Source organism: Chiloscyllium plagiosum, unplaced genomic scaffold (assembly GCF_037043375.1).
Source record: "Chiloscyllium plagiosum isolate Xiang-an unplaced genomic scaffold, Cpla_swu_hap1 HiC_scaffold_28, whole genome shotgun sequence".
Classification (NCBI taxonomy): Eukaryota; Metazoa; Chordata; class Chondrichthyes; order Orectolobiformes; family Hemiscylliidae; genus Chiloscyllium; species Chiloscyllium plagiosum.
Genome location: NW_028270166.1, coordinates 42,616,044 through 42,688,132, shown reverse-complemented (window position 1 = coordinate 42,688,132; position 72,089 = coordinate 42,616,044). Strand labels below are relative to the sequence as shown.

The following is a 72,089-nucleotide window of genomic DNA, read 5'->3' as shown; positions in this document are numbered from 1 at the left end:
GTTTATCTCAAAAGGAGAGGTATACTTTGAATCAGTGAGGTAAACCAAGAAAGATACTGAGAGACAATGGAGCAAGTCAGTTCACTGATGCTGGCTTTACTACTATCTGTTCCAGAAAGGTTCATGAAGGAGAAAACATTAATTGGAGGTACACAAGGTGACAAATCCGTCTTATTGTACAGGGTGGGTGGAGAGGTTGTAGTGGGCGTAAAGTCATAGATAGAGTCATAGAGATGTACAGCATGGAAACAGACCCTTTGGTCCAACCCGTCCATGTCGACCAGATATCCCAACCCAATCTAGTCCCCCCTGCCAGCACCCGGCCCATATCCTTCCAAACCCTTCCTATTCATATACCCTTTTAACTGTTGCAATTGTACCAGCCTCTACCACTTCATCTGGTAGCTCATTCCATACACGCACCACCCTCTGGGTGGAAAAGTTGCCCCTTTGGTCCCTTTTATATCTTTCCCCTCTTACCCTAAACCTATGCCATCTAGTTCTGGACTCCCCCATCCCACGGAAAAGACTTTGTCTAATTATCTTATCCATGGTCCTCATAATTTTGTAAACCTCTATAAGGTCACCCCTCAGCCTCCGATGCTCCAGGGAAAACAGCCCCAACCTGTTCAGCCTCTCCCTATAGCTCAAATCCTCCAATCCTGCCAACCCTCCTGCCTCAGGTGACTGATTGTGTGGAGTTTGCACGTTCTTCCCGTGTCCTCGTGGGTTTCCTCCGGGTGCTCCGATTTCCTCCCACAGTTCAAAGATGTGCAGGTCAGGTGAATTGGCTATGCTAAATTGCCCGTAGTGTTAGGTAAGGGGTAAATGTAGGGGTATGGGTGGGTTGCGCTTTGGCGGGGCAGTGTGGACTTGTTGGGCCGAAGGGCCTGTTTCCACACTGTAAGTAATCTAATCTAATCTAATCCTTGTAAATCTTTGCTGAACCCTTTCAATTTTTACAACATCTTTCCGATAGGAAGGAGACCAGAGTTGCACGTAATATTCCAACAATGGCCTAACCAATGTCCTGTACAGCTGCAACATGACCTCCCAACTCTTGTACTCAATACTCTGACCAATAAAAGAAAGCATACCAAATGCCGTAGTGAAACAAATTCCAATGGATTTTATTTTATTTTATTTTATATTCGGAAACTGTGTGGCAGGTTAAAGAATACTGACCTTCCTAAGACTGGTTCAGTGGCAACGCTGCTGTCTCACAGTGGCAGGGTCCCAGGTTTGATTGCAGCCCTGGGTGACTGTCTGTGTGGAGTTTGCAAGTTTTCCCTGGGTCTGCATGGGTTTCCTCTGGGTGCTCCAGTTTCCTCCCACAGTTCAAAGATGTGCAGGTTAGGTGGATTAGGCATGGGGAATGCAGGGTTACAGGGATAGGGTAGGAAGGGTCTGGATGGGATGTTCTTCAGAAGGAGATTGTGGACTTGATGGACCAAATGGCTGTGTGCCACCCAGTGGGTGTTCCATATTCTATGGTGGAACAACCAGTTCATGTGAAAGAAATTGAAATGTTACAAGAGGAACATCCTGGATTGCTTTCTGCTAGTGCTGTGACTGGACTTGGGCTTGTAGGATTACACAAGAAGGAAAGTATGAACAAGGTGATCATTTGGGAATTCAGTTATTGGATCTAATATTCGAACATGGATGAAGGTAAAGTGAATGAGGCTGATATATTTAGCTCACCTTGAACAAGAATGTAACAATTTTCGAATTAAGCTACTTAAAGGCTTACTCGGAAACTGAATCAGAAGCAATTCCTGAGTGTTATCATTCACCAGACAAGACAGTAAGATGGAAATGGAGACCGCCTCAAACACTAGGCAATGAGGAATGAACAGTGGTCAATCAGGTGGCAGTTGTGAGTATCATAGTGAAAGTTTGAGAGTAGGCCGCAAAATTCCAATGACTGAGGTCACTGAGATATTTAGAAAAACAGATGAAAATACTAAGCATTTTTTATTGGCCAGGATTACATGAACAAAGAACAAAGAGAATTACAGCACAGGAACAGGCTCTCCAAGCCTGCGCCGATCCAGATCCTCTATCTAAACCTGTCGCCTATTTTCTAACAATCTGAATCCCTCTTCTCCCTGCCCATTCATGAATCTGTCTAGGTACATCTTAAATGACGCTATTGTGCCCGCATGTACCACCTCTGCCGACAACGTGTTCCAGGTGCCCACCACCCTTTGCGTAAAGAATTTTCCACGCATATCTCCCTTAAACTTTTCCCATCTCATCTTGAGCCTTAGTAATTGAGTCCCCCACTCTGGGAAAGAGCTTCTTACTATCCACCCTGTCATGATTTTCTAGGCTTCAATCAGGTCCCCCCTCAACCTCCTTCTTTCCAATGAAAATAATCCTAATCTACTCAACCTCTGTTCATAGCTAATCCCCTCCATACCAGACCACATCCTGGTGAACCTCCTCTGCACCCTCTCCAAAGCATCCACATCCTTTTGGTAATGTGGCAACCAGAATTGTATGCAGTATTCCAAATGTGGCCAAACCAAAGTCTTATACAACTGTAACATGACCTGCCAACTCTTATAGTCAATACCCTGTCTGATGAAGGAAAGCACGCCGTATGCCTTCTTGAACATTCTATCGAGTTATGTTGCCGCCTTCAGGGAACAATGGACCTGAAAACCCAGACCTCTCTGTACATCAACTTTCCCCAGGACTTTTCTATTCACTGTATAGTTCACTCTTGAATTGGATCTTCCAAAATGCACCACCTTGCATTTGCTCAGATTGAACGCAATCTGCCATTCATGTGTCTATCATAATGACAGACTCTGCCCAACTCTCCAATCTCTCTATATTCTACTGCATTTTCTGACAGTCCCCTTCACTATCTGCTACTCCACCAATCTTAGTATCATCTGCAAATATGCTCATCAGACCACCTATACCTTCCTCCAGATTATTTATGTATATCACAAACAACAATGGTCTCAACATGGATCCATGTGGAACCCCATTGGTCATAGTTCTCCATTTTGATGAACTCTCTTCCACTACTACTCTCTATCTCCTATTGTCTAGCCAGTTCTCTATTCATCTAGCTAGTACTCCCTGGACCCCAAGTGACTTCACTTTCTCAATCAGCCTACCATGGGGAACCTTATCAAAAGCCGTACTGAATTCAATGTCCATGACATCTACAGCCCTTCCCTCATCAATCAACTCTGTCACTTCCTCAAAGAATTCTATTAAGTTGGTAAGACATGACCTTCCCTGCACAAAACCATGTTGCTTATCACTGATAAGCCCGTTTTCTTCCAAATGTAAATAGATCCTGTCACTCAGTATCTGCTCCAGCAGCTTCCCTACCACTGATGTCAAACTCACTGGTCTATAATTACCTGGATCATCCCTGCTAGTCTTCGTTACCATGTGGACAACATTAACAACACCCGTCATGTCTCTTTCCTTGGTGAATACTGATGCAAAGTACTCATTAAGAATCGCATTCATTTTCTCTGACTCCATACATAACTTTCCTCCTTTGTCCTTCAGTGGGCCAACCCTTTCTCTAGTTACCCTCTTGCTCCTTATATATGAATAAAAGGCTTTGAGAGTTTCCTTAACCTTGTTTGCTGAAGATATTTCATGACCGCTTTTAGCCCTCTTAATTCCTCATTTCAGATTGGTCCTGCTTTCCAGATATTCTTCCAAAGCTTTGTCTGTTTTCAGTAGTCTCAATCTTATGTATGCTTCGTTTTTCCTCTTAGATAGTCTCACAAATGCACCTGTCTTCCATGGTCCCCTAATCTTGTCATTTCTGTCCCTCATTTTCACAGGGACATATCTGCCCTGCACTCTAATCAACCTCTCTTTAAAAACCTCCCACATATCAAAATGTAGATTTACCTTCAAACAATTGCTCCTAATCCACATTTCCCAGCTCTTGCCGAATTTTGCTACAGATGGCCTTCCCCCAATTTAGCACTATTCCCAAGTATTCCCCTACTGAAGCTTCAACCACCTGGCCAGGCTCGTTCCCCAACACTAGGTCCAGTATGACCCCTGCTCAAGTTGGACTATTCATACACTGCGCTATAAACCCCTTCTGGATGCTACTTAAAAATTATGCTCCATTTGGATCTCTAACACTAACTGAATCCCAGTCAATGTTGGGAAAATTAAAATCTCCTATCACCAGCACCCTGTTGCTCCTACATCATTACATAATCTGTTTACATATTTGCACCACTATCTCACGCTTGCTTTGGGAGGCCTGTAGTACAGCCCCAACGTTGTTACCGCTCCCTTCCTATTTCTGAGCTCTGCCCATATTGCCTCACTGCCCATGTCCTCCATTGTGCCCTCCTTCAACAAAGTTTGAACTTCTGTCTTTTTGTAAAAATCTGCTCATGTTTTCAATGCTCTTTGGATGCATTTTGGACAACTGCCAAACATTTGGTCAATGTCTCTCTGATATGTGAAACTGCCTGAACTTAGGTTGATCAATTTTATTTTTAATCAATGTAAATGGTACTATCATCTCATGGTCATATATTAATCCAAATGATTTTAAATATCCTTTCTGAAAATTAAAGAATTAAAATGACCACATCTTCAGGAGATCTCAGACCTGTGTTATGCTCCTGTTGCTCAATGTGGGAGCTGATGTCCCTGACTCATCACGTGCAGGAAGTGTGTCCAGCTGCAGTTCTTGTTAGACCACATGACAGTGCTGGAACTGTGGATGGACTCACTTTGGAGCATCTGCGATGCTGGGGAGGCCGTGGAAAGCAAGTTTAGCGAAATGGTCACACTGCAGATTAGGATTGCTGAGGGAGAAAGGGAATGGGTAGTCAAAAGGCAGAGAAAGAGCAGGAAGGCAGTGCAGGCGGCCCCTGCGGTCATCTCCCTCCAAAATAGGTATACCGTTTTGGTACTTGTGGTGGAGATGGCTCACCAGAGGAAAGAAGCAGTAGCCAGGTTCATGGCACCATGACTGGCTCTGCTGTTCAGAAGGGCGGGAAAAAGAGTGGAAGGGCTATAGTCATCGGGGATTCAATCGTAAGTGGAGTAGGTAGCTGATTCTGTGGTTGAAAACAAGACTCCTGAATGGTATGCTGCCTCCCAGGAGCAAGGGTCAGGAGTGTCTCAGATCGGCTGCAGAACATTCTGAAGGGGGAGGGTGAACAGCCAGTTGTCATGGTACGTACAGGCACCAGTGATATAGGTAAAAAACGGGATATGGTCCGACAAGCAGAATTTTCAGGAGTGTGGAACGTTATCAAATGCCTTGCTAAAATCCATGTGTACAACATCCACTGCTCCACCTTCATCAAAGTGCTTTGTTACATCCTCAAAAAATTCAATAAGGTTTGTGAGGCATAACCTGACCTTCACAATGTATGATATTATGTAATAGAGACTGGAGAATGCTGTGATACATTGTACATAATTCACAAAGCGCAAGTGTACATGTTGAATAAATAACAAGTGAAGAGAACATTCAGTGAATACATCCATCCATCATGCTCTGTTAACCTGTCTCACTTTAGCTCTATCAATATCCTTGAAAAGGAATATTGGCAGGATCTTGGATCCAATGCCCTTCTGGGGATATTCAGGAGCCTCGAAATACAAAAATAGATGAAGAGAATGGGGACAATATGAACAGATGGTATATATAAGAAAGTATGAGATTGTCCCATTGCGGGAAGAACATAGAGACAGAATGTTATTTAAGGCAGAGAGATTGCAGAATGTTGAGGTAGAGAGGAACATCGGTGTCTTTGTACACGAATCACAAAAAGTGAGAGTGTTGACATTAGAGAGCCTTCTGTAGAACACATCCATATACCTCGCTGTGTTAACTCATCAACTTTACTACAACTGTGCAGATCTTACTGGAGGCTTTTCACGACCTACTTGATGTTCTGTGTAACAATGTTGAAGAGAGGAATCTTTTTACTAAAAATCTCATCTCACTGAAGCAGCTTCAAGCTAATCAGCATCGAACAACCTGAAAATGCTCATCACATTCACAGCTGTGACAAATCTCACAACACTCGAGACAACCCACAACTTACTAAAATAACCGACATTCTAAATAAATCAACCCCATAAAATTCTTTAAAACAACTAATTTCAACCTATTTCACAATATTAAGAGATCCTTTAAAAATATTCCAGAATTCGATCTGCAGTTTTGTCAAATCTAATGCTTTCTTCCCTGGGTCATAACTCTTCTGTATACCAAGTTTCAATGAAGCCTATTTTTGGGATGTATTGTTTATAAACAGACTGAAACCGGGATAAAAACCATTAGCTCCACCAACCTCAGGCTTGGCGAAGCTTCAGTCAGCGAGAAATCCCACCTGAGAGTTGTCAGCAAATCAACATCAGAAATCACATGGCACCGGGTTATAGTCCTTCAGGGTTATTTGGAATCACAAGCTTTTGGAGCACTGCTCCTTCATCAGGTGAAGTGGAGCACAGGCATAGACTTTATATACACAGAGATAATGGTCAGGTAATTCCAGATAATTAAGAGTGTTAAAAGGTAAATAAAAATGTGTGAGGGGACTGTCGACAGTCTGAAGAACAAGTCTTTGCAGGTGATCAGAAGAGTCAAACGGTGTGATTAAGGTATCATCAGCTGAATAGCAAGTGAAGGGATGATCCGACTAATAATGACAGAGAATCAAAAATACGATGGTGCTTGAGCCAAACCAAATGGCTGGGATAACACAATAGGCAGAAGAGTCGAATGATGAGGGTCTAACCAAAGTAACAAGTAATCCTTCTTTCCTACTGTGTAAGGGTTCCTTCACTGCTGTTCCCTTATTAGCACTCAACTCTCATCTTACTCTAGCCCCTTTCCATTTCTTGCCTCACCCTTTCCAAATTCATCTTGTCCGTGAGAGTCATTTCCTGCTCCTGTGGTCCTATTCTAACTAAGCTGATCACCAATTTCTCCACAGTCTCCCATTCGCTGATACTGTTAATGGTTTCCAAGCTTTAGATGCTATCCTTCTCTCCTTTATTAAGATCTCTTTAGAGACTGTAATTTTTCATTTTTCAAAAAGTAGAGAAATCCAAAGTTCCAATTATTTCTTAAAAGAATTAGGCCACATGTTTCAATGGTTCAAAACCAAAAAGTTTTATGATCCAAGAATTAAACAAATAACAACATGAAATACTCTTAGTTAATTGCTTAAATATAGAATTCAGAGTCAATATTAATTGGCATACACAATTAAGAAAAGTCTTACAAATTGGAATCATCGTCCTCTCAGCATGAAGTCACAAAGTCCTTTAAATCTCTGTTTCCTCATGATGTGTTTCAGTTGTATTGTCCATGTTTTTACTAAGGCGGTCATGAAGTCAGGAGCCAAGTGCCCTGAGCAAAACAAAAAATGAACATCCATGAGCAGGTAAATTCTTTACAAAACATCACTCGATAGCACTGTCAACAACACCTTCTGTTACTTTGCTGATGATTGAGAAAAGTCTTAGGGTGGCAACTGGTCAGGTTGGATTTGTGCTGCTTCTCTGCACAGGACATACCTGGGCATTTTCCCACATGCCAATGCTGTCACTGAAGTGGAACAGTGTGGCTGGGACCATGGTGAGTCCTGAAGCAGAAATCTTCAGCACTGTTACCAGAATGCTATCAGGACTCAAACCCTTCACAGTTTCCAATACCTTCAGTTGTTTCTTGACATCACGTGGAGCGAATTGAATTTGTTGAAGACTGGCATCTGTGATGCTGGGGACCTCAGGCGGAGACCAAGATGGATCATCAACTCCGGCTTTCTGGCTGAAGTTGGATCAAATACTTTATCCTTGTCTTTTGATCTGATGTGCTGAGGTTCCTCAGCATCAAGGATGGGATATTGTGAAGCCTCCATCTCCTGTCAGTTCTCTATCCATCTAACTAGAACATCCTAGGCCTCATACAATTTCACCTTCTACATCAGCCTACCATGGGGAACCTTAACAAATGCCTTACTAAAGTCCATGTGTCTGACATCTACATCTCTTCCCTCATCAATCAACTTTGTCACCTCTTCAAGGAATTCCATTAGGTTTGTAAAACATGACTTTCCCTGCACAAAACCATGTTGCCTATCACTGATACGCCCACTTTCTTTCAAATGGCTATATATCCTATCCCTTAGTATCTGCTCCAGTAGCTTCCCAACCACTGACATCAGGCTCACACATCTGTAATTACCTGGAATTTCCCTGCTACCATCATTAAGCAAGGGGACAACAATAGCAATTCTGCAGTCCTCTGGGACCACCCCCCCTCATTTTCAAGAGTGGGACTACGACAGGTCATGAGGTATTCTGCTGTTGATAGCTCACAACCTCATGAATATCCTGTTGAGTTGTTAGATCTGATCATCTTTTGTGGGGTGAGAGTCAGGTTTGACTCCAAATCAGAGTCAGGTTTGACCCCATGGCCTACTCCATCCTGACTATAGATGACTGTGATGTCACCTCTGGTGAATCTGTCTTGGTGGTGGGACGGGAGACATCCCCAGATGGTTATGGTAGTGTCTGAGACATTGCTGTGAGTTCCACTATGCCAGGGTGTTGCTCAACTAGTTCAGAGGGCAGCTATTCCAATATTGGTAAGAACTCTTTGATGATACTAAAGATGATTTTGCAGGTTTGATAAGGCCATAGAACAAAGAACAAAGAAAAGTTACAGCCCTGGAACAAGACCTTCAGCCCTCCAAGCCTCAGCTGATCCATATCTACTGTCTAAACCTGTCAGTCAATTCCTAAGCATCTGTATCCCTCTGCTCCCCACCTACTCATGCATTTGTCCAGACGCATCTTGAATCTACTGTGCCTGCCTCTACCTCTCTGCTGACAACGTGTTCCAAATGCCCACCACCCTCTTTCCATCTCTCACCTTGAAAGCATGACCTCTCGTTATTGAATCCTTCACCCTGGGAAAAAGCTTGTCTCTATGCATCCTGTCTATACCCTTCATGATTTTGTAAACCTCAATCAGGTCCCTCCTTAATCTCCTTTTTTCTAGTGAAAATAAACCTAACCTACTCAACCTTTCTTCATAGCTAGCACCTTCCATACCAGGCAACATCCTCGTAAACCTTCTCTGCACCCTCTCCAAAACTTCCACATCTTTTTGGTAATGTGGCGACCAGAACTGTACACAGTATTCTGAATGTGGCCGAACCAATGTCTCGGACAATTTAAACATGACTTGCCAGCTCTTATACTCAATACCCCGACCAATGACGGCAAGCATACTATATGCCTTCTTGACCACTCTATCCACCTGTGCAGCAACCTTCAGGGTACAATCGACCTGCACTCCCAGATCTCTCTGCCCATCAACTTTTCCTAAGGCTCTTCCGTTCACTGTATAATTCGCTCAAGAATTATGCCATGTTTGCCATTGTCTTTTCTGGTGCCTAAATTAGTGTCAGGTAATGTGTCTGGCTCCATTTCTTTGTGCAGATTTTGTACTGGCTTGACAGAACTGAGTGTTTTGTTCGGCCATTGTAGAGGGCGTGTAAGACTCAACCACATTGCTCTGCATCTACAGTCATATGTATGCCAAACAGGTCAACATGTTAGATAACAATCCTCAAAAGACATTAGTGAACTAGATGAATTTTTACAACAATTAACAGCAATTAGATGGTCGTGAGACTTTTAATATCAGATATGATCAAATTTATAGTAGACTTGGATGTTTTCCCCACTATTCATGTCAATCGTTTGTTCTAATATTAAGTGCAGGGGTTACATTTACCTCAGCTTCTAGCTGTAATGAGAGAGAGGGAAAAGATAGCTTCTTCTTCCTGATGCCCACAGTAGCAACTGCTTAATGCTAAACTGAAAACCTAAAAAAACCTGGGAATCCTGGTCTGTGAGAGATGGCTGCACCCAGCCAGGCTGCCTCTCTTGTTCCAACTTTTAAAAATCCCAAGGCCTCACAAACTGTTTCCTCCAGTGGTTTTATTCGGCTGCTCTGTGCCTCTGCCTTACAACCTCTCTTCAAAAAGAACCAGGACACAATAACCTCTTCAAGCCACAGCATCATCGCTACGCTGTTTTCTCCAACAACTTTGATTTATGCATCACCTTCAATTTGGGTAAGACATCCTAACTGCTGCCACAGGAATGTAATCAAATAACATTTGACATTGAGCCACATTGAACATAGAACACAGAACATCACAGCGCAGTACAGGCTCTTTGGCTCTCGAAGTTGCGCCGACCTATAAAAACAATCTGAAGCCCATCTAACCTACATTATTCCATTATCTTCAATATGTTTATATAATGACCATTTAAATGTCCTTAAAGCTGGCGAGTCTACTACTGTCATAGGCAGGGCATTCCATGCCCGTAATACTCTGAGTAAAGAAACTAGCACTGACATCTGTCCTATGTCTATCACTCCTTAATTTAAAACTATGTCCCCTCATGCTAGCCATCACCACCTGAGGAAAAAGGTTCTCACTGTCCACCCTATCTAATCTTCTGATCATCTTGTATGTCTCTATTAATTCACCTCTCAGCCTTCTTCTCTCTAGTGAAAACAGCCTCACGTCCCTCAGCCTTTCCTCACAAGACCTTCCCTCCATACCAGGCATTATCCTGGTAAATCTCCTCTGCACCCTTTCCAATGCTTCCACATCCTTCCTGCATTTCAGCGACCAGAACTGTACACAATACTCCAAGTGTGGCTGCACCAGAGCCTTGTACAGCTGCAGCATGACCTCATGGCTCTGAAACAAAATCCCTCTACCAATAAAGCCTTACACACCTTACACTTTCTTCACATTGGGTAAAGTTAGGATCAAAGAGGCTGGTTGTAAGAGGTTTCTTAAAGGAGAAAAAGCACGGGAAGGGAAGAGAATGATAAAGAGATGGAGAGAATGAGGGACAACATCCCCAAGGCAGCTGGAGCTAGCTGAGGCAAGGGGAATTTGCGAAAAGCCAGAAGTGGAGGATAATTCAATGGATGTGGGCGATGGGAGGTTAGAGAGGTAAGGAGAGTGGGGTTGTGGGGGGGTTTTGAAAACAATTATGAGAATTTTAATATTGACCAGGAACACATGTTGGTCATCAATTTGATGGGTGATTGGAATTCGATGTGAGATTTTTAAAAAATTCATTCAAGAGATATGAACATTATTGCCTATCCCAGATTGCCCTTGGGAATGTGAGGGTAAGTTGCCTTCTCAAATCACACAGTCTCTACACTCTGGGTCCATCCATTAGCTCCCTTTGTCTTACTCAATGGTAGAGGCTGTGCGGTTTGGAAGGTGTTTTCAAAGGAATGTTTGCCATATGGGGAGTTGTAAATTATTTACATTTGTCATGCAAGTGTGAGTGAAACAAGAGATGCAAATTTCTTGACATCTCACTGAGTTTCAATGCTTCTTGATTAAAATGATAATTCCTAACCAGCAGATTGTAGAGATTGGTCTGCATTTGTCAGGTCCTCAATGCAGCCATTTTAGGTCAGAAGAGTCCATTTTAAAACCAATTTTAGTCCAATCAAGTCAAAATATAAAGTTTAAAATTGATAGTCCATTTAAATTATAATTGTAGCAGGGAGAGCAGGCCGGGAAAAACATTAGGAGAAAGTGAGGTCTGCAGATGCTGGCGATCAGAGCTGAAAATGTGTTGCTGGAAAAGCGCTGCAGGTCAGGCAGCATCCAGGGAACAGGAGAATCGACGTTTCGGGCATAAGCCATTCTTCAGGAATGAGGAAAGTTTGTCCAGCAGGCTAAGATAAAAGGTAGGGAGGAGGGACTTGGGGGAGGGGTGTCGGAAATGTGATAGGTGGAAAGAGGTCAAGGTGAGGGTGATAGGTCAGACTGGGGTGGGGGCGGAGAGGTAAGGAAGAAGATTGCAGGTTAGGAAGGCGGAATTGAATTCGATGGATTTGACTGAGACAGGGTGGGGGGAGGGGAAATGAGGAAAGTGGTGAAATCCGAGTTCATCCCTTGTGGTTGGAGGGTTCCTAGGCGGAAGATGAGGCGTTCTTCCTCCAACCGTCGTTTTGTTGTGGTCTGACGAAGGAGGAGTCCAAAGACCTGCATATCCTTGGTGGAGTGGGAGGGGGAATTGAAATTTTGAGCCACCGGGTGGTTGGGTTGGTTGGTTTGGGTGTCCCAGAGGTATTCTCTAAAATGCTCCGCAAGTAGCCGGCCTATCTCCCCAATATAGAGGAGGCCACATCGGGTGCAGAGGATGCAATAGATAATGTGTGTGGAGGTGCAGGTGAATCTGTGGTGGATATGGAAGTTTCCTTTGGGGCCTTGGAGGGAGGTGAGGGGGGAGGTGTGGGCGCAAGTCTTGCACCTCCTGCGGTTGCAGGGGAAGGTGCCGGGAGTGGAGGTTGGGTTGGTGGGGGGTGTGGATCTGACGAGGGAGTCACGGAGGGAGTGGTCTTTACGGAATGCTGATAGGGGAGGGGAGGGAAATATATCCTTGGTGGTGGGGTCCGTTTGGAGGTGGCGGAAATGACAGCGGATGATGCGCTGTACATGGAGATTGGTGGGGTGGTAGGTGAGGACCAGTGGGGATCTGTCCTGGTGGCGGTTGGAGGGGCGGGGTTCAAGGGCGGAGGAGCGGGAAGTGGAAGAGATGCGGTGGAGGGCATCGTCGACCACGTCGGGGGGAATTTGCGGTCCTTGAAGAAGGAGGCCATCTGGGTTGTGCGTTTTTGGAACTGGTCCTCCTGGGAGCAGATGCGGCGGAGTCGAAGGAATTGGGAGAATGGGATGGCGTTTTTACAGGGGGCAGGATGGGAGGAGGTGTAGTCCAGGTAGCTGTGGGAGTCGGTCGGTTTGTAGTAGATGTCCGTGTTGAGTCGGTCGCCTGAGATAGAAATAGAAAGGTCGAGGAAGGGGAGGGAGGAATCTGAGACTGTCCAGGTGAATTTGAGGTCGGGGTGGAAGGTTTTGAACAGTTCATCGACTGTATCGGCGCCGCCTTGTGCTCCCACGAGGAGGTTGAACCGTTCATCCACTTCACCAACACCTTCCACCCCGACCTCAAATTCACCTGGACAGTCTCAGATTCCTCCCTCCTCTTCCTCGACCTTTCTATTTCTATCTCAGGCGACCGACTCAACACGGACATCTACTACAAACCGACCGACTCCCACAGCTACCTGGACTACACCTCCTCCCATCCTGCCCCCTGTAAAAACGCCATCCCATTCTCCCAATTCCTTCGACTCCGCCGCATCTGCTCCCAGGAGGACCAGTTCCAAAAACGCACAACCCAGATGGCCTCCTTCTTCAAGGACCACAATTTCCCCCCGACGTGGTCGACGATGCCCTCCACCACATCTCTTCCACTTCCCGCTCCTCCGCCCTTGAACCCCGCCCCTCCAACCGCCACCAGGACAGAACCCCACTGGTCCTCACCTACCACCCCACCAATCTCCATGTACAGCGCATCATCCGCTGTCATTTCCGCCACCTCCAAACGGACCCCACCACCAAGGATATATTTCCCTCCCCTCCCCTATCAGCATTCCGTAAAGACCACTCCCTCCGTGACTCCCTCGTCAGATCCACACCCCCCACCAACCCAACCTCCACTCCCGGCACCTTCCCCTGCAACCGCAGGAGGTGCAAGACTTGCGCCCACACCTCCCCCCCTCACCTCCCTCCAAGGCCCCAAAGGAAACTTCCATATCCGCCACAGATTCACCTGCACCTCCACACACATTATCTATTGCATCCTCTGCACCCGATGTGGCCTCCTCTATATTGGGGAGACAGGCCGGCTACTTGCGGAGCATTTCAGAGAACACCTCTGGGACACCCAAACCAACCAACCCAACCACCCGGTGGCTCAACATTTCAATTCCCCCTCCCACTCCACCAAGGATATGCAGGTCTTTGGACTCCTCCATCGTCAGACCACAACAAAACGACGGTTGGAGGAAGAACGCCTCATCTTCCGCCTAGGAACCCTCCAACCACAAGGGATGAACTCGGATTTCACCACTTTCCTCATTTCCCTCCCCCCACCTTGTCTCAGTCAAATCCATCGAATTCAGCACCGTCTTCCTAACCTGCAATCTTCTTCCCGACCTCTCCGCCCCCAACCCAGTCTGACCTATCACCCTCACCTTGGCCTCTTTCCACCTATCACATTCCCGACGCCCCTCCCCCAAGTCCCTCCTCCCTATCTTTTATCTTAGCCTGCTGGACAAACTTTCCTCATTCCTGAAGAAGGGTTTATGCCTGAAACGTCGATTCTCCTGTTCTCTGGATGCTGCCTGACCTGCTGCGCTTTTCCAGCAACACATTTTCAGCGGGAATAATATTAGGCACATTTACAAATGAGAGGCCAACCCAGTGAAATTGCAGCACACGTTACGGAGTTGTTATTGTTGAGGGCTAATTCTTTCACCCAGGATATCTCTGCAGTAGTTCTTCAGGGTATAATCCTCGGTAATACACTTGCCCTTTCGTAAAAAATGTATTACCTCACATTTCTCATCACTGTGGTTTTTCCACTACCGAAGTTACACTCTAATTGCTGGACTGACCTTTGCAATCGTTTTTGACCAAAGGAATAATGTTTGCAGGTTGCCAATTCTCCACCACCACTCCCGGTTCCATGGAAGGTTGAAGATTATTGCAACTTCCTCTGAAATCTCTATTCTCTTCTCCTTCAATAGCCATGGATGTATCTTATTCGGTCTCAGTGCCTTATCAACTTGAAATACCAACAGCTTGTGTTCTCACTGATTAATTTTACAACATTATAGTGATCGCATTTCTCATCTCTCGAGCTGGGCAGCATCTCCCACAGAGGAAAAAACAGATGCAAAGTATTCATTAACTTCTCTGTCATGCCTCTGACCTGTATTTACAAATCCCCTTGTTGGTCCCTAATTTGCTCTAATCCTCCTTCTACCATCCTTTTACTGTTGACTTACTTATAGAAGACTTTATGAGTTTCTGTTATTTTATCTGTCAGTTCTTTTCATAATCCCTCCTGGGTCGTAACACCTGCTTTCTGAATCTTCTTGGTTGTCCATGTATTGATGAACTGACACCTGTCATCAGCAGTGTTTTTCTTCTTTAACTTAATGCCTATCTCCTTTCTCATCAATGGGCCTCTGGATTTGTTTGTTCTAGCTTTGTTTTTTGAGGGAATATGCTTGCCTGTGCCTTAACCAGCTCCTCTTTGAAAATTTTTGAGGAGAAAGTGAGGTCTGCAGATGCTGGAGATCAGAGATGGAAATGTGTTGCTGGAAAAGCGCAGCAGGTCAGGCAGCATCTAGGGGACAGGAGAATCGACGTTTCGGGCATTAGCCCTTTGTTCAAAGACTGTTTTTACCCTAAACATTCAGTTCTCGTCAATCCAGCCCAGCTCTGTTCATGCCCCATAAAGTCACACTGACCCTGTCAATTCCCCGAGCAAACCCAGATGTTTCAATAAGGTCACTTTTCATTCTCTCAGCCTCCAATAAGTACAGGCCCAACCTTCTCAACCTCCCCTTATAAGACATCCTCCAGCCCTGGTAGAAGCCGAGGGAACACTCCCTGGATTGGCTTCAATATCAGTGAAGTTTTCCTGAAGTAAGGGGAACAAAATTGTTCACAGTATTCCATCTGCAGTCTGATTAGTGTCTTGAATAGTTTCGCAAACCCTCCGTACTTTGACACTCCGTCTTGTTTGGAATAATGGTCAACATTCCATTTGCCTTCCCTATGACCCACTGAATTTGGATGTTGGCTTTTTGTGGTTCATGGCTGAAGCCTCCCAAATTCCTCGGTCCTGTCGCTTTCTGCTATCTTTCTCCATTTAAATAATATTCCGTGCTTTTATTCTTCCTGCCACATTGTATAATCTCCCATTTCCCCTGATTACACTCCACGTGCCAAGTTTTCACCCACTCACTTAACCTGTTCTGCAGCCCTCTGTAGACTCTTTGTGATACCCTCACCACCTACTTTCCATCAGCAAATCTGGTTATAGTACATTCACTTTCCTCATCCAAGTCATGAATGTATATTTGGGAAATAACTGCAGTGCCAGCACTGATCCCTGTGGCATTCCATTCGTTACAGCTTGCCATCCTGGAAATGCCTTCCTTATCCCAGCTGTCTGTCTTCTGTTCATTCGCGAATCCTCTGTGTATGCTTATCTCCTCCACCTTTTAAATAAACATGTTACGTTGGCAAATTTCCAATCCCATGGGACTTTTCTACATTCTATAAATTCCTGGAAGATTCCTACCAATGCTCCACTCTTTGTAGCTACATCCTTAATATCATAAGATGCATCCGATCAGATCCAGGGACTTAATGACCTTTCGGACTATTTGTTTCCCTTGCATTTTATTCACATGTCCAAGTTGCCTTATTCCTGTTTTTTTTATTTCAAAAATATACTTTATTCATAAAATAATTTGATGGTCTGTACAGTTGGTCATGCCATACATACATAAACATTTACATACAGAGATCAGAATTTATCAATTTTATATATAGGTCTGTACATTTATCAATCATATGCCCATATGTTTAGCTGAGGCGTCTGCAGAGCCCAAATGACTGCGTGGGCCCCCTGTTGTTCTTAGGCAGGCAGATGTTACACAGTGGTCTTTCCCCACCGCGCCTTGGTAGCAGCTGCCCCAAGCTTCAGCGCGTCCCTCAACACATAGTCCTGGACCATGGAATGTGCCAGTCTGCAACACTCAGTCGGGGTCAACTCCTTCAGCTGGAAGATCAACAGGTTTCGGACCGCCCAGAGAGCTCCTTCACTGAGTTGATGATCCTCCAGGCACAGTTGATGTTCGTATTCGGTGTGCGTCCCGGGGAACAGACCGTACAGCACGGAGTCCCGTGTCACGGCGCTGCTCGGGACGAACCTCGACAAACACCACTGCATTCCTCTCCAGACTTCTTCTGCGTAGGCACATTCCAGAAGGAGGTGTGTGACAGTCTCGTCCCCCCCGCAGCCGCTTCGAGGGCAGCGTGCGGTGCGGCTGAGAGTCCAGGCGTCCATAAAGGATCACACAGGCAGAGCCCTTCTCACCACCAGCCAAGCCATGTCTTGGTACTTGTTGGAAAGTTCTGGCGATGAGGCATTCTGCCAAATGGCTTTGACAGTCTGCTCAGGGAACTGCTCGATAGGATCCGCCCTCTCCTTTTCCCGAAGGGTCTCAAGGACACTACGTGCTGACCACTTCCTGACGGACTTGTGATCAAAGGTGTTTTTCTTCATAAACTTCCCAATGAAGGACAGGAGATACGGAACAGTCCAACTACTCGGAGTGTTCTGCGGCAGCGAGGCCAGGCCCATCCTTCGCAAACTTGGTGTTTGCGTACTGGGGATCCACGCACAGTTTGATGCAGCCACACACAAAGGTGGCCATCAGGGTGAGGGTGGCATTGGGTGTATTTTTTCCCCTGTTGCCCAGATCTTTGTACAGCGAGTCCCTTCGGACCCGGTCCATCTTTGACCTCCATATAAATTGGAAGATGGCCTGGGTGACTGTAGCGGCATAGGTTCTGGGAACAGGCCAGACCCGTGCCACGTATAACAGCAATGACAGTGCCTCACACCTGATGACCAGGCAATGGAGAGTGACCGTAGCTTCCACCTGCCCAGTATCTGCCTCACTTTGCTGATATGCTCCGTCCAAGACTTGGCGCACGCCCCAGCCCCTCCAAACCAAATACCCAGCACCTTCAGGTGGTCGGTCCTGACGGTGAAGGGGATCGAGGATTGGTCAGCCCAGTTCCCGAAGAGCATGGCCTCGCTCTTGCCTCGGTTTACCTTGGCCCCTGAGGCCCTTTCGAACTGGTCACATATGCACATGAGTCTGCGCACAGACAGCAGATCCGAGCAGAAAACGACGACATCATCCATGTACAGGGAGGCCTTGACCTGCAGGCCCCCGCTGCCAGGAATAGTCACCCCTCTCAGGCTCGCATCCTTCCTGATGGCTCTATGCAGCACACAAACAAGGCAGGAGGGAGAGGGCAGCCCTGTCTGACTCCAGATCTGACTGGGAAGCTATTTAATTCCCACCCATTGATTGAGACTGCACTGACAATGTTGGTGTAGAGCAGTCTGATCCAATTGCAGATTCCCTCCCCAAAGCCCATTTTGGAGAGAACATCTCTCATATACCTGTGTGATATCCTGTCAAAGGCTTTCTCCTGGTCCAGGCTGATCAGGCAGGTGTCCAACCCTCTGTCCTGCACGTAGGTGATCGTATCCCTGAGGAGTGCGAGACTCTCAGCGATCTTCCTGCCCGGCACAGCACAGGTTTGGTCAGGGTGAATCACCGACCCCAGAGCAGACCTGACACGGTTGGAGGTAACCTTTGACAGAATTTTGTAATCTGCATTCAACAGTGAGATTGGTCTCCAATTTTTGAGTTCTCCCTCTCCCCCTTCCGCTTGTAGACGAGGGTGATGATGCCTTTCTGCATGGATTCACTCATGGTACCTGCCCGAAGCATACTGACATACACCTCCAGCAGATCCTGGCCAATCAAGTCCCACAGAGTGGAATAGAGCTCGACCAGTAAGCCGTCGCTTCCGGGAGTTTTGTTCTTTTTGAAGGACTCGAGGACCTTGGTCAGCTCGTCCAAAGATAGTGGCTGGTCCAGCCTCTCCCGTGTTCTGTCGTCTAAGACCTCCATGGCACAGCCTACCGAGCTATGCTGCCTTTGTCTGTGTTTTGCATGCACTTGTTTCTTGCAGACCAGTATCTGCAGACCTTCCTTCTCAACATTTCCACTACACAACATACTAATAGTCTCACACACTTCCTGGCTGAACATATGCTTTCCTCCAGGGTTTGATTCTGTTCTGGATAGAAGGCCAGCAAAATCCCTCCCTCCTTCTTATATATTGTCGTGCCTTTCATTTACAGGCAAAACAGTGATTCTGAACTGGAGGGATTGAATACAGAATCATTTCCTGCAGAGAACAAGAGGGCATAGGTTTAGGGTGAGAGGGGAAGATATGAAAGGGACTTAAATGGCAACAATTTCACACAGAGGGTAGTGTGTGTATGGAATGAGCAGCCAGAGGAAGTGGTGGAGGCTGGTACAATTGCAGCATTTAAAAGGCATCTGGACGGAAATATGAATAGGAGGGGTTTAGAGAGATATGGGCCAAGTGCTGGTAGATAGGACTAGATTAGTTTAAGATATCTGGGCAAAATGGACGAGTTAGGCCAAAGGGCCTGTTTCCGTGTTATACATCTCTATGACTCTATCTGGGAATCTGGAATAGATGTGCTATTGTATCTGCTATATAGTCTGCCTTGAGTTCTCATGTCCTTGTTGTATATATGTGCATTGGTGGCCTGTACTAAATTTATGCACAGTTTGGAGGAGCCAATGCTGGACTGGAGTGGACAACGTTAAAAATCACACAACACCACATTATAGGACAACAGGTTTATTTGGAGGCACTAGAGTCATAGAGTCATAGAGATGTACAGCATGGAAACAAACTCTTCGGTCCAACTCGTCCATGCCGACCAGATACCCCAACCCAATCTAGTCCCACCTGTCATCACCCAGCCCATATCCCTCCAAATCCTTCCTCTTCATAGAACCATCCAATTGCCTCTTAAATGTTGCAATTGTACCAGCCTCCACCACTTCCTCTGGCATCTCATTCTATACATGTACCACCCTCTGTGTGAAAAAGTTGCTCTGTAGGTCTCTTTTATATCTTGCCCCTCTCACCCTAAACCTATGCCCTCCAGTTCTGGACTCCCCCACCCCAGGGAAAAGATTTTGCCTATTTACCCTATCCATGTCCCTCATAATTTTGTAAACCTCTTTAAGGTTACTCCTCAGCCTCCGACACTCCAGGGAAAACAGCCCCACCCTGTTCAGCCTCTCCCTGTAGCTCAAATACTCCAACCCTGGCTCAAAACTTTCCAGAACCCTTTCAGGTTTGACAACATCTTTCTGATAGGAAGGAGACCAGAATTGCGTGCAATATTCCAACAGTGGCCAAACCAATGTCCTTACAGCTGCAACATGACCTCCCTGTACTCAATATTCTGCTTTCGAAGTGCTGCTCCTTCAACAGGTGGTTGTGGAGCAGGACCATAAGACACAGAATTTATAGCAAAATGTAACAGTGTCATGCGGCTGAAATATATTAAACAAACCTTTCATATTTTAGAAAGGTTTTGACAGTTTTGGTTCATTAATATGTAAATCCCAGAACTCCTTTTAAGTCACATTCTCAAGACAACTTCAGGTTTTCTAACAGATTGTGTCCTCTCAGCTCAGACAATGCATTAAAGGCATGAGGTTAAAGTCTGTCTATGTCCCCATCTTGAGTCAGACTGATTCTATTTCTAATGTGGGATTTATAGAATCTTGCATGGATTGAATGCAGGTTATGCATTTTTTGAGCAAATTAAAATATATTTCTGCAAATACACATTCACTCCATAAATTACATGTGTGTGCGTGAAAGAGAAAGAGTGAGTGTGCGCGTGTGGGTGTGTAAGTGCATGTGAGAGAGTGTGTGCGTGTGTGTGAGTAAGCTTGGTCAAGTATGTGTGTGAGTGTGATGAGGTATAAGCCTGTCAGAGGGTGCATGCGTGGGTGTGAGTGTGGGGCCAGGTACATCTGTGTGTGTACCAGAGAGAGACTGTGTATGAGAGAGGGTCTGTGTTAGTGTGTGAGTGTGTAGGGGTGTGTGTGTGTGTATATAGTGCAATGGGGTCACCTGTAGTGTGACATAAACCCAAGGTCCCAGTTGAGGCCATCCACATGGGTAATGAACTTGCTATCAGCCTCTGCTTGGCCACTTTGTGTTGTTGCCCGTCCAGAAGTCTGCCTCGGAGTACAGTCACCTGGAGGTCCGAGGCCGGATGTCGCGGAACACTGAAATATTCCCAACTGAGAGGGAACCCCCTTGCCTGGTCATTGTTGTGCGGTGTCCATTCATCCGTTGTCGTAGCGTCTGCATAGGTCTTGCCAATGTACCATATCTCAGGGCACTCCAAGGCACTATCAACAGTCTGGGGGCTACTATTGGCCAACAATTTAATTGAAACCACCGTATAAATACTGTCATTACAAAAGCAGGTTAGTATCCAGTGACTCTGCAGCAAGTAACTCATTGCTTGACTCCCCAGAGCTTCTCTACAATCTACAACATTCCCATCAGGATTGGGATTAAATACGTTCCATTTATCTGGATGAGTGCTCTATTCAAAATGCTCAACTGAATCCTGAATACAGCATATCATTTGCTCAGTACCCCATTCACTGTCTCAAACATTGAATGCATCCCAATAGGCCATAAACTGGAAGACATAGGTTGAGGCCATTCAGCCCATTGAGTCTGCACTGTCATTCAATTAGATCAGAGTTGATGTATTAATTCTCATGATTTGAAGATGCCAGTGTTGAACTGGGGTATACAAAGTTAAAAATCACACAATATTAGGTAATAGTTCAACAGGTTTAATAGGTAGCACTAGCTTTCGGAGCGCCGCTCCTTCATCAGGTGCTTCCAATTAAACCTCTTGGACTATAACCTGGTGTTCTGTCATTTAATAATCCTCAACTCCATTTTCCTGCCTGAGGGATCAGTAGTACACATTATCTACAGAATGTGCAGCTGGGAATCACAAAGGTTTCTTTGACAGCAACTATGAACCTGCGACCTCTCCCATCCAGAAAGTGAAGGACAGCAGATGCTGGGGAACACTGCCACCTTCAGGCTGTTCTCTGAGTCACACACCGAACCTGGAACTCTCTCACCACTCCTTCACTGTCTCTGGGTCAACAATTTAGAACTCTCACCCTAATACCTCTGTACTGTGAACGTACCAACATCAGATCGACTGCAGTGATTCAAGATATCAGCTCACTGCCACCTTTTCCAGGGATACTACAGGAAGGCATCAAGTTCTGGTCTTTACAGCAAAGTTCATTTCCCATGAAAGCAGAATCAAAGCCCTCTCAGAAGCTGGTTTGTAGCGCACTGTTACTTACCAATTTGCTCACAATGGGATCACAGTTATATATAAATATTATTGAGAATATCAATATAAAATATATCCCTGTTGAATTTCTTTTTCAATGTTTGACATTCAGCTCGATCTGACTCAGTGCTCCCAGTGTCTTTCTGCTGCCATTTATCCTGGAGCCACATTGTTTCCATTCAGGCTCCAACACTCTGCTCTGAGAGAGCTTCCCTCTGTAAATACAGGAAAATACATTTAACACAAAAGCAGGGCATGTTTCAACATTTATACAACAAACAATACACTCACAATGAAGACGAGAGAGTGTTTGTCTTAGTGGTAACTTCCCCATTACTGAGTTTGAAGGTGTTGGACCCAAACCCCACTCCAGGCAGTGAGTAGAGCTCAGAACTCTCACTCTGAACTCTGGATCGACTCCCAGTGGGATATTCAGGTGCACTGGGCCTTGTTGCTTCCCCTCAGCTGAAAGACAGTCCTTCTGCTGTGCAGGAGCAACCCCCCAAAAGGCTGGGATCGAGACAATGACAGCTATGACCTGAAAGCCTGTGAAACTATCTGTGTATCCTTCCACTGATCTCCAAGGGAAGGCTGCAAACATATGGAACTGAAAACTGAGATTTATCTGGTAAAGGAGCATTGTTCCGAAAGCTAGTGTGCTTCCAATTAAACCTGTTGGATTATAACCTGATGTTGTGTGATTTTTAACTTTGTACACCCCAGTCCAACACCGGCATCTCCAAATCATGAGATTTATCTGGGCAGCTTTACCTGCAGGAAGTTAGCTTTCAATAAATCTTGCAGGCAGTTGGACAGGACACTTTGCTTTATCATTCAGGACACAATTCTCAGAGAAGGGAGGTGATGATGGAGCTGTGCAGGACTTTGGTTAGGTCACAGCTGGAGCACTGTGTGTTGTTCTGGTCATGGTAAGATCGGAAGGAAGGGATCGCACTGTTGGGGGAGCAGAGGAGATTGACCAGGATGTTGTCTGGGTTGGAGCAGAGAAGGCTGAGTGGGACCTGGATGGAGGACATGGACAGGCTGGTTAAAAGAAGTTATTCCCCTTAGTTGAAAGGGGACATCACCAACACAGGAAATTGCATCACCAACCAAAGGAAACCTAAACACATATATAGAAAGCAGGACATAACACCAGCGCTTCATTGGAGGTTCACTGATGATGTTACCTAGTATGGTGATGAAACGTCTGAAAATAAATCTTCCAGCTCAGCGAGCAAACCTACATCCACAGCTGAACAAAATTAGAATCAAGAGCCATGTAAAGACAGGACCAGGTGGGAAAAGTAACTGTTTACAGACAGGGTGAAATTGCAATGGTGAGGCCGTACTGGGCTGCAGAGGAGAGTAGAGAGAAGAACAGATATAGCTATTGTTACAATCCATGACAGAATGGCTCTTGACATGGTCTTCCAAGGTCAGATTGGCAAAAGTGAAGAATTATAATCATTAGCAACTGTCATGGCTGAGAGGGAGAAATAAATTGAATTATTTTTACTGTTCTTCTCTTCAATCTATAACTGAGACTGTTCGTAATTATCTCTCTGGTTTTTTATTTCCCTTTAAAGATAGATTATGATGAGTTGCCCCCAAATCCTGTTTATGAAGTACCATTTCAAATAACCAACAGCAAATTCTTTAGAATTAAGAGAAAGTTGGGTTTCTTACTGCATGCAAAAACACAGAGCAAATGGCTCATGGAACATCAATGCATCCAAGAGAGAAAGAAGAGAGAAAGGTAATGTAAGAAATTAAAATCAAAGATATCAGTATTAGTTCACATGAACTCAAATGTCCAATAAGTCAGTGTCCAATTGAAGCTCTTTCAATTGGCTGCGCACAGAAATCCCTCTCACAGAAGCTCAGATGCAGTTGAATTTCTGGTGAAGATGTGATAGTTATAAACTGGGAATTAGTTCACTTCAGAGGCAAAACACAGCTTTCTTCCAGAAAGCAGACTCCTGCGAAATGTTAGATCAGTTGCAGGCGATTAGCTAAGCCTGGAGCTGTTTATGAGGTGCCCCATGTGGTGTTACAAACAGATGAACAAAGAAGTCCAAGCTGAATAAGTAAAGGTGATTCAGACAAGCCAACAGCTTCCGTCATTTGTTTAGAGACACTTAACAAACAAGATAAATTGATTCCCCTGATCAGAAACCATTGTGTTTTGTAGTGGATAACTCTGAAGACATTTGCATTAAGGTCAGGTGACAATGGGTTTTAATGGTCTCCTTTGTTCAGAACTGACAGAGGTAAATGCCCCATCTACAAACTGCTTTGCATTAGCTTGGCTGGAATGTTCATAACTGACAAGGAGTGTCATCTTCAGGAACATTTGTCCTGCTAATTGCAGAAAATTCTGGAGATAATTAATTTGTTAATGAAATTTGAGACCCACAATGCCAGTACCACCTGGGAAATTGTTTAGAAATCAGAGATTTATATCTTGATCACATTTGTACTTTGATGTGCACGTTTTTTGGGGCCAGGGTGGAGTTTATGATTTGGAGGAGCTGGTGCTGGACTGGGGTGGATAAAGTTAAAAATTTGCTCCAGGGTTATAACAGAGCCCTACCATTAGCAGTCAATAGGCTTCCAGCCACTAGAATTCCCTTTAACCAAGCTTTTGGTCACATCTCCTAATGTCCACATCTAGCTGCTGTCAATTCTTGTCCAATCAATTCCTGTGAAACACCTAGTAATGTCTTTCTAAATTATAGACCCTGCATTTGAAAAGCAGAAATACATCTTAGGGTTGTGGAGTGAAGGATATAGATAGTGAGGGTAGAGAGAGATCTGTGAATAAAAGTTAGAATTTTAACAATGTCACTGATTAACCAAATCCAGTGTAAGTCAATGAGCACAGGACTGATATATGAACTGAATTTGGTGTAAATCAGAATATAAGCATCTGGGATTTGGATGAATTGAAGGTGATGGAAGATACAAGGTGAAAGGTTAGCCATGAGTGTGCTGGAACAGTGCAAACCAGAAGGCACAGACATGGATGACAGTCTCAGCAGATGAGCAGAAGCTCAATTGGGTGAGTCAGGCAGTGGCAATAGGAGTACAGAGCTTAGCACATATGTGCAGGCAAAAGCACAGCTTGGAGTCAAATATAACACCTGGATTGAGAAGAGTACAGTTTGATTTCACAGCAGTCAGGGAGAGGGAAGGAATTGATGGCTCTGAATTCAAGATTGTGGCAGAGCCCGCAATATTTTGGGCATCACAATATTTAGCAGGAGGAAATCTCTGTCTTCCTGTATTGCAATCAATCTGACAAGTTAAAGACAGTGGTGGGATTCAGAAATATTCTGATGAGATTCATCTAGTTGATTTCAGTGTCTAAGTGGAATATAACAGTGTTTGTCAATGTTATCACCATGGGGCTTCAAGTAGATTAGAAATAGGTGGGGGAGGGGGGAAAGCCAAGGACAGACCCTCAGGGAACACCAGAAATCCTTGTGCTGGAATGGAACTGAAGCCATGAAAGGTAATTCCTTCCAATAAATATAGTTGGGGGAATTCTATGTAACAGTGCATTCCACTCTCAGGAAGGATGTTGAAATAATAGATTGGGTACTACCTGCTGTGTAAGAATATGTGTGCACAGAATGACTTGAAAAATTGGATCAGTTTATATTGCGATATTGAAGATTATTCAGTAATTTTGTGTTTATAATTATGAAGATGGGAACAAAATGGACATGATTGCACAACTACATTAGAACAGGCAAATGCTTAAGGCGAAGGTTGTGAATTTGGTGAGTGCAACAAATTCTGGGTTTAGCAAATCAACATTCCAGAAGTGGTTAGCTGGTGGGTTGAATGAAATGGGATATAGGAATATGGAACTATTTGGATGAAATTAGAACTATGCCTCTTATGGAGAATAAGCAACGTAGGCTGATTTGCTGAAAAACTATTTGTTGCATTTTGTAACAATCCAATGTTTAAGAGAAAACCAAGACCCACAAATTGATTGCTGTCACACTTTATATCCAATGCTTTGCACAAATAACATCTTCAGGCCATTACCTGAATGTTAGACAATGTAGTCATTCCCTGTTACTGTGCACAACGGGCAATGGCCTTGCTGTTTATCTTACTATTCAAGCACATGCATTTATTATGTTTCATTTATTGAAAACAGATTTTCACCCTCTTTCCCAATAAAACATTTACAGAGGAACCTCAGTTATCCGGCATTCGATTATCCAAATATTGGATTATCCAGCAATGTTGCAAGGTCCCGATGCTTGGCTGAACTAAATAACCTGATATTTGGTTATCTGGAATTACTCCCCACCCGTGTCCTTCGGATAATCGAGGTTCCTCTGTACAGGTCAGTGTCTTATCAATATTGTCAAGGAGATAATGTTCTTATTTCTAAAGCAGAAAGTCAGAAGGTCAAATTTGATTTCGAGATTTGATCATACAATTGAAGCTATTACAAGAGTAGTGCAGGATTAGACATGTTCACTTCCAGGTTAGCTGTTAAATGGAAACTTTTTCAGACAAACATACAAAGTCCCATGACAGAGAAGGATTTGCAGGTTTTCCTCACCATCATGTTTTCTGAATAAACTCTCGTAAAACAGATTATTGGGCTGTTAATATCATGATTATGTTTTTTATGCAAATTAGATGGTGTATTTTCTCACACGGCAACTGTGACTATCCTTCATTAATCAAAGCCTTTTGGAACATCCAGAAGTGATTAAAGCAGCATTATCAATGCAGAGATGCAGCAAGACAGATACTAATAAAGAGTAGACAGACACTCAGCAGCACCAGGCAAGCAATTGATTCTTTTTGGTTGGTTTTATCCAATGTTAGCGTTGGCACTTTGAGATTTCCATCTCAGGGTAAAGTGCATATTTGGCGATTCCACAGTGATTGCCCCTGTCCTTGGCCATTTTGATATAGCCATTCATGCCCCAATCTGTTCCATAACTAAAATGTAAGAGAGCACTATGTTAGATTTCCACTCAAACACACCTTTAAACAGAACATTTAACTAACTGAACGTTTCAACATCAGATTATTGTTTTACCAAAGAGCAACGTTGGACATTGAGTAGCACTCTCACTCAGTGCTTCACTCGAGTGTCTGCCTGGGCCTTGTTGTTCTCATTGTGACACAATGTTCAGAAGAAGCAGCTCAGGGTATGAGCAGGTAGATGATTAGACACCCTGGTTGCTATTGTAAATGGTGGCAACTGATATCAGGATGTGAAGAGAGAACCAAGTTTGATACAAGTTTGATACTGAATCAGATTTCCCAAACCTACTTTCGCAGAGCAGCATTGAGTATTTGGATAGACCTCACCTTCCCCCAACTGGAATATCAAAAGGAGATCAAGTGAGCCACATGGTCTCTCTTCAGTCATTAAAGCAACTGGACAGGACGTCCCATTGAAATCCATCGAGATTTGGTACAATATTTCAATGAATGGCAAAAAACCATCAGGTGGAATCTTAAAAGGACTCTTTTAGTGCTCACTGACTCTGAGCCTCCCTGGATGCGGAGATATAAGGCTTACAGTACTGCTGTCTGATTTAGCACACACACACACACACACACACACACACACACACACACACACACACACACACACACACACACACACACACACACACACACACACACACACACACACACACACAAACACACAGCCAGCAGATTGTCAGCAGTCTCAGTCTGGAAGGTGACAGCTTTCAGTCAGTGAGGGGGGTCTCCGCATGAAACCTCAGGGTAACCTCTGATACCAGTTCAGGGGCTTGGACATGGTCAGCTGCTTGGGATGGTCACAGAAGGATCTTCTCTTTATAATGAGGTAGGGAAGACAAGCAGTCCCTTGAATATTCATTCCAGCTGCATGGGCCTTTGAGATCCAAGTGCAGTAGTAATCTTGGGAATCAGAGGTTAGATTAGATTACTTACATTAGATTAGATTAGATTACTTACAGTGTGGAAACAGGCCCTTCGGCCCAACAAGTCCACACCGACCCGCCGAAGCGTAACCCACCCATACCGCTACATTTACCCCTTTACCTAACACTACGGGCAATTTAGCATGGCCAATTCACCTGACCTGCACATCTTTGGACTGTGGGAGGAAACCGGAGCCCCCGGAGGAAACCCACGCAGACACGGGGAGAACGTGCAAACTCCACACAGTCATTCGCCTGAGTCGGGAATTGAACCCGGGTCTCTTGCGCTGCGAGGCAGCAGTGCTAACCACTGTGCCACCGTGCCGCCCACGGTGCCGCCCACGGTTAATGCCATGATCAGTTTGTTAATGCCAATCTTGGTGCATGGGACACTGGAACAGCCAGAGAGCCTATGGGGGACTTTAGGGCGGAGCTTAATGTCAGGAAATCTACCGCACTCCTTGAGTCATTCTGCCCTATTGTGGATAGTTTTCTCCTGGAGAGAGAGAGAGAGAGAGGTGGGTAGTATGGGAGATGAAAGGCAGTGATACTTGAGGTGCAGATGGTGAGGGTCTGAGTGAGATGGTGGCTCCAACAGGTCAACAAAGGATTTTCTCCACTGGGGCTGACCGAGTCCTAAGGCATGTCTGACTCATCTCCTGCACTTCTATGCTCACCTCTTCCCCTCCTTCCCAGAACAATGACAGAGTTCTCCTTGTTCTCCCTTTCCATCCCACTAGATTAGATTTTTTTTAAGATTACATTAGATTACATTACAGCGTGGAAACAGGCCCTTCGGCCCAACAAGTCCACACCGACCCGCCAAAGCGCAACCCACCCATGCCCCTACATTTACCCCTTACCTTACACTACGGGCAATTTAGGATACCACCACCAAACACATCTTCCCCTCCCCTTCACTATCAGCATTCCACTGGGACCAATCCCGCCTCTCCATCGCTCCTAGTCCTTCTTTCCCATGTATCCACACTCTTCCCTGCCCTGGCACACTCCCATGCCATCACTGAAGGTATAAAACTTGTCTTTTTACCTACTCCCTGTCCAAGGCCCCAAACACACCTTCCAAATGAAACAGCAATTCATTTGTACTTCTTTCAATCTAACCGACTGTGTACGCTGCTCACAATGTGGTTTGCTCAACATCGGCCAAACTAAATGCAGGCTGCGATGATCTTGATTTTCTCGTTCCTTGCCATTTGAATACACCATGCTGCTCCTATGCTAATATTTTCATCTCAGGCTTGCTGCAGTGAGGAACGACACCTCATTTTCCACTTAAGCACTTTACAGCCTTCAGGACTCAACATTGAATTCAACTTCAAGGTATGAACACTGACCCCCATTTTGGTTCGACCTCCACTGCACCACTTCCTTCCCCAACCCTCACTCCCATGTCTTGTTTGTGTGTCATTGTCTTTGTTCTCAACAGGACTAACCTATTTCCTTCAATTCACACCTATCATTAGACTGATTTTGTATCTCAATCCCTCCTTTACCAGCTTTTATCTTTTGATTTATGCAACCTTACCATCCAGTCCACTCATTTTCTCCCTCTGGCAACAATTAAAAAGAGCAACTAAGTCATGTTGCACTTGAAATATGAAACTTTCTCTCTCTGAGTGAACCACTGGCTGTTACGGCTCGGGTTGGCTTGGATAATTGCTGGAAGTTCGATGGATGGTTTAGGGCAAGAGGGGAAGTCACAAATTATGGAGTTGAACAGAAAAATGAGGAAGCAAGGTAAGAACACACACTGTGCAGTCCTGGTGCTAACCCACACTGAAAATATTAAACTCCAAAACCAGTACAGATATGGTTCCTCCCTATAAACCATTTATTAGGCTACAAGTGGAACACTGAGTGCAGTTCTGCTCACCACACCATCAGAAGGATGTGATTGCATTGGAAAAGGTGCAGAGGAGATTCACCAGGATGGTGCTTGGGATAGAAAGCCCTACTTATGAGAAGAGACTGGGTTTGTTTTCCTTGGAGCGAAGGAGGCTGAGGGGAGATCTGATTGAGATATACACAAACAGAGCAGATTGTGAGAATCTTTTCCTCATGGCAGACATTTCTAACACCAGATAGCAAAATGTTTAAGGAATAAGTAGTTTAGGGGATATCTGTAAAAAGAAAAATCATCCGACATGTGGTAGAAGAATGGAATGTGCTGCCTGAGAGGGAGGTGAAGGCAGGTCGTCTTACAATATTTAAGGAACACCTGGATACGCACTCAAAATGCCAGGGCATAGTCGGCTATGGACCAAGAGCAGGTAAATGGGATTAGTGTAGTTTGGTGTGTGTTGGTCAGTGTAGACATGGAGGACCAAAGGGCCTGCTCCTATGCTGCATGATTCTATAAACCTTTCTATGACTCAATGAGATACAATATTTAAAAAGAAAAATGTAATTGTAGGTAAGTTAAACTCAGTGAGAATTAATACACATTTATGTGTTTCTGAATATTTTGTGGGTTTACCTGTTTTTAACAATCCAATAATTCCCCTGATGATCGTATTGATATCCAACCACTAGCATTGCATGAGTAAGTTTTGTGCTGCTGCAGTTTGGCTCATAATAAATACCTGCATAGAGTACAAATATATTATCTGTGCAAGAAATTAATTTTAAACACGTTTCAGAAAATTCCCAGGCTTTGAACCTTTACATCCAAGGACATGGAAGTCACAGAGTAACTGATAAAATAACAATCAAATAGAACATTCTGATCTCCTAACTGGAGCTGAATTAAATTGTCTGGTTTTTGGGATCTGTCAGTAATTAGTCAGGAAAGGGCAGTGTCTAAGATTGGTAAATTTATAACTAATATCTCTTACCACTTGCTTTATATGTTCACTAAATATTCTTAGGTTTACTTATTGCTGGGCTCCTTGCTGAAATATTTGTATCATCAATAGACAAAGGTGAGGTGCTGAAAGCCTGGAGGTTGGCTAACATGGTCCCATTATTTAAGAAAGATGGTTAGGAAAAGCCAGGGTTCTACAGACTGGTATCCGCAGTGGGCAAGTTGTTGGAGAGAATCCTGAGGGACAGGATTCACGTGAATTTGGAAACACAAGGACTGACGAGGGATAGTCAGCATGGCTTTGTGTGTGGGAAATCATGTCTCACAAACTTTTTTGAAGAAGTAAGAAAGAGGATTGATGATAGCAGAATGGTGGATGTGATCTACATGGACTTCAGCAAGTCCATCGATAAGGTTCTCTATGGGAGATGGGTTACCAAGGTGAGATCTCATGGAAAACATGGAGAACTAGCCATTTGGATACAGAACTGGCTCAAATGTAGAAAACAGAGAGTGGTGGTAGAGGGTTGCCTTACAGACTGGAAGGCTGTGACCAATGGAGTGCCACAAGGATCGATACTGGGTCCACTACTTTTTGTCATTTATATAAATGATTTGGATGTGAATATAGGAGATATAGTTAGTAAGTTTGCAGACGACAACACCAAAATTGGAGGTGCAGTAGACACTGAAGAAGCTTACCTCATAGTACAATGGAATCTTGATCAGATGGGATAATGAGCTGATGTGTGGCAGATAGCTCCTTGAAAGGAGAGTCACAGGTAGATAGGATAGTGAAGAAGGCATTTGGTATACTTTCCTTTACTGGTCAGAGTATTGAGTACAGGAGTTGGGAGGTCATGTTGCAGCTGTACAGGTCATTGGTTAGGCCACCATTGGAATATTGCGTGAAATTCTGGTCTCCCTCCTATTGGAAGGATGTTTTCCCTGGAGCGTCGGAATCTGTCAGGTGACCTTATAGAGATTTATAAAATCATGAGGGGCATGGATTGGGTAAATAGACAAAGTCTTTTACCTGGGGGGAGTGGGTGGGGGGAGTCCAAGACTTGAGGGCATAGGCTTAGGGTGAGAGGGGAAAGATATAAAGGGGATCTAATGGGTAACGTTTCATGCAGAAGGTGGTGTGTGCAGTCTGCCAGAGGAAGTGGTGGAGGCTGGTACAACTGCAGCATTTAAAAGGCATCTGCATGGGTCTATGACTAAGAAGGGTTTAGTGGGATATGGGCCAAATGCTGGCAAATGGGACTAGATTAGGTTAGGATATCTGGTCAGCATGGACGGGTTGGATTGAAGGGTCTGTTTCCGTGCTGTACATTTCTATGACTCTATGATATTAACTGCAATTCTATTCTCATTCTGTCTTTGGCAATTTTATTTCCTTCTTCATTTTCTCTCTCAACTGGCCCTTGCTTGAAGAATTAATCTGACATGCATCACAGACAAAGTCTCCTTTTATCTCATCATATTTATACCTTTATTCATAAAGCTCAGAATTATGATGTGCTTATCATCCTTTTTTTAAAATCTGTCTGCCATTTTCAAAATTAACAGACAAAACACGCTAAGGCTCTGTTACTTTATCCTCTGTAAAATGGCATTATTTTTTATCGGTGGTCCCTCCTCATTCTTCCAAAGAAAATGCATTTTGTGTGTTTCGTTTCATCTGCCCGTTTCTCTCTTTCATTTTAACCCATGTCCTCTTTAAGTCTTATTGACTTCAGAACTTTAATAACTGTGCAAGGATGGAATGAATCAACAAAAGATAAACTTATGTCTGTAAAGAATCAGGAAGAAATCCAACTGAAATAAACTGATAAAGGACGAGGACAAACTTATAAACAAGTTCATCATGTCTTGGAAAGGAGGGAGTCAAGATTATTTCAATAAAACTGCTTTGGTGCCTGCTTGAGAAACTGGATGCTTTATGTCACAAGGGCAACTGATTGTCATGCAGAAGAATTGAAGGAGTTAACTACAGGAAAGCTGTGTCTTTGAACAGACAGTTAATACCAAATGTAACAAGGAACAAAGAAGCGACTTCTGATAATAAGGCAAGCTGCAGATTTGTAGTAATCGGGATGAAAGGACATTTAAAGAAAAATCGTTAATATGAGTCCACAGAGACAGAAGGACGAAAATGTGTGAAAGAATCAAACTCCAGAACTCCACCTTAGTGACCTTTGAAGAACAACACTGTACAAGGATCAATCCCTGGACACTTCCAGAGACAGACACTTTTGCTTGGGATCCTGGCCAGATTTCACCATTAATCAGGTAGTCACCAAGTCAGGTTATGAGGCTGAGCTTGCTTACTTGAGGGACCTTATCTTGGTTGCTACATCGAATTAACATTAAATTGTTGTTTCAGTACTTGATTGTCTGTGTGATTTCTTAATAAGTAACTGAATTAAAGGCAACTTGTAATGATTTACCCACAACAAGCCATCTTTGGACTGTTCACTCCACTTCAAATTATTTACAAATTGAGGCCACATCACGAATGCAGACTGAAAGCATCAGCGCTCTTAGCATTGAACCATGGGAAGTCCCACTGAATATTTCAACAATTGGGGGGAACAAAAGGGAGATTTGTGTTTTGAATGACAAGGGCATTCTGAGTTTTAATAATGAACTGTATTTCCAATAAACTTTTGTCCTGCATTTACAACGATGAGGCCAAATATCTTCTAAATGGATAGCACATTGAATATAAAAAATCTTTAGTTTTGAACAGTATTCCAAGCGTGAATGAATTTTGTTTCTTACCGCTTTTATAATGTTGGAAAGATGTGTGATTTGCATCGACAGCAACAGAAATGGGTCCAACCTGAGCCACTGCTGCAGCGAGTTGATGCTCAGAATTTTGTTGAATGCATTTCACACACGCACAACGGGTGACAATATCACTTCTGTTAAAGTGGCATTCACCTTGCTAAATTATAAAAAAAACATTCACACCTCAATATTTAAATTAAAAAGAGAGAGCTAATTAAATAATGAGAAACAATTTCAATTACTTCCTAAAAACACATGAATTAATTTCAAGATTACCTCGGCTGTGTAGGAATAGGAAAATTCAGAGTTAATCCCATTTTGTTTTACATACTCCAAAGCACTATGTACAAATCCACGATTACATCCATGGCTTTTCCGATCACAGTCAACCAAGTTCTGCTCACTCAGAGGAATCAGCTTTCCTGTTCTCTTAAAAAGCTGTCCTTCAAGTGATCCAGTTGCACTGAAAGCCCAGCATGAGAGACACAGTCCCTGAACAATGACAGAGAGTAGACAAACATTTGTGTTATCTTCTACATGGAAACATATAAGTATTTAACCTGTTGGAAGCTCTGAACCATGTGGGCCTCTTAACTCTCACATTAGGGGCACTTGTAAACCACACATTTAATTGATCTTATCTAACAAAGTGCTGCAGGGTTTTTCTCTGTCAAACTACAAGCTGTAAACGATACCAAAATAAACCTGTGATACAGCCTGCTACGACAAAGAGCCTTTTCATTAGGCCACTCTCATCAAAACCTTTTTATTATGTACATTTCAAGGATGGGACTGTGCCAAGGTAAAAGTAAAGTTGTCCTAGTCTTATCAGACCATGGGGCTGCTCCCTTGTTAGAGAGAGATGGTTTAATCTGAGTGTGACCAGGCCTCGGGCAAGGGGAGACCTAGCTAATGCTGAAGTGAACCCAAGCTGTTAATATTATTCGGCATTGCAAACCAGCTGTCCAGCCAACTGCGCTAACTGATCCCCTTCTGCCAAAGATTGCTCAAATGTCAAGTTTGTGCAAAGGGTCCTTTGTTTTACAATTGTTCCACTTTAGTTAGAGACTGGAAATAAGAGGGAAATCCTCAGCACAGTAAAAGGAAGGAAAGTTTCAATCAGCTGTAACCAGAACAGAGGTTATATAACTCTCCCATGTGACACACTTTGCACTGTGACCTTGCAGCCCACAGACATAAAAAAGACCAACAGATGAGATGGCAATTTTGGAACAGAGTGTTATTCGAGCTTAATGTGCTGCAAGGAGCACGATTGGGGTCATTTGTCTCATACCAATGGATAAGTGTCAGAAGTGTTAGTATAGAAACTATCTTGTGAACTAAAGTGATTCACCCAGTAGCACAGTCAAGAGAACAAACCCCTGGCTCCTGAACAATTTAACCAACTTTGGATGGCCGTGTTTTAGTCTGGGGAAAGCTCGTTCAGTAACAGTCTGTAAAAATCTACTCACCTGTTAACATGGCAGTTGGAAAAATCTCGTCTTCTATTAACAATAGTAACTGGAGATGTCTCTCTCTCTCTACAGCAAACCAGACCCCGTGCTCAGCTAAGCCAATTTCTGAGTCAACCTTTCTCAAACGTGGCTTCCAGAAGAAATCCTACATTCATGTGAATCCTACAATATGTACCCAAACATATTATTACGTCTCCAACCACTGGGAGGTGGGACTCGGCAAGATTACCTGACAGACAGGAACCTTCACTGGTGACAGACTTTCTGCAGTCAACCACAAATCACATGAATTAAAGCACATAGACTTGATTTTATGTTATTCTTAATTGTAATTGGTTTGTGAATATCAGCCTGGGGCCCACAAATCTGACTGCAACAATTGCAGATCTTTGTCCTGGCCACCAGTTGGCACCACATTCCATTTCTACACACACCCTTGTGACATGGTGGTCTGGTGGATGGGGTTGGGAGGACAGGGCCTTTCTGATTGCTCACCATACTCGCAGAAGACTGTCGGAAACCTCAGAGAAACAACAGAAATTAATTGTTTAAACTCATCTTCAGGACCTCTGTTAATATTTTATATACATCAGGCAGAGATCAGGAATGTTCACTGGAAGTTCATACTGTCCCAGTTAAATAATCCTACCCTTTATTACACAACCCTAATTGCCCAGAGGGTCTGGAGACAGATGTAGGTCAGACCAGTTACGGATGTAAATGTTTATCATCACCCTTTCACATGCCCCATTACTTTAGACCAGCCTTGTCCAATACTGTGGCCCACCAAAGAGTTCTGTCTGGTCTGCCAACAGCTTTGCAAACACAAGAGGTACAAGTGGACGACTCTGTGAAGAGATGCTTCTGCACTCAGAGGCCATGTCCCTCCCATGGTTGATCAGGACAGGCTCAATAGTGAGTGTGTAAAAGAGTGTATGTGTAAGTTTGAAACAGTGCGTGCATAAGGGAGTGTAAGTGGGGGTGTGTGATTGTGAGGGAGTGTGTATGTATGAGAGTGAGAGACAGTGTATCTGTGTGAGTAAGAAGTCGTGTATTGTGTGAGTTAATGAGGGAGAGCATGTATGAGGGAATGAGGAAATAAGGGAGGGTGAGTGAGGGTTCACAGTGGGACTAGAAGAGAGTGATTGTGAGCAGGAGAGGGAGAGAATGTCCACATGAGTGGGAGAAGGAGGGGATTTCTGATCCCTGGGACATAGCGAGTTATCCCTTAACTCTTATCCTAACCTTCTCCTCCTTTTCCAAACCCAAATATATGTCTACAATACACATCTGAGAGAGAAAGAACATTGGAATTTGTCTCCCTCCATGTAAAAAAGGTTTAGAAATGCATTACTCAATTTACCACATGAAGTTTCTACTCTTTTATTGGTTTCTTTACACATTTCCATGCCATTGTTTTCCATGTTGAGCTAATAATATAGATTGGGGATTTTCTACATGGGCCTTGAGTAAGGTTTGTATGAAGTCTGTCTAATCTCACCTGATTTGGAGATGCCTGTGTTGGACTGGGGTGTCTCCACAACCACCTGATGAAGGAACGGCGCTCTGAAATCTAGAGCTCCCCATTAAACCTGTTAGACTGTAACCTGGTGTTGTGTGATTTTTAATCTCACCTGGTTCTTCACTCCGGTAACAAAACCCTTTGTGCTCCAATCAACTCTCTGAGGCAATTTAACATGATTCGTTGCTGCAAAGGGTTCACACACTGTGTGATCAATCTCGTTTTCTTTAAATCCATTGAAACGCTGATTGAACTCCTCCGTGGTCTAGAAAAATCAAGATAAAATATTATTAATAGATTAGAAGTATCAGAAAGCATGGAATAAGGGCATCTATCAGTTAGGAAGATACCCTACAAGAATCAATATTTATGTGAATGATCTGGAATCTAAGATTGAAAGTGCAAATTCCAAATATGCTGATCACATCAAACTGGATGAATTGGCTTATATTCATGAAGAGTGCAATATGATATAATTAACCATTAACAAACTTGCAAATTGAGCATCCACCTGGCGCATTCATTTCTGTATGGGTCAGTGTGAGCCAGTGCATTTTGGTAGGAAAAAATTAAAGGACACAGATTGCTGAGAGAATGAGGTCCTTGCGTGTTCCTGGGTTGGGTGCACAGTGGGAGGAGGAATCCCAGGTCCACCGACTAGACCTATACAAATGGCCACCCTGTCGAACTGAGAGGAGGAGACATTCTTGCAGCCAGAAGCAGTGAGTCATTACCACAGGAGGCTGTGGATCCAAGTCATTGAATGTGTTTAAGACAGAGATAGATTATTGATTAGTAAGGGGATCAATGGTTACAGAGAGTAGGCAGGAGAACAGGGGTGAGAAACTATCAGGAGAAAGTGAGGACTGCAGATGCTGGAGAGTCAGAGTCGAAAAGTGTGGTGCTGGAAAAACACAGTTGGTCAGACAGTGTCCAAGGACCAGGAGAGTCAATGTTTCAAGCATATAAGCCCTTCATCAGGAATGTAGGGGGAAGGGTGCTGAGAGATAAATAGGGGGATGGAGGTGAGGCTGGGGGAAAGGTGGATAGTTGGGAAGGAAGATGGATAGGGAGGATGGTTCAAGAAGGCGGTGCTGATCTGGAAGGTTGGATCTGGGATAAGGTGGGGAGGAGGGGAGATTTGGATACTGTTGATGCTGAGTGGTTGTAGAGCCCCAAGACAGAAGATGAGGTGTTCTCCCTCCAGTCAGTGGGTGACTTTGATTTGGTGGTGGAGAAGGTCCAGGACTTGCATGTCCTTGGGGGACTGGGAGGGGAAGTTGAAGTGGTCAGTCACAGGGCGGTGGGGTTGTTTGGTTTGTGTGACCCGGAGATTTCCCTGAAATGTTCCTTGAGTTGGCGCTCGGGTGGTGGGGAGCGTGGAGCTAACAAGGGAGTCACGGAGGGAATGGTCTCTGCAGAACGCAGATAGGCGTGAGGATGGAAATATATTTCTGGTGGTGGGGTCTGACTGAAGTTGGTGAAAATGGCCGAAGATAGTGTGAGATGGAATGTGAGGTCAGGGGGGGTTTATTCTTGTTGTTGTTGGAGAGATGTGGTTCAAGAATAAAGGTGCAGGAAATGGAGGAGTTGCAATTGATGGCATTGTTGATCATGTGGAAGCGGAGATAGTGGTCCTTGAAACAGGAGGACATCTGGAATGTCCTGGAGTGGAATTGCTCCTCCTGGGAGCAGGTACGGCAGAGGCAGAGGAATAATGATTGGTTCAATGATGGAGTAGACCCAATGGGCCAAATGGCCTAATTGTTCTCTAGCAATTTGAGAAATAAGGAGCTGATGTTTTGTATTGTAGCAACTTGGCACAGTGGCTCTGTGGTTAGCACTGCTGTCTCACAGCTCCATGGACCAGGGTTCAATTCCAGCCTTGGGCAACTGTCTGTGTGGAGTTTGCACATTCTCCCAGTGTCTGAGTGGGTTTTTTCTGGGTTCTCAGGTTTCCTCCCACAATCAAAAGATGTACATGTTAGGTGAAATGGCCAAGCAAAACTGCCCATAGTTTTTGGGGATGTGTAGGTTAGGTGCATTGGTCAGGGGTAAATATAGGATAATAGGGGAGGGGAATGGGTCTGGGTGGGTTACTCTTCAGAGGGTCGGTGTAGAATTGTGGGACCAAAGAGCCTGTTTCCCAACTGTAGGGATTCTGGGATTTAAATCTTATGTTCTTAGGGTTGTTTGGAGAAAGGAAAGGGAGTAATTGCTCAGGCGAGAAGAGGGGACTGAGGAACATTACATTGTAAATGGCTGGATTGTATGATTTTTCTGGTTTCTGTATGTTACCTTCTAAAGACAACTACAGATCCTACATTTCCTGTATTAAATATGATGTGGAGGTGCCAGAGGTGGACTGAGGTGGACAATGTTAAAAAAAACACACACTATCAGGTTGTATTCCAACAGGTTTATTTGGAAGTACAACCATTTGGAGCGCTGTTCCTTTGTCAGGTAGCTAGTGGGGCAGGATCATAGGACATAGAATTTATAGTAAACAATCACAGTGACTTATAACTGATGCGATGAATTGAACAAACCTAGCTTGCTGGTAAATCTTTAATCACTTCGAATGGGTTGCTGGTTTCTATTCGTTAATATGTAAATCCCAGAACTTCTTTCAAGTCACAATTGTGAGATAACATTTCATAAAAAACCCGTTTTTATAAAAAAAGATAAGTTTTATAAAAAAAGGTGACATTACAACTCAGACAATGCATTAAAGGCATGAGGTTAGAGTCTGTATGTATTCCAATCTCGAGTCAGACCAGTTATATTTCCAAAGTAGGAATTTATAAAATGCCACATGGACTGACAAATTCACCCATAGACTTGTGTGCGTGAGAGAGAGAGATAGAATGTGTGTGTGTGTGCGCATGCGCTTGATGGAGTGTGTGCCTAAGTGTAATGGAGTACATGCTTGTGAGAGGGTGTGAGTGTGAATATGAGTCTGGGCAGGGGGTTGAGTGTGTGTCTGAGAGAAAGCGTGTGTATGAGAGAGGGGCTGCGTGAGTATGTGATTATGATCGTGTGTAAGAGTGTGTGTGTATGTGTGAGTGTTTGTGAGAGAATGTATAGTGTAGTGGGGTCACCTGTAGTGTGACATGAACCCATTATCAATGAGGATGAGCACCTCACCAAGATCTTACCTATACCTCCACCTCCCGCCTGTAAGTAACCTCCTACCTTAAACAGACCATTGTTCACAGCAAACTGCCCACCCGTCAGGACAACATCGACCACAAAACCGTACAACCCTTTCAAGGCAACACCCGCAAGACATGTCAGAGTGTCACCACAGATACTATCATTACACATGGGGACACCACCCCCCCATGTACCCAGCAGGTACTCAATCGACTCGACCAATGTTATCTATCTCATACGCTGCAGGAAAGGATGCCCTGAGGCATGGTACATTGGCAAGACCAAGCAGAGGCTACGACAACAGATGAATGGACACCGTGCAATAATCACCAGACAGGGATGTTCCCTCCCAGTCGGGGAACACTTCAGCGGTCAGGGACATTCGATCTTGGCTCTTCAGGTCACCATTCTCCAAGGTGGACTTCGCAATGTGCAACATCGCAGAGTGGTCGAGCAGAGGCTGATAGCCAAGTTCGGTACCATGAGGATAGCCTCAAGCAGGACCTTGGTTCATGTCATACGACAGGTGACCCACTACATGAGACACTCTCAGACACAAGCACACACATATACATACACTCCTACACACTCACACACTGATGCAGAGTCTCTCTCATACACACAATCTCTCTCAGACACACACACCCACACTCACACTCATGTGCACACCCTCTCACAGGCATATACTCCATCAAACTTGCACACACACTATCAAGTGCGGGCACACACACACACTCACACTCTTTCCCTCTCTCCCTTACACACACACACACAGATAAGTCTCGGGGGTGTATTTGCATTTGCAGATTTGTATTTGCAGATACATTCTATTTTGTTCACAAAGCACACAATCTGTAGGCATTTTATAAATTCCTACTTTGGAAATAGAACCGGTCTGACTCAAGGTTAGAATACAGACAGACTCTAACCTCACACCTTTAATGCATTGTCTGAGCTGAGATGTCAGCTTCAGTTATTTTTGGAATGTGACTTGAAAGAGGTCCTGGGATTTACATATTAGTGAATCAAAACCTGCAACCCATTCAAAGTGATTAAAGACTTCATAGCAAGCTCGGTTTGTTCATTACATCGCATCAGTTGTATTACACTTTGATCTTTTACTATAAATTCTGCGTCTTATGATCCTGTCTCACTAGTTACCTGATGAAGGAGCAGCACTCCGAAAGCTTGTATTTCTAAACAAACCTGTTGGACTATAACCTGGTGTTGTGTGATTTTTAACTGTATTCAATATCCATGTGGCTCTACAAATGTTCTGTTGGTGTAAAATAAATGATCATTTCATTTCATACAAAGAATGTTTTTCCTGTTCAGGAATTACCAGTAAATTAAACCCTGGTCCTACTCTGACAAATGCTCTCACTGGGTCAGAGTTCGATATATCTTAACTTTACCAGGACCAGAAGATGGCTACATCTAAATTAGATTAGATTCCCTACAGTATGGAGACAGGCCATTTGGCCCAACAAGTCTACACCGACCCTCCAAACAGTAACCCACCCAGACCCACTCCCCACATTTACCCCTGACTAATGCATCTAACACTATGGGCAATTTATCTAACCTGCACATTGTTAGATTGTGGAAGGAAACCCACACAGGCACAGGGAGAATGTGCAAATTCTACACAGTCGCCCAAGGCTGGAATAGAACGTGGGTCTATGGCGGTGTGAAGCAGCAGTGCTAGCCACTGATACACCACGTCTTCTGAGATTGTGAGCTCTTCCTTCCAATGAGCCAGCAAAGAAGGCAAAAAAAATATTAGGATACAGGATTTCAAGATTAGAGCTATATTTTAAGGTGAAAGGAGAGAAATTAAAAAAGACATGGGGGCAAATATTTTACACAGAGGGTGGTTCGCGTGTGGAATGAACTTCCTGAGGAAGTGGTGGATGTGGGCACAATTACAACATTTTAAAGATATTTGGATAAGGACATGGATAGGAAAGGTTTGGAGGGATAGGAGCCAACAGTAGGCAGGTGGGACTTGTTTGGGATTATGTTCAGCATAGACTGGTTGGACCGAAGGGTCTGTTTCTGTGCTGTCTGACCCTATGACTCTAATGTATCTGTGACAGCATAACACTCAGAGCAAATGCTCATGAGAAGGGAAAGAGTGAGTGCAGGAGAAAAGGGTGGAGATGACAGCTAGTGGCTTTCAGTGATACTAACTAATTAAACCATATATCAAGGTGAAGTGTTTGTTCAGTGACCAGTCACGACAGATCCCAGACACATTTATACTCACCAGATCTCCAAATTGGTTCAATCCCACAGTGAATGTGTGCTTTCCCATTGCATACTCCATGTTGTGCCGTTCAATGTATCTCACATTGTCCTCCCACAATGCTCTTCTGTAGGCCTCCTCAGCCTGAAAAAAAGGTTACATCAAGTCAACTGAAGACCCAGCTGTTATTGTCACTGTGAGTACAAAGACGGTGCTACATCTGAACACTGACCATGAACTGATGGGCTTCAGCTCACAGGCAGTAAAGATTGTTCAGACACAAACAATCTAGATTCAGGTAGATGCAGATGCTGGAACACAGGCGATTAATTAATTACCTCAAAATTAAAATTATGCTGATCAACATTGAAGTTACATCGAGTTCTCCATACGTAGGTTATGGAAATCCAAGGAACATCATTTTTACACCAATTGTTGACAATAATTGTTTATTATTGATGAAAAATGCTCTAACTTTCAGAACAAAGAACAAGAACAAAGAACGAAGACCAATGTACCAGAGGAACAGGCCCTTCGGCCCTCCAAGACTGGACTGACACACTTTGCCCTTCCATACTAAAACTATCTTCACTTGCAGGATCCGTATCCCTCTATTCCCTTCCTATTCATGTATTCGTCCAGGTTTCTGGAAAGCTGCTATTGTGTACGCTTCCACCACCTCCACTGGCAACACGTTGCACTCACACTCTTTGTGCAAAATACTTGCCTCGTGCATCACTTTTAAACTCCCCCCTCGCACCTTGAACCTGTGTCCCCTAGTAATTGACAGCCCCCACCTCTCCCCGACCCCCCCCAATTCTGGGATAAAGTCTCAAACTTTCACTCTATCCATGCCATTCACAACCTTGTAACTTCTGTCAGGTTGCCCTTCAACCTCCTGCATTTCAGTGAAAACAAACCCAGTCTATTTAACCTTTCTTCACAGCTAAAATGCCAGCCAACATCCTGGTAAACCTTTCCTGTACCTTGTCCAAAGAATTCTGATCCTTCTGGTAGGGTGATGACCAGAACTGATATTACATCTGTACAGAGGATCCACTCAGGTTAAAAGCTGTGTTATCTAGATTGGAAATCAACTACCCAACACTGTAATGGGTTTTTGGGATTTGCACACATTCACCATCAAATCATCTGCCTCTTTATCAATTTTCAATTAATATTTTAGAAAGTCAGTGTTTCTGAATTAAGAATCCCAGGAGCAGGGGAAGGCATGCATTCAGCACAGTGGAAACAATTGAATCAATTTGGGCAAAAGATAAAATAAATGAATTATTATCATCACGCCAGCACTTTCAAATACTAGAAAGGAGGAGGAAGGAAAGCCTTAGGGAGGTAAGATAAAGAGGAGTGAACAAATAATTTTGACTAAGAAAGAACAAATGAACACAAGGGGAAGAAAGATAGAGAGGAGGTGAATGAGAAAGAGCAATTAGAAGTGATGTGTGACAGTAATAAAAGGAAAAAAAAATAACTTAAGAAAGAGACAAATAATTCTCAGTGTTTTTTTTATACAGAATTAAGAATTACTGGAGAGAAGTTTTTGATATAAAAGATGAAGCAAATATAGCCATTTCCTGGGGAGCACAAACCAGTTTTACCACAAAAAAGTGGCCTTTCTAAAACAATCTAAAACTTGAGAAACAAGTTCTGCTTTGAATTGCCCAGTGGAACTGCAGTCGCCCAGCTCTTACCATTTTATATTGCTTCCCATGCAATGATTTCCAGTTGATCCAGGCTTCATCCAATGTTGAATCAAATGTGGAAACAGTGGCTGCAGCCAACATGGAGACCAAAACCCAGTCCACAAGCAGAGAGCACCTCATGGTGGGCATTCTGATGGAACAAAACCTTCAACCTTATTCTCAGTAAATGGAGAATTTGTGAAATCTGCATCTGAACCAATTAAATTTTTAAAACTAGGATGTTACATTTCTTCCTAATTTCTTGTGGCTCCTTTCAATCTCCCCCTCTGTAGAAATCACCATTCAATTTGGAACAGTAAGGAAAAGACAACGGGCAGATGGCACCTACAGTGTCAAGGCAAGAGGGAAGCAGGAAAAGGATAGAGAGTTAATATTGGGAGAAAATAGACCACAGACAGGTCTGCAGTATTTAATGGCATCAATTCAATGTAAAGAGTTTAGTGAGAATTCAGGTGGGCTGAATATCTACCTTGATAGACTCTTAAATGCTGAAAGAGTGGGAAAGATAAATAGCATGTTGGCCCTCATTGCAAGGGCATTAGAGTACAGGTGTAGAGTGGTCTTGCTGTAATTGTAGAGAGTCTTTGTGAGACTGTACCTGGAGTACTGTGTACAGCTTGAGTCTCGTGCAAAGGAAGAATATACTTTCCATACAGGAAGTTCAATGGATATTTACTTTCTTAATCACTGGGATTGAAGGATTGTTTGTGATGAGAGGTTGAAGATACCTTGACTGTTGTTACAGTTTTGAAGAATCTTTGGTGAGAAGTCTACACAAAAACACCCTTTGCCCATCGAGTCTATGCCAGTCAAAAACAACCATCTGACCATTATCCCAGCACTTGGCTCATAGCCATGTCAGCTTTGGCATCACGAGTGTACGTCTAAATACTCCTTAAATGTTATGAGGGAGTTCTGCATCCACTAACCTCTGAGGGAAAATATTTTCCTCACATTCCCTCTAAACCTGCTGCCCCTTATCTTCAATCTATGTCATGCCCCAATCATTGATCTCTCCACCAAAGGGAGAAGTTCTTTTCTGTCTATCCTGTCAATGTTCCTTGGATGTTTATATACCTCAATCACGTACACCCTCAGTCTCCTCTGCTCAAGAGAACACAACCCCAGCCCATCCAATCTCTCTTCAATAATTGATACTCTCCAGCCCAGGCAACATCCCAGTAAACCTCTCCACCCTCTTCAGTGCAATCACATCCTCCTGTAATGTGGATTCCAGAAATACACACAATACTCTCGCTGTGGTATAGCTAATGTTTTATGTTAGAACATAACCTCCCTGCTCTTAAACTCTATGCCTTGTCTAATATAGGTAAGTATCCTAGATGCTTGTTTAACCAGTTTATCCACCTGTCCTGCTACCATAAGGGACTGATGAACGTGCACACCAAGTTCCCTCTGATCCTTGGCAGTTCCCAGGCTCCTACTGGTTATCGTGTATTCCCTTGCCTTATTTGTCCTGCACAAGTGTCTCTCACATATCGGAACTGAATTCCATTTGCAACTGATCAGTCCATCTAACCAGCCAATCTAAACCCTCTTGTAACCTAAGGCCACGCTTTTATCTACCACCTTCAAATTTTTCTTAATTATTCGCAAACTTACTGATGAACCTTCCTACATATCAAATCTAAATCATTTGTATATACCATGAACATCAAGGGCCCCAGCACTGATCCTTGAGGAACCCAATGGACACAGGTTTCTAGTCACAAAAACACCTCGAGTATATCACCCTCCAAATTTGCTTGGATCCCATGGGCTCTTACCTTTGCTATCAGTCTCCCATAAGTGAACTTATCAAAAGCCTTTCTGAAGTACAAGTTGACTACATTAAATGCTTTGCCCTCACCTACATATCTGGTCATCCCGTCGAAAACTTCAATCAAGTTGTTCGGACATGACCTCCCTCAACAAAACTAGGCAGACTTGCTGAGCCTTTCCAGTAATTTCCGTTTTTGTTTCTGATTTTCATTCTTTCTCTTACAGGACATGATGGGTGTAAGTGGATAGGTTATTTCCCTTAACTTTTCCCAGTTATTGTTCAACTCAAAAACTATTTGTGCTGCAAATAATTGGAAATAGGAATGTCTAGGTCAAACTTAACTTTCCTGATGAATTCACTTAGAGATCAACAAACAGAGGGACAATGGAGAAGGAAATAAAGTGAGTAAGAGTCAAATCAGGTCCAGAAAAGTAGAGAAAGCAAAAACGACTGAGCAAGAATGAAAGTGATAAAGGACAGAAAACATTTGCAGCTTGTAAGTTTTAAAAATCTCTAAGGAACAATTTCTGAAAAGAAGGAGACCCAACAGTTTCAGTTGTTCTCATTTTGGGCTACATATTGAATGGCATTTCAAGAATTTGCACCTCATTTAAAAAAAAAGCCCTGGCTCTGTTAAGTGCTAGCTTTAACTTACAGCAAAACGTGCAGTAATTTTGTGAAACTTGAGAGGGAGGTCACAATGAGCTGCTGTTTATACAGAGCCATCAGCAGAGTGGCACAAAACATCGAGCAAGTTATGGTGGATCACAATTCACAGGGTAGTTCATCATCCCCAAAAATCAGTGAATGGTTCACACTCGTTATATTGTGTGCATCACATTCTCTGTTAAATTACCAGTAACTTCTTCTCAATTGCTTCTGCTATCAGTTTGCATGATATTTGCCTTAAAATAGTTTATATTGTCTCCCTATTGTCACCTTACCTCAACAGTTTGTCTTCTTCTAGTCTGGTCTTCCTCAAGAAGTGTACTCAGAGTGAGCTGATCTGTGATTTTATACCATATCTTAATGTTTTGGATCGTCCCCCTTTGAACATGATGCAAATAGTCAGTGATTGACAGGTTCAAGAAGGACTATGTTTATGTAAATGACTTTTTTTGTCAGCACTAACATTAAAGCCACATTGCTTTCTCACAGGAATGCAATATCTTGGCTATAGATAATGGGATTAATCATTCTTATATTTGAGGCAAAATGTTGCATCGTACAATGACAATACATTGGGCATTCTCACAACACAGAACTTAAATTCACAGCTCCACTTTTTAAGCACAATGAAACAATAATGCTACATACAAAAATGAGAGAAGCTTTGAAAAAATTGGTGCCATTTAATTAGAACAGGGTGGATAGGGATAATGAAAGATTTGCAAGGGGCAGGTCAGAGAAATAAAACAAAATCCTGGGGTTAATTTACACTTATGCTAATTAATGATATGATTTTTGGAAGATAGAAAGTTGAAATGGATAGTGTTGGATACTTGGATACGAATTCAATTAAAAGACACAATTGATCCAGATAAAGATTTTGGAGTCAGTTTCCTTCATTTCCCTGCATTTAAGTGCAGACAAAGAAGATAACTTTAAGATTGCATTTAGTCATTGTTGTATTCACAATGCACTCCAGTCCATGGTGGCACAGTGGTTAGCACTGCTGCCTCACAGCGCCAGAGACCTGGGTTCAATTCCCGCCTCAGGCGACTGACTGTGTGGAGTTGGCACATTCTCCCCATGTCTGTGTGGGTTTCCTCCGGATGCTCTGGTTTCCTCCCACAGTCCAAAAATATTCAGGTGAGGTGAATTGGCCATGCTAAATTGTCCGTAGTGTTCGGCGAAGGGGAAAATGTAGGGGAATGGGTGTGGTGGATTGCGCTTCGGCGGGTCAGTGTGGACTTTTTGGGCCGAAGGGCCTGTAAGTAATCTAATAATTCTTGAAAGATCTTGATAGATGACAAGAGAGGTAGATATTCATAAATATCATTGAAATGACTGAAGAAAATAGACTGAGCTGTTCCAGACTCAACAGTCAACATAGCTAACCAATGCGATCAATTTAGTCAATACAATGTTGCACTTTACAAATAAAATAGTGAACTCAAGGAGAGCCAATGGCTTAGTGGCACAATCACTGGACTGTTCATCCAGAGACCCAGGTAATGTCCTGGGGACATGGGTTTGAATCCCACCACAGCAAATGGTGGAGCTTGAAGTCAAGAAACATCTGGAATTAAGACTCTGAAATACTACTCTGAGTCCATTGTGAATTGTTGGAGAAACCCATATGGTTCACTAATGTCTTTTTGGAAAGGAAACTGCCATCCTTACCTGGTCTGGCCAACATGTGACTCCAGACCCACAACAAAAAGTGGTTGACTCTCAAATGCCCTCATCCTGTTAAAGCATAAAAAAAGTTTGAGGAGATTTGAACTGTACAGATCCCTGATCAGACCAGATCTACAATAAATGGTATTTGATCTGGTTAGTGAGAAGATCCATTCAGCTCATCTCTAACCTAATGAAGTCTATGGAAACTTTGGAAAAGTCTGAGGCTTAACATATTTGAATGGGAAAGGTACATTGATAAAAGTATCTCAAACTGAATTATAAACCAGCAAAGGACATGAGTTCAACCTAGTAAAAGACAAATGTGGATTTCTTTTCTTCATTTACAGAGCATGGGCATGCTGCATAGACTAGGATTTATTGCCCTTCCCTTACTGCCCGTGTGCAACCACTTTATCTGAGTCTAAAGCCACGTATGGCTCAGACCAAATAAGGATGGCAGATTTCCTTCCCTAAAGGATATAATCATTGTGAAAAGAGAATGGCTGTTCACATAAGAGGGAATCCCAAAGGCTTTACTGGCACATTAAAAGGAGTGAGGGATAAAGAGTGGGGATAATCAGGGACTAAAAATGGAATTTACATGGGAAAGCACAAGGCATAGCTAAGATATTATATTAATACATTGCATCTATAGAGCCATAGAGTCAGACAGCACAGGAACGTACCTTTCGGTACAACCAGTCCAGGCCGACCTTAATTCAAAACTAACCTAGTCCCACCTGCCTGTGCTTGGCCCATATCCTTCCAAACATTTCTTCTTCACGTACGAATCCAAAAGTTGTAACTCTACTCACATACATCACTTTCTCTGGAAGTTCATTCCACACAAGGAACACTCTATGTAAAAAAGGTTGCCCTTCATGTCTTTTTAAAGTTTTTCTCCTCTGACCTGAAAGATATGACCCTTGATTGGAAATCCCCCCCCTCCGAGGGCAAAGACCCTTGCCATTCATCTTATCTATGTCCCTCATGACTTTATAAATCTCCATCTGTTCCAAGGAAGATGATACTACCCAGATTATGGTGACAGAAGGAAATTCAAAACCATAAGGAAGAGATATTGGATAGACTGTCTGCATTAACACTGATAGGGCACCAAAATCAGATGAAATACAAGCAAGGATATTGAAGGAGGTGACAGTGGAAATTGCAGAGATATTGTCCAAAATGTTTCTGTCTTCCTTGGACTCAAGTATGTCGTCAAAGGACAGAGAATTGCAAACATTATGCCTTTGTTTAAAACAAAATGATGTAAGAATAAGCCTAGCAGTTACAGAGCAGTTTAATGTCAGTAGCTTGAATATTATAGAGCAATAGAATAATCGAGAAATAAGCATGGAAACAGGCCCTTCGGCCCAACCTGATCCATGCTGACCATGGTGCCCACTCAGCTAGTTCCAATTGCTCACATTTGGTCCATAGCCTCGAAAGCCTTCCCATCTATGTACCTATCCAAATTAGTGAGCTTTGAGAAGATTTGTAGGTCATGTTGAGATTCTGGATATTCTAATACAATAGTTTGGGCCAGAATGAACAGTCACAGGAACAAATGTGGGTTAACTAAACCAGCATGGATTTCTTAATGGAAAGATGTATTTAACTAACTCACTGGAATTTGAAGAGAATAACAGCAGGTTGATGAAGGGCAGGTTGTTGATGAGCTACACATGAACTTTCAAAAGGTGTTTGTGCTGCACAACAGACTTGTGAGCAAAATTATAACACCTGGAATAAGAGGGCCAGCAGTAATGCAGATTGGAAACAAGAGTAATTGTTTAAATCATTGGAGGAACTCAGCAGGTCTGGCAATATTTCTAAGAGAAAACAGAATTAACATCTCAAATCCAGTGACTCTTCTTCAGAACTGATGGTATCTAGGGAAAATGATCTTTATGTTGATGATGGACGATGTAGTGGGGAGGGATAGTGAGCAGATAGGTGAAGGGAGAGAAAGAGAGAGAGAGGCAGAGCGGGAGAGAGGGAGAGGAGGTGAAAGAGAAGGAGGGAGGAGAGGAAGGGAAGTCGGCAAAAAGATGGTTGAAAGTAAGCCAGGGAAGAAGAAAGTCTGGAGAGATGATAATGGAGACTGAGTGGGTGAAATTGGCTAAAAGCAACCCATGGTATGATCAAAGACACGTAAGGAAGGGGTCAGCTTCTAAAATTATCGAACTCAATAATGAGTCCTGAAGGCTGCAGGAGCCCCAAATAGAAAATGTCATGCTGTTCTTTGAGCTTGCACTGAGCCTCACTGGTGAACATATTCAGAGAGATTTATCACATGTTTAGTGGTATCTTTAATTATGCTGACAAACCACTTCTAAGTGAGTATTGTCGTTATATAGTTGTCTGAAGAGGCAATATTGTGGCACAAATGGATTAAATCCAAAGAATTTTGTGCACCTCAACCCGAACATGGTGTATACCATGATGTTGATCAGTAATCCTGCTACCAATCGGTTCTATCTTATTTTGCATAAAATCTTGTCTATGTCTCACATAGAAGTTGGAGGGGAAAACAAAAGGAATTTGTGGATGCATTGCACCTTTTTCACGGTGACAGGCAATCACTGCAATATCCCTGAGGTAACACTCTGACCCATTAGAATCTCTCTGCCTGGACTGAGAATTGAGATTGACAGATAACTGCTCTTGTGGCAATGATGACCTAACCAATCAGCATTTTGTTCACATGCTGTATAAAATGGTGTCACTTTGTGTCTTTCATTGTGTCTCACACCTGCACACACACACCATGGGTGCTGGGGAAAAAATAAGCACTACCGCACTTAGGTGGTAGTGTGGGGGTTAGAAAAAAAAAATAAATAAATAAAAATAAAAAAAATAAAATGGTGTCACTTTGTGTCTCACACCTGCACACACATACACACCATGGGTGCTGGGGATAAAATAAGCACTACCGCACTTAGGTGGTAGTGTGGGGGTTAAAAAAAAATAAAAAAAAATAAAAATAAAATGGTGTCCCTTTATTCAAGCCTGATTCTTGCATCCCCCTTCTGAGGTGTGCAAGTTGAAGCATTTCAACATTTTGTCTCCATTAACTAACATTTAAATTCCATACTACCAAGCAAAAATGTAGAGGCTTTTGTTGAGGATGTATCAAGCAGGAAAGATAAAGGAATACCACTAAATGTGGTGTATTTGGATTTCCAAACGGCATTTAATAAGGACATTTCACAAATTGGTTCCTGTACAAGGTTAGGGCTCTGAAGTTTCAGGAAGATGTATTAGGAAGAATAGAAGATTAGTTAGCTGATCTGTAATAGATAAATTGGGATAAACTGCTCATCTTCAGCTTGAGAAATTGTAACTAATGTAGCCCTGCAGAAATCACTATTGAAGCCTCAAGCGACTATATTGCTGAATTTGAGGAAGGCAGCTCCTGTATTGTAACCAAATTTGCAAATGATACAAAGATTGATTGGAAAGTTGAGGTTCGGTTGTGATGACGTTACAAAGAGTGAATGGGCTACATTGGGCAAATGGAGCATAATATGGGAAAATATGAGGTTGCCATTTGCAGAATAATATTTGATGGGGAGAATGTGTGGTACAGAGAAACCTGGGCATCTTTACCTGAATCACAAAATGTTAGAAATCAGGTACAGCAAGTATCAAGTGAAGACAGCCCTCAGAACACATACACTGACCATACTGTGTGAGCTCATCAACAGTGTCAATATTATTAGACAGATGGATCTCTTCATTGAGGCCTTTGACTGCCTGGTTAATGTTCTATAACTACAAAAAGAAGTCTCTTTATCAAGAACTTCACATTGCACTGGAACAGCTTTATGTTAATCCATATTTAACAACCTGCTATGAAACCTCCCTTCTCATTTTCACAGCTGAAACATCCAGCAACATTCTAAAACAATCAACATTTTAAATTAAACACTGTAAATTCTTTAAACACACAACAGTGATCTATTTCATGATATTAACAGATTCTTTTAAAAAATCCACAATTAAATTGGCATATTAGTGAAAAACTAATAACTAAAACTGACCAAATGTTCATTGGGCCATAACTCATGTGTACCAAGTTTCATCGACATTCATCCATTCATTTTGGGTTATGTTGTTAAGAAGTAGACTAAAGTAGGAATAAAAGCATTGGTTCCACCAGCCTCAAGTCTGATAAAGCTCCAGTTAAACAGAAACCCTACATCATGAAAGCTGTCACTAATTAAACATCAGCAGTTCACCAGTACCAGCAGTGCCACAGGGAGATGTGGCCACTATTGGTACTACTGTGCGAGAGCTGATTGTTCCTGAGTTAGAGGCAAATGTTACTTGGGTGAAAGTTGCAAGGAGTGGGGTTATTGGAAATAGAAATAGGGGCCAGGCAGAAGAGCAAGTTGAGGGAGAGGGCTAAGTAATAAGAGGAGGGGAATTCCTTCCAGCTGAAACCAGTGTCCTGATGTCTGTTCCCTTGATTAGGCAGAGAACGCCCATGAACAGGGGAACTAGGTTTCTCATTGCATTTGCTTGGGTGATCTTGATTGTTTTGAGTTTCTCTCTCCCTCTTGACTTTTCCATGTTATATTGTGAAAATACATCTAAAATACTGTTTCATTCTCTGACATTACTTTGTTTCCCATTACCAATTTACCAACCTCAACTCAAGACACGAGTGCTCACTTTGGCTACACTTTCCCATTATACATATTTGTCCAAGCTTTCACTATCCATTTTTACGTTTTTTTGTTGCAATCCTCTAACTTTTTTTTTCTCCCTTTTCAAAAGTCATATTATCTGGTTTCTAAAATGTTCTCTTTACTCAGACTATCACTAATCTTTGTGGCATTATAGGTCTTTACTTTCAGTTGGATGCAATCCTTAGATCCCGAGTTCACCAAAGATGGTACATCTTTCTTTCTCAATGGAGTATGCTTTAGAGTCATAGAGTCAGAGAGATGTACAGCACGGAAATAGACCCTTCGGTCCGATTGGTCCATGCTGACCAGATATCCCAACCCAATCTAACCACACGTGCCATCACCCGGCCCATATCCATCCAAACCCTTTCTGTTCATATATCCATCCAGATGCCTTTTAAATGTTGCAATTGTACCAGCCTCCACCACTTCCTCTGGCAGCTCATTCCACACATGCACCACCCTCCCGGTGAAAAGGTTGCCCCTTCGGTCTCTTTTATATCTTTCCAGTCTCGTCATAAACCTATGCCCTCTAGTTCTGGACTCCCCCACACCATGGAAAAGACTTTGTCTATTTATCCTATCCATGCCCCTCATGAGTTTATAAACCTCAATAAGGTCACCCCTCAGCCTCCGATGCTCCAGGGAAAACAGCTCCAGCCTATTCAACCTCTCCCTACAGCTCAATCTTCCAACCCTGGGTATTTCCTCAAATATCTGTCACTAGGTATCTACAACCATACCTTCTAACCTATTTTCCCATTGCACTTTCACAAATTGTGTATTCATACTCTTTGTAATTATTTACATTTAAACCATTGGTTTCAGACCTCCATTCACTCTCAGACTGAATGTGCAATTCTATCATGTTGTGAGACCTGTCACTCACAGGATTGTTTTGTATGAGGTCATTACTTAATTTTATCTCATTACATGGTAGTTTTGCTGGGGTGGTAGTGGGTGCAGGGGAAGTGGGGTGGGGGGGGGAAAATGTTGTCTCCTTCAAAGGAGAATCACCTCCACAGCACTAGTTATCACCAGCACCAGCAGAATTCGGCCCTTAAACCGAGAGCTGAAACCATCAATTTGGCCCTGGGCAGAAAGGCTGCCAGCAAGCCATCCTGTTCTGGCCCTGAATGGAGGGAGGTCACTGAGTGGCAGAATCCCACACTCTCTACCTGATCACCGACCCCCAACTTGCTGGGCTCATTAAATTCCACGGAGGATTTCAAGGTTGCATCAATGTAAGAACCTTACATTTTTCACTGCAGTAGCATTGTTAAAAACCTTGAAACATCTGTGTCCTGCTGGGGTTAGGAGGCTGAGGTGAATTAAATGGCCACATGAGCTTTTGTAATTATCTTATGATCTATAAAGGACAAGATGAAATCTTTAAGCAGTCACACATTCACACTTTTGAGCACACACTGTCTTAGCCATAAGATACTTTCTACACGTACTGATGAAACCACAGAAGTTAGTTGGGTGACTGTGCTTTTTTTTGTAAAAGAAATGGGGAGTGCAACAAGCCCCAAACATATAACCATTCTTTGTTCACACGTCCAGACTGTAGGCAGTTTGTCCATGTTACAAAGGGACAATAGTGAATATAATGTTCAGAGAGTTCATGGGTTTCCTTGTCACTAAGATCGAGACTGGCCAAACAGCTCGCTCTGCTACATCCCGCCCTTCCAATATCCCACATTGTAAAATGTCCTTGAATGCCCTTCCCTCGCTCGCCCTAACCTGCATCTTTTTCTAACTTCTGTTCTTTTTCCTGTCATGCCATTTTCAAGTTGATCTTATACGTTGCAGGCAAGGATGCCCGGAGGCATGGTACATTGGGGAAACCGAGCAAACGCTACGACAACGGATGAATGGGCACCGCACAACAATCAACAGACAGGAGGGTTCCCTCCCAGTTGGGGAACACTTCAGTGGTCCAGGACATTCAGCCTTGGACCTTCGGGTGACCATCCTCCAAGGTGGACTTCGGGACAGGCAGCAAAGGAAAGTGGCCGAGCAGAGGCTGATAGCTAAGTTCGGTACCCATAGGGAGGGCCTCAGCCGGGACCTTGGGTTCATGTCACATTACAGGTGATCACCATTGCACTACACACACACACAAATATTCCTACACACACACACTCTCATATACACATGGACACAGGTACACACAGACGCGCACACAGACACCCACACACACCCTTATAGAAACACACACACTCCCACACTCTTACATGCACCCCCCCACAGACTTAAGACACTCTGCACTCACTACACACACACACACACTTTCTCACACTCACAACCCCACCCCAGACAGACACACACAGACAGACAGACAAAGACCCACATGCACACATATATTTTGTGTGGTGAATTTGTACTTGCAGAGTTACATTGCACTTTGCTCAAAAACTGCATACATTCATGTAGAACTCTGAGCTCAAAAACTGCATGAATTTATGTAAAACTCTGTTATCTCACTTTTTAGATTAGAAACAATCTAAACATCAGGTCATAGACAGAGAACACAGGGGGCTAACACCTTCAACATGTTGTCTAGCTATCACCATTGTTAACAGCTAACCCGGGAATGCAACTTTAAAAGAAAGGGTTGTGTGATTTACACATGAAAGAAGTGAAACTATCACTTTATTCTAACAGACAATCAATCTTTCAATGTATAATTTCAGTTACATCACACTGCAAATTTTTGCTATAAATTCTGTGTTACGATCGAGCCCTCCACAATCAAGGAGGGCGTCGCTCCAAAAGCTAGTGTGCTTCCAATTAAACCTGTTGGACTATAAACTGGTGTGATTTTTAACTTTGTACACCCCAGTCCAACACCGGAATCTCCAAATCATTTTAAAACAGTTATGGAAGGGACAAAACTGGTCCAGAGGTTCAAGTTCTAAACTGGGGCAAAGTGAATTTTGATGAAATTAGACAGAAGCTTGCAGGGGACAATTGAAGTCATCTGTTTGCAGGAAAAGGGACCTCTGACAAGTGGGAGACCTTTAAAAGTGAGATAGTGAGAGTTCAAGGTCTATATGTTGCTGAGAGGCTGTCGGGCAAGGTTAACAGGAATAGGGAACACAGGATGACAAGGGATACGGAGGCTTTGACCAGAAAAAAGGAGGAGACATGGGTCAGGTATAGGCAGCTGAGATCAAGGGAATCCCAGGAGGTATACAGGGAATACAGGAGTTTACTGAAGAAGGATAACAGGAGGATGAAAGGGGCACGGGATAGTCTTGGCTGGGAAGTTTAGAGTGAATCCAAAGAGGCATTTTGAAAATATTAAAGGAAAAAGAATAAGCAGAGAGAGAATAGGACCCCTCAAGGATTAAAGTGGACACGTATGTGTCGAGCCGCAGCAGTTGGGCAAGGTTCTCAATAAATATTTCTTTGTGTTTACCATGGAGAAAGACATGAATAAGACTTGGGAACATAGGGAAGTTTGTGATGTTAGCTTGGGGACAGTCCATATCACAGTCGAGGAGGTGTTGGATGTATCAGAACATATGGAGGTGGATGACTATCTTGGTCCTGACCAGATATATCCAAGAACACTACAAGAGGCGGGAGCAGGAATTGGGAGGATCCTGGATGATTTTTGTGCATCATCGTTAGCCATGGGTGAGGTCCTGAAAGACTGAAGAGTAGCAAATGTTGTGCCATTATTCAAGAAAGGCTGCAAAGAAAAGCTTGGGTACTATGGACCAATGGACCTAACATCTGCGTTATGTAAGTTACTTGATAAGATGCTGAGGGATAAGATATCCATCCACTTGCAAAGACAGGGTTTGATTTGGAGTAGTGAGTGGGAGATCATGCCTCACAAATTTGATGGAGTTCTTTGATAAAGTGACCAGGAAGGTTTACGAGGGCAGAGCTGTAGGTGTAGTCTATATGGATTTCAGTAAGGCCACTGATAAGGTTCCACATAGTAGACTGCTCTGGAAGGTTAGATCGCATGGAATCCAGAGGACCTTGGCAAATTGGATACACAATTGGCTTGATGGTAGGAAGCAGAAGGTAATAGTGAAAGGACGCTTGTCAGACTGGAAGCTTGTGACTGGTGGTCCCTGGTGCTCTGAGGCAGCAGTACTAACCATTGAGCCACCATGCCACCCTTGCCATAGATGTTTTGTACACACCCTTCACCATCTTTTCTCCTCACTGGGATGTATTTTAGTTGTGGGGATTTAAGTAGCTCCTTAAACAACTGCCACTACTCATCTACCATCTTACCTGTTAGCCTTCTCGATAAACCTACTCAGGCCAAATCTGTCCTCATGCCGATGTAATTTTCTTTGTTTAATTTGAAAACACGACTGTGGGACTCCACTTTCTCACCCCAAAGTGAATTTTGAATTCTATCATCCTGTGCTCAGTATTCCCCAGAGTATCCTTAGCCATGATGTGATCAATTAATCTCTCCTCATTATATAATACCATATCCAAAGTAACTTGCTCCCTGGTTGGTTCCACAACATACTGCTCCAAGAAACAATCTCGAATACATTCAATAAACTCTGTCTCCAGGCTTCCTTTACCAATTTCATTCTTCCAATCTGCGTGCATGTTAAAATCACCCATAATTATTGCTGTACCTTTCTTACAAGCCTCTAATATTTCCTGTGTCCTACTGCAGAACTTCTGTTTGGGGATCTATAGATTACTCTGCCAAGTACTTCTTCCCTTTGCTATTTCTTATTTCTTCCCAGACTGATTCCGCATCTTGATCTCCCGTGCTTATGTCCTTTCTCATTACAGCACTGATCCCTTCCTTCACCAGCGAAGCTAAACCACCTCCTTTTCCATTCAGTCTATTTTTCCTAGGCCTGGTCTCCTTGTAACCATATCTTAGTAATCGCTACCAAATCATCCCCTCTTGTTTCTTTTTGCACCTTTAACTCATTAGTTTTGTTTCAAATTTGTTCTACTGGTAAATTTCCATAATTTTTTATAATTCCTTAGTACATAAAGATTTTCACCTGTTCTGTCCCTCACCTTTCATAGTCTGCCACATCACTAACCTGCACTCTTACCTCCTCTTTTAATTTGGGTTATCTAATTTCCCCTACAACTGAGCCCCAAATCTACACCATCACAACCACCCCTCCCACGTCCCAAACACCACCTATTTTGTTTCAAGCCCTGTCGACAGCCCTAGTTATGCAATTTGCTTGGAATTTGGTCCCAGCACTGTTCGGATGAAGACCATCCAATTGGAACAGGTCCCTTCTTCCCCAGGACTCGTGCCAATGTCCCATGAATTCAAACCCATTTCTCCCATACCAATCTTTGAGCCTCGTATTTCCCTGCTTGATCTTATTGACCCTGTGCCAATTAACATGTGGCTCAGATAGTAATCCAGAGATTATTACCTTTTTGGTTCTGCTTTTTAATTTAGCTCTTAGCTGTACATACTCCCTTAGTTTTATCTATGTTATTGGTACCTACGTGGACCATGACAAATAATTCATATGCCAATGCAAACAACCTCTCTGTTTCTGTATTATCTACTTCCTTCATAACTTTAGATGTACAGTGTGAGGATATGTCTCAGTTAAGTTTTGATCAAGGACAGTCGGTGCTGTGGCATTAACTATGCAGCAAGTGGCTTCCACCACCTGTAAACAAAACCCCAACACCCCAAAACCCCCAATGTATCGGATGAGGTCGGGTCATAGTTTATCATGTGCTCTTGGGTCAAAGTGACTTTTACGTACCATCCTGTTCATGTATGAGGAAGGTGAAAAGTCTACCATTATCGGGAATGCCCACACCAGGGCAGAACAAAGACCATTGTTAAGTTTCTGGAAAGTGGAATGCTCCTCATGGGAAAACAAGAAAGTGTCCTCGGAATCTCTTCCACCCTTTAAGAGATTGGTCAGGGGATGGGCTCTCTGGGAGTAGCTGTCAATCCAACTTCTGTTGAAATAGCTAAGGCCTAGCAAAGCTCCCAGTTCCTTGGGTGTCTGAATAGCAGCTGTCCTATCCTCAATGATCTCATGTTTCCTCTCTGAAATCCTCTGTCTCAGACATATAACTTCTTCCTGGATAATCAGAGCCTTTTTAAGGTTAGCCTTCTGGCCTCAGGAGTGTAGGTGGTCAAGGAGGGTACAGGGGTCCTCCCTGTGCTGCTCTTTGTTGGACAGGCATTTAAGATATCATGCAGATATTGTATAAGCACAGAGGCTGTAGAGACAGCTCACGCAGATTGATTTGCAGCACTATATGGAACACAGTGGGATGACTGTGAAATCCCTGTGGTAAGCATGTCCATGTATATTGCTGCTATTGCATGGTAAAGGTGAACCAGAGCCAATGGAACCAACCAGAACCCGTTGGCCATATCTATCACAGAGAAAAACATATGATTTGGATAGAGGGTGTAAACACTGGCAGGGGGGTCAGCAACTGAGGGTGCTTTCTGTTCGACGCACTGGTTAGCTTTCTGGTGGTTAACAGTCAGGCACCATGTACCATTGGGTTTCTTAACCAGTTACACCAGACTGTTGGAGGAGCTATGCGTTTTAACAAGGACCCCTTGCTGCTTTAATTGGGCAATGACAGGTAAAATGAAAGCAATAGAGCCAGAGCAAATAACATATTGTTTGGTACATGGTGGAGGGACACCGGTGTATCTTTCTGGTGCCATCTTTATCGGTCACAGTGATGCTTAATCTTTTGCCCAAATGGTCTCATCATTCCACTTGGGTAAGGTGCCTTATGGACCAGGTAACTTGACCATTTTCAAAATGTTTCAACGGGTCTATCTGGGTCAAGACACCCATGCCCAGCAAGGCTTGTCTGACAGAACCCTCCCACACTGAGGTGATTATTTCACAGGGGCCCAGCCAGATCAGAAGGGGTTCTCTTTTCTCAATTTTGAGTTCTTTGCCCCCAGTCCCCAAATCAGTCCTATTCCCTTCCTCTGGGGGTAGACAATGGCCAACAAACAAACAAAGACAAATTAACTCGAAGGCACCTGGGTCAAGGAGATAGTCAATTTCCTGGGGGCGGGAGCGGTGCTAAGTTAGTTTTTTTGCAAGATCAATGAGTTGCTTCAACTGAGACTCCGAGCACACTTTAAGTTGTTCAAGTAGAGTCAGGTGTTCCATCAGGACAAGTTTATCCCATCCAGGAGCCTCTTTAGGTACTTTGGGGTTCTGTTTCCCTCCGGATCCTTTTCCCTTTTCTGCAATTTTTGCTCCAATGTCTTGGCTTTCCATAACTGTGGTATTTTCCGGGCGGTTTCTCGATGTCGGTCAAGCTGACAGTATGCCTGACTCTGAGCTTCCATTCCATGTACAGTTCTAGCCTCCTTCCTTCTCCAATCAGGTCTCTGAGGGAGATGCAGCCCTGCTCCGAATCGCAGCAATGTCACTTCAACATTGCCACATGTTCGGGTTTAAGGCCGGCCACAAAGGCTGGTTTTAATGGGATGAGCGTCTGCTATACTGTATTGTCCGCCCCATCATCACATGCAAACCCTGAGTGTTCTCTCCAAATATGAAGAAAATGCTCCACAAAGTCCCTAACATTTTCAGTGCCTTGCTGTTGGCAGGCAGTTATTTTGTTTCAATCTGTCTCAGGACGGCGGTCATCACAGAGCCAATTGCAGAGAGAATGACACCCATCCTCTAACTTCTGTCCATCTTCCCCCCCCCCCCCCCCCCCCCCGCAACTGTGCTGCTGTTGGAGTGAGAGGTTTATTTCCTGTATTTGATCCCATTATTGCAGATAGAATTTGACCTCTGTCCATTGGATGTAGAGAGTAAATATTTTTCAACTTTTCCAATTCACTGTCATGTTTTTAGATTCTCTTCTTAGGGTGTGGCCTTTCTTTTGCCCACCTTTCAACCAATGAGGGTAATGTTCATGAACAGCTCATTGTGTATATTCAGGTTTGGATCCTTCCAGCTCATTGTCCTTCTCTTTGACATAACGCTTTTTCCGTTTTTGTTTTAGTCGGACTAGGCACATGGACAGAGGACATCCCTTATTGGGCAGCCCGGTGGCTCAGTGGTTAGCGCTACTGCCTCACAGCACCAGAGATCCGGGTATGAGTCCATCCTCGGGTGACTGGCTGTGTGGAGTTTGCACATTCTCCCTGTGTCTGCTTGAGTTTCTTCCAGGTGCTCCGGTTTCCTTCCACAATCCAAAGATGTGTAGGTTAGATGAGTTGACCATGCTAAATTGCCCATAGTGTTCAGGGATGTGTAGGTGAGGTGTATTAGTCAGGGGTAAATGTAGGAGAATGGGTCTGGTTGAGATACTCTTTGGTGGGTCGGTGTGGACTTGCTGGTGCAAAGGGCCTATTTCCACACTATAAGGATTCTATGACATTGGAATCATCATCCCTTTCCAAGGACGATTCCGAGTTGGCTTTAAGAGGGGCGCACTCGGAGTAAGAATTGGATATGAAGGGGTTAGAATGGGGTAACGTGATGGAGTCTGTGAAGTAGTCTTCATGTGTTCTGTCCACTTTTTAGCGGCAGCCAATTCATCTTTGGTTGTTTGACCTTCTATTTTTAACAGTTATTCAAATTGTTCCCTGGTTGGTCATAGGTGAACTTGTCAATGGTCTCTAGTCTTTGTCTTAACAGTTGCATAACACAAAGAGACCATTGAGTTCGTTCTTTATCTTTGAGTCAGGTACTTTTTACCCCAAGCTTGTTTGATATTGTCCAGGGACCATTGTTCCATGGAGGTTCCATATTTCTTACATATTTGCATTAAGGTGGAATGGAGCTGGAATCATGGTTCAATATATTCTTTTTGTTTCTGTAAGACTTCGTCTTCTGGAAGGTCAGGCAGTGCCTAGTTGCCTTTGACTATAGTTGGTAATGGACTACACATTTTACACTGGGTCTCACGTCTCTTAGATCAGAATCGAAACTCTAATCTCTTTGAACTATAGGTAATCTAATTGATCACTGCAAGAGATGTCTCTATTTATCAATAGATTCTGGACTAACTGCATTCACCTTCTTTGGATCAGGCAGGACCTTCCAGCACACAATCACTTTCACCTCAGAGCTTTAAAATGGAGGAGTCCTTACCTCATAGGCATCAATGAAACAAGAGCAATGGTGGTGGTCAGGCATCTTACTGCGATCCTGCCAACTATGCCAAGTTGTTGTGCTCTTTACTGAAACAGGAGTGAGATGGAGCCTGAGCAGGAATCTCAAAGTTTGTCTTTATTGAAAGCACTTCTCAGAACACCTTCGAGCTCAAGTTAAATTTCCTGTGAGTAGACGTGGCTTTTTAGACAGAGTTGTAACCAATACTTGTGACCGAAGCTTGTTTACACAGTATTCTGTCCCTTCTATGATAAACAAATGTTTTATTTCCAGAGTATTTACTTATTCTATTTTTCTTACACAGTTAGCTTGACTCTCACAGCCCTGGCAACATTTGCCGTTATGTGCCTATTGTTAACCTGATCATATTTGCTGAGACATGTCACTTTAGTCATCGTCGCCACTTTCAGACGCCACCCTCCACACTAGACTGGGTAAATGCAGGAAGGATATTCCCAATGACCAGAGAGTCCAGAACCAGGGGTCCCAGTCTATGTACTGTATATGGGGTAGGCCACTTAGGACTGAGATGAGGAGAAATCCTTTCACCCAGAGAGTGGTGAGCCCGTGGAATTCTCTGTCATAGAAAGAGACCAAAATACTGAATGTGTACAAGTATTATATGTATGTATGTTATAGTTTTATCTAGTTCTCAGGGCAAAAGGGATCAAAGAATTTGGGGAGAATATGGAATATGGGGAACTGAATAGGATGATCAACCGTGGCCATATTGAATGGTGGAGCAAACTCAAAGGGTCAAGTGGCTTATTCCTGTTTCTGTGTTGCATTCAATACTCTCAATCATTGGCCAGAATAGATCATTAGCAACAGATTAAACACTTATCATGATTTAAATAAATTTTCAGGAAGTGAACTAATTGCACAGCTATACTTTCATATCTCTGCAGATACATGCAACAAGATTCAAGTTGCTAATATGAGACCGATTGTCTGTTTCCAACTGGAAAATACTTTTAAACATGAGCCACAAAGCAAACTTAATGACTATTCTTCATCAACAGCAGGCATTTCTCAATCACATTGTTTGTCGCCGCAAACCACAAGTAATATGAGTTTGTATCTACGTTCATCAATATGAGTAATAATTAAGAGAGTGATCATAGATCTGCCAAGTCATTGGAGAGGCCTTAGGGTGAATGTTACCCTCAGACTTCAGACAATATTTCGAACCTTCAGGACTATAATTTACTGTGACTGTTTAAATGTAGAAAGGACCAAATACAGACTAAGACCATTTGGAAGGTGGGAAACATTTCTGACTCCTCTCTTCATTCCACGATTATAGAGTCATAGAGTCATAAAGATGTATAGCATGGAAACAGACCCTACGGTCCAACCCGTCCATGCCGACCAGATATCTCAACCTGATCTCGTTCCACCTGCTAGCACCCGGCCCATATCCTCCAAACCCTTCCTATTCATATACCCATCCAAACGCCTCTTAAATGCTGTAATTGTACCAGCCTCCACCACATCCTCTGACAGCTTATTCTGTACACGTACCACTCTCTGTGTGAAAAGGTTGCCCCTTAGTGCTCTTTTATATCTTTCCCCTCTTACCCTAAACCTCTGCCCTCGAGTTCTGGACTCCCTGACCCCAGGGTAAAGACTTTGTCTATTTACCCTATCCATGCCCCTCATAATTTTGTAAACCTCTGTAAGCTCATCCCTCAGCCTCCAGGGAAAACAGCCCCAACCTGTTCAGCCTCTCCCTATAGCTCAGATCCTCCAACCCTGGCAACATCCTTGTAAATCTTTTCTGAACCCTTTCAAGTTTCACAACATCTTTCCGATAGGAAGGAGACCAGAATTGCACGCAATATTCCAACAGTGGCCTAATCAATGTCCTGTACAGCTGCAACATGACCTCCCAACTCCTGTACTCAATACTCTGACCAATACGAAAAAAGCATATCAAACACCTTCTTCACTATCCTATCTACCTGCGACTCCACTTTCAAGGAGCTATGAACCTGCACTTGTATACTTTTGTTCAGCCGTGGCTCAGTTGGTAGCAGTTTTGCATGAGTCAGGTTCAGCACTTGAGCAGAAAACTAAAGACTGACACTTCAGTGCAGCCCTGAGGGAGTCCTGCCTTGGTGGAGCCGCTCGCTTTTGGATGAGATATGAAAATGAGGCTCCATCTATTCTCTCAGGTGGATGTAAAAGATCCCATCCTGCTTTTTCAAAGAAGAGAAGTTATCCCATTACCATCACCTGTTTAATATCTCAGAATACATTATCATATATGATCTGGGAACTAACTCTGGTGAATTGTTTGCTGTTGTGCTTTAGTAGGGCAAATATGGAGAGTCAGTAAAAATTAAATTATACAATTTAAAAGTGTGTATCGGAACAGAGATGGAAGGATGTTTTACACATATCTCTGCAGGTAGACAGATTAATTAAGAAGGCTAAAAGGTAAAAATAATGACTGCAGATGTTGGAAACCAGATTCTGGATTAGTGGTGCTGGAAGAGCACAGCAGTTCAGGCAGCATCCAAGGAGCAGCAAAATCGACGTTTCGGGCAAAAGCCCTTCATCAGGAATAAAGGCAGTGAGCCTGAAGCGTGGAGAGATAAGCTAGAGGAGAGTGGGGGTGGGGAGAAAGTAGCATAGAGTACAATGGGTGAGTGGGGGAGGGGATGAAGGTGATGGGTCAGGGAGGAGAGGGTGGAGTGGATAGGTGGAAAAGGAGATCGGCAGGTAGGACAAGTCAGGACAAGTCATGGGGACAGTGCTGAGCTGGAAGTTTAGAACTGGGCTGAGGTGGGGGAAGGGGAAATGAGGAAACTGTTGAAATCCACATTGATGCCCTGGGGTTGAAGTGTTCCGAGGTGGAAGATGAGGCGTTCTTCCTCCAGGCGTCTGGTGGTGAGGGAGTGGCGGTGAAGGAGGCCCAGGACCTCCATGTCCTCGGCAGAGTGGGAGGGGGAGTTGAAATGGTGGGCCACGGGGCGGTGTGATTGATTGGTTAAGGCACTGGGATCTTTGGAATTATTTATAGAAGCTTACATACAAAATCAAGGATGTTCATTACATATTGGTGATTGCCCATCTGGAGTATTGTTTAATTCTGGGCACAACCCTCAGGAAGGATGTCAGGGACGTCTGAATGATGCAGACTGTTTTTACAAGGCAGAATGCTTTTGATAGATAAAATAATAATGATAAAGTTTCCAATGTAACAGGTGCTGGTAACCAGAGGACCCATCCCTAAGGTAATTGGAAGAATCAGAGGTGGATTTATGGAAGTCTTTATGCACACTAAAATGCTCTGATTTGGAAGGCATTGCTTGAAAACACAGTCAATGATAACAATCAGAACAGAAATGGACAAGTACTTGATGGGTAAATACATATAACACTTTGGGGTTAGAAGAGGGGAATGGAACGGATAGGATAAGCTGCACAAAAATGGAGCCACAGATGTGACTGAATTGAATTGAATTCTACAATCATTCTATAATTCTATAATTTTATGAAGGCAAAAGAATGTACAAGAACATGTTTGGGGGAAAGATGACATGCAAGGAAGTGTAATGTGTTTTAGAAAAATGAATAGTGAAAATGAATACAATAAATCCTTAAATTGCTTAGGAATGGGTGAACAGAGAGGTCTGTAGTCTGAATATAAACCTTTTACAAACAGTGTAGGTGGAAAAGGCTGTAAGATGTAAATGGATTTCCAGGGTGTGTATAAGGCGATGCAAACATGAATGCAATCTATAGATGAACTTGGATAAACCACTAAGTTGACTCCTGATAGAATATAGTATGAAGGTCTGGGTGCACATTACAGGATGGACAAGACAATTATGGAAAGGATGTAACAAGTATTCATTCAGTAAATTAAAGAAGAAAGTTTTGTGCCATTGAAAATTTTTATCGTAAAGACATTACATTTTCAAGATTCCAGGCGTCAAAAAGATTTGCAATGGAATGGAAATTTCTAAAGTGAATGAATTTTTTTTAATACAGTGTCTTTAATGTAATAAAACAGGACAAGATACTTTTGATATCTCGACTGGAATAAAATTTGACATGAACCACATAAGGGGAAAACAAAATTTTCATTTAAAGCTTTTTGTGACCAACAGAACTCTCAAAGTGATTTCTCACAAATCAAATATGTTTGCATGTGACTCCAATCCCAAACATTCACAATAGCTTCGTGATTTTTTGCATTCCTGGTGTAAGTATACACAAGTCTTGAAAAATCAACACGACAAAGTCCGCACTTGTAAAAAAGAAAATCTGCCTTTTTATTCTTAAGACCAAAGTGAATAATATCATATTTTCCTACACAATATTCCATGTGCCACCTAGTTGCCAAACGACACTTAACATGGATCCACATCTCTGAGCAGCCTGTATCTTCCCCACAACTTACCTTTCCACCCTAGTTTAGTATCATCATGTAGATACATATATGGCTTAAAGTTTCCTATTTTATGATACCTGTTACAAAACCATAGACCAGAGGTGCACTTTTGGACAACATAGAAATCACGTCACAGCTAAGCACATGGGAATGACTTGGGAACCTGAAATTGTCTTCACTGGCATGTGTACTCCTCCATCACCACCACCCTGTTGCTCCTACATCTTTACATAATCTGTTTACATATTTGCACCACTATCTCATGCTCGCTGTCGGGAGGCCTGTAGTACAGCCGTAGCAATGTTACCACTCCCTTCCTATTTCTGAGCTCTGCCCATATTGCCTCACTGCTCGTGTCCTCCATCATGTCCTCCTTCAGCAAAATTGGAACTTCTGTCTTTTTTTAAGAATCTGTTCATGTTTTCAAAGCTCTTTGGATGCTTTTTGGACAACTGCCAACCTTTGGTCAATGTCTCTCTGATATGCGAAACTGCCTGAACTTAGGTTGATCAATTTTTTTTAATCAAAATATGGTCCTCTCACCTCATGGTCATATATTAATCAAAAAGGATTAAAATATCCTTTATGAAAATTAAAGAATTAAAATGACCACATCTTCAGGAGATCTCAGACCCGTGTTATGCTCCTGTTCCTCAATGTGGGAGATCAGGGACGTAGCTGATGTCCCTGACTCATCACGTGCAGGAAGTGTGTCCAGCTGCAGTTCTTGTTAGACCACATGACAGCGCTGGAACTGTGGATGGACTCACTTTGGAGCATCTGCGACGCTGGGGAGGCCGTGGAAAGCAAGTTTAGCGAAATGGTCACACTGCAGATTAGGATTGCTGAGGGAGAAAGGGAATGGGTGGTCAAAAGGCAGAGAAAGAGCAGGAAGGCAGTGCAGGCGTCCCCTGCGGTCATCTCCCTCCAAAATAGGTATACCGTTTTGGATACTTTGGCTCACCAGAGGAAAGAAGCAGTAGCCAGGTTCATGGCACCATGACTGGCTCTGCTGTTCAGAAGGGCGGGAAAAAGAGTGGAAGGGCTATAGTCATCGGGGATTCAATTGTAAGTGGAGTAGGTAGCCGGTTCTGTGGTTGAAAACAAGACTCCTGAATGGTATGCTGCCTCCCAGGAGCAAAGGTCAGGAGTGTCTCAGATCGGCTGCAGAACATTCTGAAGGGGGAGGGTGAACAGCCAGTTGTCATGGTACGTACAGGCACCAGTGATATAGGTAAAAAACGGGATATGGTCCGACAAGCAGAATTTTCAGGAGTGTGGAACGTTATCAAATGCCTTGCTAAAATCCATGTGTACAACATCCACTGCTCCACCTTCATCAAAGTGCTTTGTTACGTCCTCAAAAAATTCAATAAGGTTTGTGAGGCATGACCTGACCTTCACAATGTATGATATTATGTAATAGAGACTGGAGAATACTGTGGTACAGAGGAATCAGGGTTTCATTGTGTTGAATAAATAACAAGTGAAGAGAACATTCAGTGAATACATCCATCCATCATGCTCTGTTAAACTGTCTCACTTTAGCTCTATCAATAAGGAAAGGAATATTGGCAGGATCTTGGATCCAATGCCCTTCTGGGGATATTCGGGAACCTCAAAATACAAAAATAGGTGAAGAGAATGGGACAATATGAACAGATGGTATGTATGAGAAAAAATTAGATTGTCCCTTTGCGGGAAGAACATAGAGACAGAATGTTATTTAAGGCAGAGAGATTGCAGAATGTTGAGGTAGAGAGGAATATCGGTGTCTTTGTACACGAATCACAAAAAGTGAGAGTGTTGACATTAGAGAGCCTTCTGTAGAACACATCCATATACCACGCTGTGTTAACTCATCAACATTACTACAACTGTGCAGATCTTACTGGAGGCTTTTCACGACCTACTTGATGTTCTGTGTAACAATGTTGAAGAAAGGAATCTTTTTACTAAAATCTCATCTCACTGAAGCAGCTTCAAGCTAATCAGCATCGAACAACCTGAAAATGCTCATCACATTCACAGCTGTGACAAATCTCACAACACTCGAGACAACCCACAACTTCCTAAAATAACCGACATTCTAAATAAATCAACCCCATAAATTCTTTAAAACAACTAATTTCAACCTATTTCCCAATATTAAGAGATCCTTTGAAAAGATTCCAGAATTGGATCTGCAGTTTTGTCAAATCTAATGATTTCTTCACCGGGTCGTAACTCTTCTGTATACCAAGTTTCAATGAAGCCTATTTTTGGGATGTATTGTTTATAAACTGGGATAAAAACTATTAGCTCCACCAACCTCAGGCTTGGTGAAGCTTCAGTCAGCGAGAAATCCCACCTGAGAGTTGTCAGCAAATCAACATCAGAAATCACATGGCACCGGGTTATAGTCCTTCAGGGTTATTTGGAATCACAAGCTTTTGGAGCACTGCTCTTTCATCAGGTGAAGTGGAGCACAGGCATAGACTTTATGTGCACAGAGATAATGGTCAGGTAATTCCAGATAATTAAGAGTGTTAAAAAATAAATAAAAATGTGTGAGGGGACTGTCGACAGGCTGAAGAACAAGTCTTTGCAGGTGATCAGAAGTGTCAAACGGTGTGATTAAGGTATCATCAGCTGAATAGCAAGTGAAGGGATGATCCGACTAATAATGACAGAGGATCAAAAATACGATGGTGCTTGAGCCAAACCAAATGGCTGGAATAACACAATAAGTGTGCAGGTTCATTGCTCTTTGAAAGTGGAGTCACAGGCACATAGGATAGTGAAGAAGACGTTTGGTATGCTTTCCTTTATTGGTCAGAGTATTGAGTACATGGGAGGTCATGGTGTGGCTGTACAGGACATTGGTTAGGCCACTGTTGGAATAGTGCATGCAATTCTGGTCTCCTTCCTATCGGAAAGATGCTGTGAAACTTGAAAGGGTTCAGAAAAGATTTACAAGGATGTTGCCAGGGTTGGAGGATTTGAGCTACAGGGAGAGGCTGAACAGGCTGGGGCTGTTTTCCCTGGAGCGTCGGAGGCTGAGGGGTGAGCTTATAGAGGTTTACAAAATTATGAGGGGCATGGATAGGATAAATAGACAAAGTCTTTTCCCTGGGGTCAGGGAGTGCAGAACTAGAAGGCATAGGTTTAGGGTGAGAGGGGAAAGATATAAAAGAGACCTAATGGACAATGTCTTCACGCAGAGGGTAGTACGTGTATGGAATGAGCTGCCAGAGTTAAGAGGCATTTAGATGGGTATATGAATCGGAAGGGTTTGGAGGGATATGAGCCGGGTGCTGGCAGGGGGGATTAGATTGGGTTGGGATGTCTGGTCGGCATGGACGGGTTGGACCGAAGGATTTGTTTCCATGCTGTACATTCTATGACTCTAGATAGAAGAGTCAAATGATGAAGGTCGAAGCAAAGTAACAAGTAATCCTTCTTTCCTTCCTTCTTTCTTTTTTTTAGATTATTTAGATTTTTTTATTAGATTTTTAGATTTTTTAGATTACTTACAGTGTGGAAACAGGCCCTTCGGCCCAACAAGTCCACACCGACCCGCCGAAGCGCAACCCACCCATACCCCTACACTTAACCCTTCACCTAACACTACGTGCAATTCATTCTCAAATGACTACCTTCTTGATGAGTTACGAAATATTTCCTAACGTGTTTACCAGTACGGAATCAACTTACCTTTTCACATATTTCCCACTGCACTTTAGCCAAGTGTGGTCTCATACCTTTGTACCCTTGTAACTGCCATTATTTTGGTTTAAAACACTTATTTCTCACCCTCAACTCAATTTGCAAACATATGGAAGATAATGTCACGTGTAGGTCAGACTGGGTCAGGATGGACGTTTTCTTCCCTCAAGGACATTAGTGAATCAGATATGTTTTTTCCAACAATCAATTCACGGTCATCATTAGACTCTTAATTCCAGATTTTACTGAGTTCAGAATACACTATCTGCTGTGGTGGGATTTGAACCTGGATCCCCAGAACATTACTTGAGTCTTTGGACTAAAACTCTAGCAATAATACCGGTCAGCTACTACCTTCTCTTCAAGCACTGCTAGCTGATCAAATGCCTCTTCCCCGGAGCTCAACTCTCGTGAGCATTAAGTGCCACAGAGCATGTTAACACATAGTTGGATTCAGCAATGCTCGCTTGCAACACAAACATTGCATCAGGATTAAGCATTTACATTTATTGCTCCAGTAGCATTTAAAAAAAAAACCCTTGCAATATCTGGATGCTGTTTGGGTGAAAGGAATTAAAAATCACCTGGTGCAGCTACTTGATGAAGGAGCAGTGTTCTGAAAGCTAGTACTTCCAAATAAACCTGTTGGATTATAACCTGGTGTTGCATGATTTTTAACTTTCTCCACCCCAGTCCAACGCTGGCACCTCCACAACATGGGTGAAAAGAGTAAGGTTAATTGAATAGACACATGAGCTTTTGTAATTATCATGCAATCTGTGAAAGATCAGTTGAAATCTTTAATCAATCATACATTCATGCTTGTGAGCACGTATTGTGTTGGTTATAACATAAATTCTACAGTTAGTGATGAAACCACAGACGTTCTTTTGGATTCTATGGAGATAAGCGCCAAAACATGGTTACCGTGTCAAACCCAAAACATGAGAAATGGTCTTTCACACAAAGACCATTTAAAACAAAGATGTCACTTTGGTCATTGCTTGCATTAGGCTTGTTCATGCAGGAAAATTATAGTCAACCATAATTATTCTGTTCCCAGAGAGCTCATGGGATTGTCAAGGAGATCAGGACCATCCAAGCAGCCGACTGTGTAAGGGTTCCTTGACTGCTGTTCCCTTATTAGCACTCAACTCTCATCTTACTCTTGCCCCTTTCCATTTCTTCCCTCACCCTTTCCAAATTCATCTTGTCCGTGAGATTCATTTCCTGCACCTGTGGTCCTATTCTTACTAAGGAGAAAGTAAGGTCTGCAGATGCTGGAGATCAGAGCTGAAAAAGTGTTGCTGGAAAAGCGCAGCAGGTCAGGCCAAATGTTCCTCATTCCTGAAGAAGGGCTTATGCCCGAAACGCCGATTCTCCTGTTCCCTGGATGCTGCCTGACCTGCTGCGCTTTTCCAGCAACACATTTTCAGCTATTCTTACTAAGCTGATCACCAATTTCTCCACAGCCTCACATTCGCTGATCCTGTTAATGGATTCCAAGCTTTAGATGCTATCCTTCTCTCTTTTATTAAGATCTCTTTAGAGACTGTAATTTTTCATTTTTCCAAAAAGTAGTGAAATCCAAAATTCCAATTATTTCTTTAAATAATTAGGTCACCTGTTTTAATGGTTCTAAACCAAAACATTTTATCTCCAAGAATTAAACAAAAAACATGAAATACTCTTAGTTAAATGCTTAAATATAGAATTCAGAGTCAATATTAATTGGCATACACAATTAAGAAAAATCTTACAAATTGGAATCATCGTCCTCTCAGCATGAAGTCAGAAAATCCTTTAAATCTCTGTTTCCTCATGATGTGTTTCAGTTGTATTGTCCATGTTTTTACTAAGGCGGTCATGAAGTCAGGAGCCAAGTGCCCTGAGCAAAACAACAAATGAACATCCATGAGCAGGTAAATTCTTTACAAAACATCACTCGATAGCGCTGTCAACAACACCTTCTGTTACTTTGCTGATGATTGAGAAAAGTCTTAGGCTGGCAACGGGTCAGGTTGGATTTGTGCTGCTTCTCAGCACAGGACATACCTGGGCATTTTCCCACATGCCAATGTTGTAACTGAAGTGGAACAGTGTGGCTGGGACCATGGTGAGTCCTGAAGCAGAAATCTTCAGCACTGTTACCAGAATGTTGTCAGGCCTCAAACCCTTCACAATATCCAATATCTTCAGTTGGTTCTTGACATCACGTGGAGCGAATTGAATTTGTTGAAGACTGACATCTGTGATGCTGGGGACCTCAGGAGGAGACCAAGATGGATCATCAACTCAGGCTTTCTGGCTGAAGTTGGACCAAA

The 72,089-nt window shown here is 43.2% G+C and overlaps 1 protein-coding gene across 1 annotated transcript; it reads right to left on the bottom strand.

Moving 5' to 3' along the window:
• Positions 1 to 26,016: 26,016 nt before the first annotated feature.
• On the bottom strand, positions 26,017 to 46,489 carry LOC122565185 (cathepsin L2-like). Its single transcript, XM_087976242.1, has 8 exons — positions 46,444 to 46,489; positions 43,705 to 43,846; positions 42,014 to 42,136; positions 36,701 to 36,853; positions 33,868 to 34,083; positions 33,583 to 33,748; positions 30,469 to 30,574; positions 26,017 to 26,988 (listed from the first exon to the last, which is right to left on the bottom strand). Exons 2-8 carry the CDS (start codon positions 43,843 to 43,845, stop codon positions 26,868 to 26,870), a joined length of 1,026 nt encoding a protein of 341 aa, XP_087832368.1. The 5' UTR covers position 43,846; positions 46,444 to 46,489; the 3' UTR covers positions 26,017 to 26,867.
• Positions 46,490 to 72,089: the final 25,600 nt, after the last annotated feature.

Bases quoted from the DNA above. Each gene is read 5' to 3' on its own strand.
- LOC122565185 (XM_087976242.1), bottom strand. From the start codon at position 43,845: ATGCCCACCATGAGGTGCTCTCTGCTTGTGGACTGGGTTTTGGTCTCC. The intron at 36,854-42,013 runs GTGAGTATAAAT...TGATTTTTCTAG, and splicing joins TGAACCAATTTGGAGATCTG to ACCACGGAGGAGTTCAATCA. The intron at 33,749-33,867 runs GTAATCTTGAAA...TTTATAATTTAG, and splicing joins CCTATTCCTACACAGCCGAG to CAAGGTGAATGCCACTTTAA.